The following is a 60,948-nucleotide window of genomic DNA, read 5'->3' as shown; positions in this document are numbered from 1 at the left end:
TTTGCAATTAAATTAATTAGGTACTCTGAATTACTGGACAGTGACTCTTCAAGCTTGTTTTACCCAGTTTGAAGTGATGTATATACACAAATGTGCCAGAAAACCTAGATAGCTTTTGTTCCCTCTATGGATCTCATCTATACCTTCAGATCAGCAACTGACCATAATGCATATGTTTTGAATGAAGAATAAAATGGATAAAGAGATATGCTGAGATTTCACAATATTAATAAAAAAAACGTTACCTGTTAGGCTGACTTCTTGTAGTCAACACTCTTTTGCAGCATGTTGCCTGACAGAGACAATTCATTGTGTACGTTTCAGCCTTCCAAAAATAAAAGTTACTATCATGACTCTTCATCCAAAGATCTGAGATTGCTTAAAAATGTCAGGGATGCTTTATGACAGCTGTTCAAATTCTGAGCAGTTTCTTTATAGCTTCTGGCTCTAAAGGAGGATAAGTAACATATCTAATCCTGAGACCTGATTACTTTCCCAGGTTTAAAATGGAGACTGTGCATTCTCATTTTCTGAGTTGTTGTTGGAAAGCTAGTTCTCTGGCACCTCCTCCACTCTCAAGATGTTACATCTCCACTTGACTCCAAGCTGAAGTCAAGTAAGAGTGCTCTGCACTCTTCAGCAGTCAGCTTTTTGCATCTTAATCAGGTGCTACAATTACAACATAGCCATAATTAAAGCCTATGTAAGTTTAGGAAAAAAAAAGTAGAAAAAAAAAATCAAGAAACAGTTAAAATCAATTGAACAAAACATTTTGGTGCCCAAAGATTCCATCCATTCTCTTTGCCCTAGAACCCAGAGAAGGAAGACTTTAGGCTATAATCTTATAGCTGTGATATTAAGATAGACTCCCCCAGAATCAGTCAATCCCCCAAATTTTAATATTATCGTGGTTTGAAAATTTTAAGGCCCACTATGGAATAATTTATATTAAATCTTTAGCCCTTAGAGATAGAACTAAGCACCATTAGTGTTTACAAAGAATTACGAGACTCATAGGAATTATATTTAGGTAAACAAACCAAGAAACAATCTATTGCATCATTGCTAGGGTCCTCCTCAGTGACTCCACAGAAAAGATTTTGCCTATGCAAGCAGGAAGACAACTGAATGGAGAAGGATTAAAAGGGTTGCACAGAAGAAAAACAAATGTCTTAGGCCAAGTTTGCTCATACCTTTGTTCTGTAGCATTTGTTCCTTAACAGCCATTAGTTTAGCAGAGAAGCATTTGGCCCAGAGTTGCTACAGTTATCTCTGATTAAGTTTTAGCTAATCTTGTGTGATAGAAAATGCATGCATGAAATGGCCATGTAGTCCAGCCTGAAACATTGACAATGCCTTGACAGAGCTCTTTAAACACGGTAAACTCAAACAAGTCTACACAGTAAATCCTGTCTTGCACTAGGAGTCTCACAAATTCAGTTTTAATTTTTATAAACAGATTGCTTCTTGGGTTGTTATTATTAGTGTGAGCTGGACAGCTTGAATTAGAGAATAATTTATTCCCTGTGCATTTCTAATTACAGAAAAGAGGTTCACTCACTGACACACTTGTCCGTCTTGTTCTTTCCTGTCTTTCAGGCATGGCTGATTGCAGTTAAATAGACAGACCAGCACAAACTGCATAAGAAACACAACTCTGTCAAAAAAGGACTGAAGTGTTACCATTAATTATTCTGGACCATGTGCTCATTTACAACAGATCTAACATGAGAAATATTCTCAGAGGTGTCAAACAGCCTCAGTTTCATAGGTGCATGGGGGTAGCACTGACTAAATGTTTGAGTGACTGGTAGGATGTGACCTGCCAGAGACCCTTGAAGCTTGGGGATTTCATGTGCAATTTGTGTTTCAGCATTCAATAGATAATTTAAATTGGGCCACTCTCTCTGTGCATTTCTGAAGGATCTACATGCCTGAGTCTGTGTCGGAACTGCACAAGCATCTCTGGAAAAAAAAGAAAAAAAACATTTATGAGCATCTGTGCAAGTGATTATTTGGAACCCACTGCATCTTAAATAGGCTCAAAGAAAGTGAAAATATTGCTTTCTAAAGATGTTGAAAGGTAAGCATACCAATCACTGAATGCATAGGAAGACAGCTTGAAACTGCTAACTGTGAGAAAGAACAAAACCCAAATCACCATGATTTAGTTAACCCTCACTACAACACGGACTGTTAATTTAAAAAAATGAGCAGAGAATAGTCCACTTTAGCCATTAATCAGATGAACAGAGTTTGCAAAAGGGAGAATCAATTGACTGGTAATTCACATTGGAACTGAAAAGAAAAGAAGGATTGGATTTCCTAAGTTTTACCCTTCAACTATTTCAGCCAGAACTACAAAAGTACCCTCTTTCTAGTATTTTTTTTTTATTTTTAAATACAAGAAATATGTACTTCAGCTCTGCCCTCACTGACACTTTATTTAATTTTTAGCATCTATGTAATCTATCAGACAAGACCATCCACTTTTACATATTCTCATAAACATGAATTTCTTATCCCAGGCAAGAAGCAGCAATTGAAAGGTCTTCCATAACAAAGCAACAACATTTTCAAATAGGTAATAATCACCTTCCTGCCCTCTCGGCAGTTTGCTGCTCTTCCTGTTGTTGAAACTGTTTGCTTAGTTTTGCAAGACGTATACAATTTTTGTACTTAGATCTCGGCAGTGAAGTTTCTCCCTTAAAGTCATAGACATTCTTCTTTTTCACAGTACAAGTAAGGCAGAAATTTTTGTTGCCTAAGGTTTTAGACAATGTTCTCATCATTAAAGTTTAGTTTACAAACAGTTTAAGCTTAAAGAGTGTTTCCAGTAAATGATAGCTCTTTACAAACAGTGACAAAGATTGTTGAGGGGTTTATCAACTGTCAGCACAATACTAAAATCTGGTTTTCCACTTGAATATTTCAAAAAGGAATAATTTCAGGACAATAGGAAAACTCTATAAGCCACAGTAAAGAAATTCAGAACTGCATAGAATGCCAGATTCACTTTTAAGCAACGTCCTCTTGCAGCCTATGGTTTACTGTTCAGCATGTGTTTCAGATTAATGGTTTTGCTAGGTATCAAAGATTACCTCTTTTCCAGCTAAATAGGCTCTAGATATGTAGATATGCATTCTCTTCATTTTTCATTTAATCTGGAAAGAAAAAGAAAAAAAAGCAACAAAAGACAACCCCAAAATAAACACCCCACACCAAAAAAACCCACATCCAGACAAAACAAACAAAAAAAAAGTAGGATGTTGGTCATACAATATTTGAAAAAAGCTTCTACTAATTTTCTTTCTGAGAGCACACAACCCCTAGGAAAATGTGCAGAATGTCTACAATTTTGTAGTCTTAGGATGCGTTATCCAGTTTTCTGCAGATATAAAGTATCTTCAACAAAGTGAAAAAAATCATTGTTAGAGCAGTTCCTATCAGTCTTACTACCTCTGAATATTAGAATTGATTAAATAATTTTAAAAAGTCAGCATCAGTACTAGTAGACTGTATAAAGTTTAGATGTCAAGCTCTGAATCAAGGAAATCTATATCTACGATTACAGAAAGAGACTGAAACTAGAATAATAACATCAACAGAATATTACTTCTGTGGAGAGACTTTCTAGAAACCAGGTACATAGAAAGGAAAAAGGTCATTTTTATTCTATTCAGAACAGAGAAATGATGAGGAGACTTGTGAATTTTTGATATTTATTTTAAAAGATTAAATAAAAGCAGACTTTCAAAACATTCTCTGGAAGGTAGCTGCATTTGCCTCTGCCAAGGCAAATCTATTATAGTATACGTTATAGCAAACAGACACCAAGGTGAAGTCTAAAAGCTTTAGTTCTGCTCTGCAGCTTTTCTCCAGGGCACAAGGCAGGCATACTCCTACCTCATCTTTCCAGCTCAGAGTTCCCACAGAAGCTGAACAAGACTTACTTTCATATCAACTGGGTCATGCACCTCTTTCTTCCATCACTGGCAGAAAGTAAGTATTCCTAGAAGATTTACAAAAACTTCAAGACGCAACAGTAGCTCTGACTAAAAGAAGGGAAACAAATCCAGCATAGACCCAGACAGCTGAGTTTAACGCTGTAAAATTACCTTCAAAGTATTTTAATCAGACACACTCAGGGTTCTTCACCAAAAAAAAGACTTCCGAATATTATTCTTCTTTCATACCTAGGGAATCTGACTGAAAAAAATTAAATAACTTGCACAAGGACACTCAAAGCCTATGTAATGTCTGATCTGGGTTCTACTTTCTGACTACTACTGCTGAGTCTTAACAACTCCCTCTTTCCTCTGCAAAGCTGCAGGCTTCAGCAAACAAAGCATTCCTTATAGCTAATTGGTATTACATGGAAACTCAACTGCTCTTATTTACAAAAATACAGATTTATGTCAAGCAAAGCCAATTATACTTAATGTTTAAACTATTACAGGTGCTCAATGACATTGTTGCTAGGCAGTAGAAGTGAAATTGCTCTTTTAATGCATCTTGTTCCAACTGGGAGCATGTGTTTTATCATCAGTGCAAACTTAACAGATGGAGATCTTAATCCTCTACAGTAAGCTTTCTTTCCCCTCCCTCCCTCAAAATAGTGTCCCATGCATTTAGACTTAACTGAGGTGCTAAATGACCTGTCTGGGACAGAACTTGTATTTTTGGTATGTGCATACATGAATAAAGTATAAAATACACATTTAACCCTTAAACATCACCAGTCCCTCACCCCCAATCAGCAATACATAAAGCTGTTCAAGACTAGTAACGACCTGTGCTGAGCACAGCACCCACTGAAATACTTACAACCAGAACTGGTAGACAGCACAAAAATACCTTCTTTCAAAATCAAGACTGAATCTACAGAGTCCTTTATACTAATTTCACTGTGTGCTGGCACAAGATTTAGAAAATTTAGACAATAATGAAACTACAAAACTGAACTGGGATGTTTCTAGGCACTCTTAACCTCACTTAAGAGGCAATGTTTTTCTACAATAACTTTAAAAGCCATAGTCCTTTATGGCATGGATTAAAACACGTGGATTAACATCTTAAATTTACTTTGTGCAAAGCAACATCATCAGGCGACCTAAAACACAGTCAGTCAGATCTGAATGAAAATTGCCATAGATCAACAAAATGCTGAAACAATGAAGGTTATTCTAACATTTTCCAGCTGCTTACTGCTTTATTTCACATGCACACACCCTTCCATATTCTTTCTGTCATCTCATTTTTTCTAATGTATGAAATAAGATGTGAAAACCAGCTTCTTTCAAAGTCAAGACCAAACCTGTAGAATCTTTTATACTAATTTTACTGTGTGCTGGTACAAGATTTGTAAAATTTAGACGGTACTCTCAAAGTACAATGACTTCCATCAGCTTTGTACAGAGGCCCAGATGCTGCAGTTCAAGAAGCATCCCCATCTGTTGGGTATAACTGCTAAATTGCTCTGTCATAATGGTGAGCATGACTGATAGACTTCTGTATATTGATATATGTCAAAATTCAGCCATCCTTTTGCCATCTATTCAAAAGGCCAAATTCTTACCTAAATATGATAGAAAAACCCTTCTTCTACTCCATGTGAAGAAGCTAGTGAGTTTTCAATAGTCAATTATTCAGCCTAAAGCCCATTCTAACCCATATCTTCCAGAGAATCTCTTTGTGAAGGCTACCCAACTGCTCCCTTCCCCATTGCCGAAAGCCTTTCTTGCATAATTGCATGACAGAGAGGTCCTGTCCAGGGAGTTAACAAATCCTCTTCCTGCAGAATGGTTTTCCACAGATAATTAAAGTGCAACAGCTGCATTCCATTCTCTGCTGTCATCTATTCTCACATTTTGATTTTTGAGGGGAAAAAAAAGTTCTTAGGAAGCTTGAGATCATTCAGCCTGAGGGCAAGCACCAAAGCACACTTTATACAAAAAAAATAGAGTTAGGCCTCTTGTTTTCTTGTTCTTGATGTAAATGGTTCCAAACTGCTGTTATTTTTGCAGTTTTTTTTAAAAAATATCATCATTGTTAGGTGCTAAAAGCATCTCCAGCCCAATTATACTTGCTGGCTCAAATCTTAAAGGAGTTGCTCTCCTTTTGTGCGTAACTCTCAAATACATTGACAGCAACCACAGACCTCTTGTCAGCAGACTCCACCCAGCACCTTTGCAGCTTTTGTGTGCCAGGACAAAGATCAAATAACGTATTCAGGAATTTCCTACTTTTTCTTTATGGAAAGAAACTAGAATATTCTGTGGCTTAAGGTTGAGTTTATTGCAATATAAATATCATTTAGAAAAACACAACATTAGAAGCAAATAACTGTCAAATATGTCAAAATTTTCTGCTTTCCAGTCTCTAGCACCCTTGGAGACTAGGTCCTTCAACCTTTTGCCTCCCCTCCATCTCATAAACCCAGCACAAGCCCAGCTTGTGCAGTTGCTTTAGGAGAAAGACGCTGTCTCTTGCTGGCAGGGCAAAGAGCCAGGGCAAGGTGAACAGGCAACCTTTTGACCTTCCCACTACTTCTTACAGAGCAAACAGCAACTTGTATATTCAGCTCTGCCGTCAAGGCATCATATCCCACGCTAGTCAGAATGGATGACCATTTCAGACGAACCTGGATGAAGATATAACTACTTCTTCCATCTCAACCAGTCGATCTTCTAGGATCGGATCCTTGGATCACATTCTCTTTTACCACAAAGAAAGATATTAAACAAGTTCCACAATCAATCACTTCCAGATGGATACCTCCCCTTTCTACACTATCTGTTGCCGTCTGGACTTGACAGGTCCCTCAGACACCTTGTAGCTCTTCTGCTGACTCTGATCTCCATCTTCATAATTATTTCCCATGGGATATACGTCAAGTGCTTTACTGAAACCATGGCAGATCATCTCTACTATGTTTGTTTAGAAAATTAATTCTCATTACACACAGACATTATGTTAGCCTGGCAAATCTACCTTTGATACATCTGTATTGCATTTTTTCAATTTTCCTTTTATCTCATGACTTTAAATGTCATCTTCTCTTTTTATTTTCCTAAACCTTAAATATTTGTGAGATCAAACTAAGGGCTCCTGCCTGCCTTCCCACTTCTCAGATGCAGTTACTAAGTTTTGCTCCCCCCCTCCCTCAACACCTCATCCAAAGCTGCAGCATTAAATATGGCTAGTGGTGGAGTGGCAATTTCCTTGGAGAGATGATTTCCTTCACCAGCTGTTTCACAGTTTCAGCTCACAAACTACACTCTGCTTCACTTTCAGTACATCATATTCCTTTGATGTGGTTTCTCCTGTGGTAGAGCACTCTTCATACCTAGCGAGTATTATGGCTTGACTACCACTTCTGATACAATCATCTCGATGTCAAAGAGGTCCTTTAGGTTTTGAGTTCAATGTTTCCTTATCATGTAAGGACCCCCTTCTATCCTCACTCTTTGCAGTAGTATGACTTCAAAAAACTAAAATCTTAAGCGCTAGATTAGCATCACTCACAATCCCTATGTCAGCCAATTTTGGACGTGTTTAACATTATTTAGATCTTTAAAGTGGAATGCATTTTGCTAATCAGTCCTCCACCCCCACACTTCCAACTGCAACAACCCTCTCCCAATGTTTTTCTAATTCTTTTCACCACCTCAGCTGGGTTACAATGAGTAATTCTAATGTCAATAAATTCTCATCTCCAGTACCCTTACTACATGTTTTCTATATATTGTTCTTAGGAATGACAAGTTCTACAGTTCTTCTGCAAAATATAAGACTAGATGCTTCAGCATCATTGTTTCATGATGGACTTTATGGACCTATATTTATAGCATATTTTTGGTATATCTCAAAGCAATTTGCAAAGAAGGTTAGAATGGCTGTGTCCATCTCACTGAAGGGGAAACTAAGTTAAAGAAAGAACTTGCTGAAGGCTAGGTAGCAGATAAGTAGCAGAGCCAAGAACAGAACACAACACTCCTACCTTTGCAAGCATCAACCAGCCAATACCAGACTCTATTTATAAATGATACTGTCACAGAGTAATTTGCTAAACAAATGTATACATGAGTTTATTGATTTTGAACCATTACTAAATACAAATACATGTGGATACCTATCTATTTCCCCATAGAGATTAAAAGACTCTTTCCATCAACTATGCCAAGCAGTAAGCTCTCATTGTATTTGATGTGCATTATGACAGTGCAGCATCCTACAAGGCCAAATCTTATGGCAACTTCTATTTTGTAAATTTATAAATAACATTATTATTCCTGAGATAATTAATAAATACATTGGCAGTTCCACTAAACAATACAAGGTAATTTACCATTAGAAGTTTGTTGGTAACAATCAAAATCAAACAAGGGTGAAATTTTATCAGGTTTTCTCCATAGGAGACAAAATGGGAGAATGTTCCAGGACACTACCATAATGTTTGATGGTTTTTTCATGCTTCAAAAGTTTTTCTTCAGGAAGACTTCCTCTGAAATCATTGGTGTATTCCTGAATCAGACTGTTGTATCTGGGAAGGAGGATAGGGAAGGAAACTGCTAAAGTGATCGTCCTTTCTGAGACTAGTTTCACTTATTGCTTATTAGGTAATATTTTGCAAGTTATAGTGCCTGCTGAGTCCTGCACTTCTAAGTAGCCAGAAAAATAGAAGAGTGATTTGGGCTTTCCTAGAACTTTCCAGAACTTCAGGATGAGAAGTGCCAAATGGGATGCCGGTGTCAACAGCTGTATTGTGTAATTTTAAAAAGTTTAAAAAAGAAATACACTTTTTTCCTCTGAGAAATTTTACTATATTTTACGTAATGCATAGTTTTAAAGCCTGATTTCCCCCACTCTTAAATCAGTGTTTATCCGAACAGTCCTCATCCTTTCCCTCCCCCTGGTAGAATTTTTATTTAGCACAAAATGAAACTATTACACTTGAACTTAAGAAAACATATTGCATGTATTTTCGAGAAGACTGGAGACCAACAAATTTCCTCATTGAAATATGTTAATTTTTTGGTAAAATTATTTGTTGCATTCAGCCCAGTTTTATGGCCACCTTCTGACAACCAAAACCTTTTAGTTTTCAGCAGTAAATACCACACATGAAAATTTCATTTTACAGCAGAAAAAAACCCCATTTTATAAAAAGAAGATAAAATACATGCAGGGTAAACACTTCTGATCACGACTCAGGTCACATTTAAAAGATGAGAATCAAGAACTAGCCATCAGAATAAATAGACACTTGTGTCTCACATTACATTTAAATGATTAACAAGATGCTATGGTATCCTCATAGCCTCACAAATTTCTTACTGCAAAGTTAGGTATGGCTATATGTAATAGAAAAAGTATTTTTCTCAAGAGTTCTAGAAGTACACTGCCCCTGGAAATTTTCTGTTATTGTCATTATCAAATCACTACTCCAAGGTTTCTGAAGGATTTCCATAGAACTGCAGCCCAACGTCTAAGACAGAATGGCACTCACACGTGAGCTTTCTTACTGATGGTGACACAGGCTGCTTTCCTCCCTATTCTTCACTACAAGCATTACTTATAACACTGTCAACAGAAAGTTAACTGTGATTAAATATTCCAGAATACAGGAGGCAGACCAACTCTCAAACCACCGTGGATAAGAAAGCGTATTGCAATTATGAGTTTCTTGTATTTTACAGGCAATATACAGGCATTAAAACTAGGCTCTATAGGTGGCATAAAATTGCTTGCTATGCAGGGGGCTAATTGAGCAATTCCATTGACTCCAGCAGAAAGATGCATTTATCTCCTTGCCCAGTAGAGTATCAGAAAATATTTCAGGGTTATTCTGTTGAAACTATTGCATACTGCATCACCCAGTAGCTGTTTTCTGTTTTATTGCAACCTCTTTGCCTACTGCCCTATATTAAAGATGTAAGCTCTCTGAGACAATGGCTGTTTTCTATATATTGGTACAAAGCCAAAAGCAATGGAAGTCAGTTTCATGACCAGAATATCTTGGTGCTGTGATCTAAGCTCCAATGCCAACATATTTACATGGTTCTGTAAAAAATAGGATGGTCTTTTTTCTTCAAGGCAGTTTTATATTAGTAAGACTCCTTACAAATTTTAGGCTAGTTTCATCAGTTATTGGTTTTTTCTAAGCTTCCCACACAATTTTTGCTGTCAAATCTCTCTCCTTGCTGCAGATGAAAAATACCAAAATCTGAACCCTGAATGATAATATATGATCTATCACTACTAATTCTTTATTACATACAAGCTTACAGGTTTTGCAAGAATTCTACTCATATCTACAAATGAAACATCAAGCTTTCATTATCTCACACATACCTGTGTGCAATAGTCCAGAACCCCAGGGTGTTCACCATCATTAAGGAAGCCAAGAAGAAGAAGAATCTCTCCAATTTACCTTCACGCAGCAAGTGTGGAAACCAGTTGCCTGGAAAAGCAGACATTTGTAGCAGAATTAGTTTACCTTGCAGGATGAGTCGTGGCTCATATGAAAGACATGAAGATAACTTTGTGTAAGACACAGTCACAGCAGGTGCTTTGAACCCCCCCTTGTAGCTATTTATACAGCTTTCATTCACACCGCATCTATGTTTTTTGAGTCTACAGCGTACTTTGCTCCTGCTCTGCAGACAGAAAATAGAGATCTAGAGAAATTAAAGAACTCTCCTAACAAATCCAAAGTGCACTGGTAAACGTAAGTCTGCACAGTAACGATCAGGCCATCTTCCCTCTATATTATCCCCTTCACACAGATAAATCGATGTTAAATGTGAACCCTTTAGGAAGAATTAGAATTAAGGTGGTCTGTAGAAATCCTTATTCGCTTCTCTCGTTCTTTTAATGCACCCTTCTTATAAAAAAAAAAACAAACACTAAAAACATTCATTAAAAGAATTTTTCAGTGTTTTGGATGGTTCTCCATTACCAAGATATTACCTGACATTTTACTTCACGTTTTCTATAGCTGCATTTAGCTATGAGTCTGCAACGTATCCACGTCTTGCACAGAGCATTTATTTGCATGAGTCAGGTCTTTTTCTATTAACGCTTTTGACAATAGTATCTGAGACTTTTAGGCAGCTTAAACTCCATCCAGAGAACAGTGCCACCTATGTACAGCCTTGTCTGCCTTCTTGTGTGCTTTAGATAGCAGTGTTGCTTTTGATGTTCTCCGTCACAACCAGTCTGCAAACAAACCCATAACTACGGAAAACAAAATCATAACTACGGAAATCAGGATGCTTAAAACCAAAGCAAGCCACACCCCCACCAGTCTGTGTTTGAAGACAATCAGTACTTGAAGTACCACAATCAACTACAGCAAAACCATAACATCAAGCTGAAAAGAAATGATAGTAGATGCAGAATATCAGAGAGAGATCTACAGTGCTGTAATGACCTGTTACATTATTTGGGAACACAGTTTTGATCATGTTGGAAGAAGAGAGGCTGTCTTCATTAGCAAGTAGTGAAGTGCAACAGAAGCAAATACAGTGTGAAACAGCTGGTGCTGAGAACATGATGTCCACAGTATACACACCTCACGGTAGTTCATATCAGACTAGTTGCCATTAACAGCTGGAACACATCAGACACTAGCAATTTTTGTTTAGTTTCAACCAAAAGGAATGTGGGCTTTTTGTGCTCCAGGATCAAATCAGAGATGACCAGGAGATTTAGATCAAAAGCACACTGCTGATCTGAACAGAACACCATTATCAGTGTGTCCAAAGTCACCTTCTTTTGCTTCCCCAAAATCTGGTATCAAATCCTGCCTATCTAAATAGACTAGCTATTCACCACTTGACCTAGCTGAAATGTATAGGAGGAAAAATAGCCACCTTTGCCCCAGCTGCACTGTACACTGTACCTGATAGCCTTAACTAATCTTTTGACCACTAATGCCATCTTTAGACTTCCAATACCATTCTCAGCCTTTCAAAATTTTCTACTTAGAGAGATAAAGTAGTTCCACAGCCCAGGAGTGCCAGCAGTCAAAGGATTACCCCCTCCACACCCCTACATACACATATTTACATTTTTCTCTTTCTTCCACATCTTAGACTTGTAAACATGTACCTTTTCAAAGCAGTTACCTTTAGCTCTCCTAGAATTAACAGGGAACAACAGCCATCAGTGCAGCAGCTTTCCCTAACTCCTCCACAATTTGCTCCATGACACATTACCTTTCTGCCTGTCACAGAGCAGCAGCATCTCAACTCGGTATGTGCAGTTCCTTTTCCAGCATTATCTCAGAGCGAGTTTTAAAACGTACCATTTAACACTGTCAGTTGACTAAGCTCCTAGGTGCTATAACTTCATTTTAGTAGCTTATAAACTTTTACTGTCATAATTCACAACCAGGTAGTTTTTCATTTCACATCCCCCAGTGGCCAATAGAAGTCACGGAGAGAGCACGTGTATCTGATGAAAGAGAAAGCACGCATGAGGTTCGGCGCTACAGCTTGTCAAAGCCGAGTTCACACTGTCTGCCAGGTTATTTACATCGGCTAGGCTAACTATATGAGCAGCAGGAGCTTTCTAATGGAATGATGTTTAGAATGGAACCTAAACAGAAAATATGTACTTAAAAATAGCACAGAGCAATAGGAAAAAAAAAAAAAACAAACAACAAACCACCAACAAAAATGAACTCAGCAGCTTCCAAGAGAACAGAGCAAAATGGACCTTTAAAATTATCTTAATGTTAGCAAAGGCACCATATTGGAGTGTTGAAAGCGGGAATGGTTGGTTTTATCAGGGTAGGAGAGGAACCCAGCAAGCAAGAGATCTGGGCTCTACCCTCACTTCATTACCAGTCTGCTCTCTGGTCTGGGTCAAAAATAATTTCTGTGTCTCCTCTCTGTTTCTTTTTGTAGTTACCAGCGTTTAAACACTGAGGCCAGGATAATGAGACAAAGCCTTTGAAAAATTCTGTATTATAAATAAGCAACATGATAGTCAGGGCCAGAATTAGATTGTGTTTGGTGGACAAGCTGGAGAAACAGGCCTCTGTGAAACTCATGAGCTTCAACAAGGCGAAGTGCAAGGTCCTACACCAGGGTCGGGGCAATCCCCAATTTCAATAAAGGATGGGGGATAATGTGATTGAGAGCTGCCCTGCAGAGAAGGACCTGGGGTTGCTGGTTGATGAGAAGATGGACATGAGCCAGCAATGCACGCTTGAAGCCCAGAAGGCCAACTGTATCCTGGGCTGCATCTCTTGTGAGACCCCACCTGGAGTATTGTGTCCAGTTCTCAACATAAGAAGACTATGGAGCTGTTGGAACGGGTCCAGAGGAGGGCTACAAAGATGATCAGAGGGCTGGAGCACCTCTGCTATGAGGACCGGCTGAGAGATTCGAGGTTGTTCAGCCTGGAGAAGAGAAGGCTCCGAGGAGACCTTAGAGCAGACTTCCAGTACCTGAAGGGGCTGCAAGAGAGCTAGGGAGGGACTTTTTACAAGGCATGGAGTGATTGGATGAGGGGAATGTGTTTAAACGGGAGGGAGGGAAGATTTAGATTAGACTTGAGGAAGAAACTCTTCACTAAGACAGTGGCGAGGCACTGATACAGGTTCCCAGGGAACTTGTAGATGCCCCATCCCTGGATGTGTTCAAGGCCAGGGTAGATGGGGCCCTGAGCAGCCTGGTCTGGTGGGAGGTGTCCCTGCCCATGGCAGAGAGGTTGGAACTGCATAGGCTTTAAGGTCTTTTCCAACTCAAACCATTCTATGATTCTACGTTAAGATTCCAGCTGCCATAGCACACACATGCTCCCTCTCTAGTTTATTGATCCATCCAAAGCAAGGGATAGGATCAAGACTCTCTTTTCTTTTCAGTGAGGGGCAACAAGGTTTGTCAGAGGTGCCTTTCTCTGCAGAGAAACAGGAGTGGCAGAAGTCCTAGAAGTATACGGACTGTCATCCTACTGCCAACATTCTTTTTCAGAGGATACAGTGCAAATTAAAGTAGCCATTTCTTATTTTCAGTCAAAAATATTTACTTTTTTTTTTCTTTTTTTTTTTCTTTTTATAAATGGAAGTTGGTTTTCCATGAAACAGAGGATAAACCTACATTTACTTCTAGATTCACTGCACAAAGAATGCTCTGCTGGCTGAAAGCCTTGAGAGAACAGCTGTTGGTGCCAAAACGTGTTTCAGGCAGTAAAAGTGTCTGCAGACACTTTCTGCCCTTACCCCACTAACAGCTTCCATAATCTGTCTGCAGACTCCAGCACCCTCCACTGACTCGTGTTGGCGTTCATACTTGCAGGTTTTACTCTTAGCCATTAACATCAGTAACTTATTGGGTCAGTTTTTGTTTAGTTTTGCTGGAGTAAGATCCTGGGCACTTTTGAGTTTGAGGAGTCCAGCACTTTCTCATCCTTGAATCAGCATGCAGTATGTTAATAATTGCCTTTCCTCAAAAAGATGCTGCCTTTGGGTTCTGTCAGTCTTTTACTTTTCTATAGAGATTGCCAACAGGAGTGCCAATTACAAGGTTGGTTTGTCACATAGATAATTGCTCTCTGGGAATTAACTTTCTACAACAACCTCCCAATTTCCATTTTTATTCTGACAATGGAAATACTTTGTAGCATGAATCTCCATGAAGAATCAGAAGTTTCCTTTTGCTGTGTACATTTTAAGGAGCCTTTTCCTATAGGTTAGAGGTGAATCTCTCAAGTATTTCACGGCAAATTTAGAACAAAATAAAAGAGTAAGTCTAAGCAGAGTGAGTTCCTCAAGCCTGCTATACCATACATCGTTGACATCAAGTGCCTGGTAAACTTTCACTGAAAGTTGCAAAAACTTTCATTTTACAGTCCTGTTGATTTTGCATCAAAAAAGCTCAGGTAGCACAAGAAGGAGGAATGTTACACAGCACCAAGAGAAAATACCTGATCCTACCAACGCAGCCAGAAAAGTAGGTGAAGCAGGGATTAGGACACAGACAAAACCACTTTCCTGGTCTGCTTCTGGTTGTTGACCAACTGCAACAAACAGCTGGCAATACTAGCCATCAAAGAAGACATGGAAAGGGCTATAAGCCAGTGTTTGACATATACTAGTGCACACAAGGTATCTGTCACTATGATGGCACCCTTGGAGCTCTCAATGGATTCAAAACAAAGCCCAAAGTTGCGTTGAAAGGCATTCGGTTTGTTTACTGAACACCATCATCATACATTGATATTGGTAAAACATAGAAGATAAAGCCAAACAGTCGCATGCTAGAAGTTACACTATTCTGTATGATTCCCACATTTTTACAGCTATCCTGTAACCTAGACCATTATTACAGAAAAAAATGAATTAATAGCTTAGAAAAGGATTGCATTGCCTTCCATCATTTCAACAAGTTAGTGGGCATATATTTAGTGTTTAATCATATCCAAATTAAAGTCTCAGTCTGCATCTAATCCTTATTAGCTAAATAGGCACCAATGGACACCACCATCTGGACTGCAAGAAATATCCTTTAACTTCATCATCTTTGGTATTTGGAGTCAGACAAGTCTCCAAATTGAAAAAAATTAAATGCACAAAAAAAAAAAAATCCCTTGTTCTCTAAATACAAATAAGAAAACCATGTCTGGATCAGTTTCCTTCTTCTGACCTTTCTGTTTTTTTCTTTTTTTTTTTTCCTTACATATTTACATTAATATTTTTAGAGAAATGTATTCTGAAATGATTGGCATAGGAGGACAGGTTTTGTCTTGCATCTCCTTCCGTTAAAATGTTAGGAGAGGTAAGAGATCCAAAAGAAAGCAGTTTCCCAGCTTGTACTGAAAATATCACTGTCACCCGTCATCTGTTTGCACTCGTCAGATTTTTTTAAAAAGTCTTTTTTTATCATATTCACACCATCCTCCATAGATGCGTTAAAAAATGATTAATGCAGCTTTGACTGTGACTGATATCTGATCAACTTTGCCAATAAAACCCCAAATAAAATTCTAAACTAGTGACATGGAATAGGTTATAAAAATGTTTTAATTTTGTCAACACCCTCTGTGCTTCAGCACTTCAAAATACACACTGGAGGATTTACTTCACTGTATCCTGAATAACTCCATGGCAAACATGGTCTCATTGCTTCGAGATGGAAAAACCAGAAATAGTCTTGGCTTGGGTTTAAGTGAAACAAGAATCATGGGACAAGACAAAATCACCCATAGCCCAAGAGCTGCACACTAAGCCTTGTTAAATCTTAGAAATTCATTGCATAAACACTTTAGTGTTCTTTCAGCAAAAGGGAAAGAATTTTGGTCTTCCAATATAAATAAATTTGTTCAGCTTTTTAGAGAAAGAAAAAAGTCTGATCTGTTTGCTTTACCCCCAGTTCCATACATTTTTCAGATATTGAATGTTTTACGAGCTCTTTAAACAGAGCTGAAAACAAGCACCAAATGTGAGTAATGAGAGTTTAGTCTGTGTCATTTGACCTTAATTTGACTTAAGAGAGGTCACAATTTTATTCTGTGAAGCGCTGTCATCTTTAGAAGGTTCAATAAGTAACTACAGTTTTTTATAAAGTAAAAAAATTTCGCTGACCTTAGGCTTTTCATCAAAAGCACCAAAGTATACCCTAAGAAGTACAACGGGAGTGTTTGGAAAAAATGCAGAACAAAAAGAATTTTGTAAATAAAATTTCCTATCAAACTAGGTGGGGAAAAAAACCCAAATTCCAACGCAAGATTAAGAAACCAAATCAAGCCACAAAACCAAGCCTCTTTGGATTTGTTATAGTTTATACCCAGCTCCAGAAGTGTGATCCCAAGTCTACTTTGATTTATGAGTCAGTGGGACAAAAGTCTAGCTGGGATGAGTAGTGGAATACTTCAGTCTGAAGCATTACGACACAAACAAAGATACAGGAATATTTCCATTATTTACAAGCTGTGAATTGCTTGAATTGTGTTAACTTAGAATAATTAATCTCATTCAAGCAGGGAACACTGGGAAAGGGATGTCCAGTGAGATTCCATTTATTTTTAGAAATAAAACGTGAAAGCCCAATAACATGTTGTTTACACACTAATAGGGAAAGTAATCTCTAACACTTCTAACTAGAGCAACAGAGCAAACAAACTTTTTTTCACTATATTTTCTCTAAAGCTTTTCAAGTTTTGCAGATGATTTCTTCTACATAGGGGCTTGTTGGTTTGCACTACAGCACCTTATTCTGCATACAGACTATCACTGAGTCCCTTGGAGATTTAAGAGTGACTTTTGCTCAGGATAATGTCATGGCCAATTCCATCTAAAAGAATGGCAGATTTGACAGAGTTAAATAAAGATGTAAGTTGCACCTTTGGTTTTTCAACGCAAAGTAGAGAAGCTTGCCACCTGACTTCATAAATTCCTTCCTTAATAGGAATTTGAAGGCTCTGAGAAAAGAGTACTTCTGGGAAGAAATGAACACTGGTTTTTTTGAATCAATCAAATGTTTTCATGCTTACAGAAAAAGAAAAAAAAATCTTGATACAAAATTATGCAAAAAAAAAATCTACTGAATTGCAAACCAAATGCAAAAAATGTTTTCTCTATTACTTTATATAAAAATATTCTATAAAAGGAATAAATTACATATAGTGGCCCAATGTACTCAAAATGTTTTATGTTGACATGATGCTTAATAACTTTACAAATATTTAATGATATGAAAAATTAAATTGCAGCAAAATCTGTCAATTTCACTAAAACAAAATATTTCAGCCTTATCAAAAGTAATAATTTCCATACTTCTGGACCAAGAGGAAGAAAAAAAGTCAGCAACACAGTCCTTGAAGCATTAGTCTCACTGTACCCATATTACCCAATGAAAAGAGTATTCCACTGCGTGACATTCAAGGGCGTCAGCTCTCCACACTGGATGCCTTGGTGTTTTGCCCAATTAATTTGTGTAAGCATTCCTTTCTTTTCATCCATCTCTATGTCATGCCTTTATACTTCATAATAAAATTCTAATTGAATTATTAATTTAAAAAATAGCACTGCACATCATTTGTTCAGATCTCACCAGTAGGAATTAAAATTTCTTGTCGTACTTTCAAAAAAAACCAAACCACAAAACCCACATCCCTTCGTTTTTAAGTTACGTGGTTCTTTATGCAGGAAAGAGAAGAACCCAGAACTTAACCATGAGCAGTTAAAAAATTTTGCAGCCCTGATAATTGCGACAATGTTGTGCATTAGGGCCAGCAGTTGTGCTCTACAAGAGAATAGTTCTCTGTAACAGTAACAATGGAACTTATCAATGGAAAGCATCTTTAGAAGCACTACTTCAGCCAGCAGAATAGTTTTGACATGTGAACAAAGCAATACCTGTCCTTTGGCTCAAGAACTCAAGTACTTCACTTTTTAAATTTACTTATGAAACAAGTCTTTTCTGTATTGAACAAAGATTCATCAGCAAAGGAAAAAAGACTTTAAGAAACTCTTGGCCTATCTTGAAAGTCACTAAACCCAAAAAGTCTCCAGCTCAGATCTTTCACTAAATGCTTCTCAACAGGCTGAACATGAAATAACTCCTCTTGAAATAGTAAGTTCTCGGGGAATTGCAGTATTCATCTAGAAAAGGATAAAACCATAGTGAGACCATATTGTCACAGAATCTGGTTCTTCCAGTAGCTGGACAAAGAGAAAGGTGTAAAAAAGGCCAGAGACAAGCAGTGGATCTAGGGGAACAAATTCCCTAGACAGTGTTGAAACACTCAACACAACCTCCTCTCCCCTGCAACACTGGAACAAAAAGGCAGGCATGTTCTCTGTTCTTTGTAGCATTAATCTTGCTCTTGTGGCCAGAGGCTTGCACGTAAGCATGGCTAACATGAACATACTTCTTCATTAACATAGAAAGGTGCTTTCTAGACAATTTATTTTCTTGTCTTCCAGAACAGAAGTATAGAGTCTGGAGGTGAAGGCTTCCTGCAAGATGCCATCCTCTAATTACTCGAACTATCAAAACTAACATGACTCATTAAAATTGGGTGAATACAGCTGGAAGGCTATTTCCTATCTTAATTCCATCTTAATTGCGAGAGCAAATCAATAAAACTTTGGCATCTCCTTTAATTCTGCTGCCTAATTCTCCAAATCAATAATATCAGAAAATTGCTCAGGAACACCGGTCATGAGTATATTCTTACCTTGAGAGCCTGCGTGGGCTGTCTGAACAAAAAACGCTCCTATAAAGCAGCCAGCTCCATTAAAGAGAGTTAAAAAATGCATGGAAATCGCTCTCATTCTTTCTGGCACAAGCCGGAATGAAAGTAAGGAACCTTAGAAAGGAAGCAGATACAGTCACAGGTTAATAAAATAGTAAATTATAGAAGTAAATAGATAAGACACAAAAAAAATCCAAAGTGTCTTTAATATGGACTTTCCATATTTTATACAGAGAATGTACTTGCTGCAGAAGGGCAAGCAGATGTATTAGTATGTACGTTATTAACAAAGGATTATCTAAACACTTTAAATGAATCTCCGTGACAAGCCATCCCATACAAAACTATTGATATTCAACAAGTACATAAATATCTTTCACCCAGACTGTTGCTTTCACCTTTTAAAACCTCAGGCATAGCAAGACAAGAGAAGCACCATCACAGGACATCCTTTGCCAGAGTCAATGCAGTGCAGCCACCAGTAAATACTTCCAAAATCTAGAGCTTTACCTTAACACTGACACTGCTTTGCTTTAACTTAAGGCCTGACAATGCTTCCCTTCCCCTGAGAGCAACCCCTAGAGTCACTGGCTAATTTTTAAGACATTGTTCTTCACTTTCTTGCCAGAAGACTAAATCAGAAGAAGCAACAGCTTTGGTGGTAATGGGGAGCTGTAGTATGACATTGTAGCATGGATGACTATAAATAGTCCCATCAATTGTAATTCAGCTAAATTAGGATATAGCAACAGCAAGTCTTTATGATAGCTGTTCTTTTTGAGTAATTTTTCCTGATTGTCAAAATCTTTTGTTTCCTAATCTCACACCTTGAGCCCTCATTGACACTTGTGTCTCCCAACCTGCTTTATTAGTTTAGTTTGAATGACCTCCAAGCTTGAGACTTGTCAACACAGGATCCTATTTGGATGCTGAGTTGCCTGAAGCATCTCTGAATACAAATGGCACTTTGCAATCACCTTCTTCCATCCTTTTTAATTTGGATAACCAAATGAGAACTTTGGAAACATACTAGAGAAAAGAAAAAAAATACCATGGGCAGTGTTTTTTTCTTGTTCACAATAGGAAGCAAAAGCCTGAGGGCAAGAGAAAGCAGGTGAGCCTGGGACACCATCTGTAGATGCAACAGTACAATCTATTGTACAGTCAGTGTCCTAGCTAATTTGAATCACTAAGACCCTAAAAAAAATTTGGTTATTCCTCTCTAGAAGCAGGGGTGCAAAACGTGCATCTTGGCCAAATTCAATCTGGCTAATTGTATCCTACTTACCCAAATTACCCCTGCTGTTTCAATTGCACACTCTCTTCCTCATTTCTCCCACGGTGATGCTGTGAACTATTAAACAGCTGCTGCATTTCACCCTGGAGACTATCGCATTTCATTGGTGGGTGAAGTGATCCCCAATATATCCTTTAACTAACAGAGCTGTTTGTTACAAGGCTTCCCATTTCTAAGTGCTTTGAGACATACTGATAGGCAGATGATATTCTTGCAGCACTTCAAACACTGCAAATCTGCTAACTCTCTGCTAATATTGTTCCACAGAATGGGGTTGTTTGGGATTTGTGTTGGGTTTTTTGTTTTGTATTTTTGTGGCAGTATTTATGTTTTTTTGGGGGAGCACAGGGATGGATGTGGCATTTTTGGGGGTTTGATTTTTTTCTTTTAATTTATTTGGTTTAAAAGATTAATTTCCTAATTTAAACCAAGCTAAGGTTATAAATTCAAGCTCTCAGAGGCCTGTGACATCTTACATTATAACACTGTAGAGGAAAGCAATTATTTTATCAGTTTTATTTTAGTTTTTAAAGACTACCTCAGTAACAGGGAAACTTTAAATGCTTCTGTTATTATAAGAAATGCTCATGCCACCTGAAACAGATGATTATATAAAACTCCTGTTAACAAGAGAATGAAATATCAAGGATAAACACAATTTAGGTATCAGGGCTAAAATGTAGCCAGAGTTCAATATGCCAACTCTAGCTCCTCTAACCAAGCACTTAAAAAATGAGATAGCTCCTCTCTTCTGTCTGATTACAAATGTGAACATTTTTGTCCTCAATTTGGATCATGTACTTTCAGTTCAAGTAAATGATTATGATAATTGAATTTGACCTTCTGCATAACAAAGGCAGTAAAATGTCAGGAAAGGTGAAACAACTATTTAAGTCTTTAGGCTGTCATGACCTTCCACGGAGATCCACTGAATGGTTCTTGAACAGCAATTCAATCCCAATTGAAGTAGAAGCCTAGACCTCAGTTCAGTAGCCTGAACACAGATGCCCAGTGCTGCCTGAAATGCTCGTGCGCCTTAGCCACCTGCATGGGGCTGTCTGACAGGGTACAAGACCTATGGGAAAGCTCTGCTCTTCTCCAGTAGCAGCTGAAGGCCATACGTACCATAAATAGCCTCCTTGCCCCTGTGCATTTCACTCCACGAAAAATGAGGCCATACACCTCTGTGGGCAAGTGAGCAGAGGCCCGCATCCTCATCAACTACATAATAAGCTACTATTTTATTTACCTCTTTTTAGTTTTCTACGTGCAGGTCTCAAATTCAGACAGCCCCATTTACCTGGGTGCTTGAATTGCACCTCTAACTTCAGCTCTTAGCAAGATGTTTAATCTCTATTTAAACGGGGAAGACAACTTTTCTTCTTCAGAAATTCTAATAACAATCTTTTAAAAAGATTTTTTTTTTTTAAAAAAAAAAGAATAAAATCCCAAACCTGCCAGATGGAGCTTCATTTCTTTTCTAAAGGCTAGTGTCATCTTCCAGTCACTGGACTTCTGTTTTGTCTCAGTGTGCGAGATTAAAAAGCCTTATTCTACCACCAATATTATTCTCATGCTCCTGCATGAGAAGACTGTAAGCAAGCCACCTCCTAACCTGTTTTTGTTAAGCTAAACAGAGAAGGTCACAGTTTTCAGTTACACTTAGTCTGTAACCTAGAAACCACATTACCTGCCTAGAAACCTGTCTCGGTTAAGTACTTGAGAGCTATCGGATGAAGAGGCATTATGAAAGCACTAAGTATTTAAAACTAGGGAAAATTACCTTTTTAATGACAGACCGTGACCCACAGCTCTCAGTAGTCTTAAAGTATAAGAACGAAGCTGAGACACTGAAGTTATTTCCTGCTTTTAAATAAAAATCTGAACATTTCTGGGGTTGTACTGAAACAACAGACACTCAACCTGTAGAATTAAATGCCTGCAGAGATCAGCTAGTCAATTACTTTACCTGTGTCTCTTTAAGTGACCGTTGATAAGATTATTTTTGTAATACTAACATTTTTTTTAAGCACTGCAAGGTAAAACAGTGGTAAGCACTCTGCGTGCTCCTCAGAAGAAAATAAGCCTCAGGAACGTCATTGAAGACGTGGAAAGGTAAATTATGGAAAGGAGAGAAGGATCAGAATCACAATCAAGAGGGCATCTAAATAATTTGTGTATGGCAGGAGTGACCTAGGCTCTGCCTGTGGTCTGCAAAACAGGACTGTTGATTTCTGGCTCCATGCCACAACCTAAACCATGATGCTCTGTGCAGGCATGTTCATATGACCCCTGACTGGAGCACAACCAAAAGTCTTGCACCTGCCTACAATATTCTCCGGATAGCCTGTCAGTTGAATTGTATTACCTGCATATGCTTTGTAACAGTGAAAAATGCATAATATTTCTATTAGCTGGGTCATCAAATGAAAAAGGTTAACCTAAATTCCTTTACCTGGCTTTGACTGTGGCCTAAAAAGTGGTCACAGACTGTAACCAAAGCTTAGCTGTCACATGCATTATTTGTTCCATCCCCAAAAAGAAGAGTTCAGGTCAAAAGGGACCTCAGGAGCTCATCTAGTCGAGCTCTGGCCCGAAGCAGTTCAGCTTCAAGACCAGTAATGCATCTGAGGCCAGAGTTCCACTGCTCTGGATGGTGGATTACACACTCCAGGGACCTGACGGGACTGTGTCACCTCCCAGTTAATCTGGAACAACATCATTGCTCACTCTGAGTTACAGCCAGCAAGACAAATTATGCTACTCTGGAGCAGGTAAAGCACAGATCTGCTCATTAAGCCTGTGGAAGACAGCCAGGAATAAAATAACAGATGAGAGTACTTATTTTTAGGAAGCTGATATAATTCGCTGCGAATCAGTACACTCCTACTTTAGCCTATTAGATTTTACTTACAGGAGGGAGTTACCAAGGCTTCAGCCACTCCAAGTAGGATGTACTGAGGAGCTAAGTGGAAACAAGGCATGGAAGAGACCAGGAGAACCTCCTCAGAAAGCGTCTGCTCCACCTGAGGGAAATGCTTTCGGTGTATTTCAGAGAAGCCAGCAACCATCACGGAAAGTGCAGCAGATAACTGACCTATGACTGGGTAAAGAGCACAGGGAGCTGTAGTTATCAAGGCTGTAGTTACAGTGTCATCATGTATGAAGCAAAGTCCTAGCAGATGCAGAAGAAGCTTTCTCCCACAATAGATCCTCTCTGGACACAAAAAAAAAAAAAAATTAATAAAGAGCACTTGCTACACCACAAGCCTAACTCTAAATATATGGTAAAGGGACAACAGCTCAGCACAGAAAGAATTTTAGGATGCAGAATAAGTGAGAGAAAAAATTTTTCTGAAGAGGAAAATCATAAAGAAGAATCTTTTTGAAGATTGGGCAAGGTTAGAAAGGGGGAGAGAAAGAACAGACAGCAGCCTTTCCAGATATCCCAAGAATCTGGCTGGGAACAAGACTGCTAAGCAGAGAGAAATTCTCCTATTCAATCAGCAACAAGATTCTGAAACAGACACTTTCATATACATCGTATGTTTTACCCATTCATTTTCTGAAAAAAAAAAAGAAAAAGTAGTGCAGGCAGTTGAAGTACTGGATTTCTAAGGCTGCAGGCCATGGTAGATGAGAGAGAAAGATCAGCAGTGCATATCACACCTCAGGAGATCAAGCATTCCTACATTTTCCTCTTTCCCTCCACTACAGAGTTTCCTTGAACTACTTTTGAATGTTTATTGGCAAGTGCATTTGCTGAACTGTTTAACGTTTTAGGATGAGATGAGCTGCAGTGCTGGAATTAAAACTCCAGCTTTCTAAGTGTTTACACATAAGCCATTGCGCTACAGTTGCCTCCTGCCTTCTTCAGTTGTCTTCAAGAAGCATCACTGCATGATCCATAATACACTGGATCCATAATACATTCCAATATAACACTGTAGATGCAAGGCGTGGAGTCTTAATGCCGGCCTTAGTCATAAGCCACAAGTAAAAGTACTGCACAAGCACACAGGACAAGAAAAAATCCTATGTGTTTAGCTTTATCATGCAAGATAAAGCCTTATAATAAACTCAGATGTACTTTAAATACCACACACTTCACCACATAGTGCATAGAGGATACTTCTGAAATGTACTGTTTTATATATCTTGATGCTGACATTATGAAATGGCTGTAGCCTCTCAGAAAAGAAAAACAAAAGCATGCACAGGTTTCAAGTAAGCCTCCTGAACCTGTAACTTTTATACTTCTGATGTTTTAAGCTCCCATTGATTTTGATTAAGTAAGTTTGTGATTCCTCAGCATTTCTAAGCCACAGTGTAAGTACAGGCATGAGAATTTGGTTTCTTTTTACAGCTTTGGCATACCTAGACTGTGCACTATTTTCCCACTTGTCTTGCAAAGCCTCATCTCACTTTATGACTGGAAATCATTACATTTATTAGGTTTGACTTTGACAGTCAAAGGCTTTTGTTTCATATTATATTTACAACATATATAAAGTTTGTCTCTTTGAGTGTCAGGACAGAAGAGGCAGAAAACTCATATAGTTAACTAGCCTTAGCCTTCTTATGCTTTTGCATGCATTTCTATTTCTTCTCTCAGCAGCAAACTGTTATACCATTCCACCAGCACAGCTCTCCTGCATTTCCAGAACTTTAAATACCCTCCCCGCTGCCTAACCTGAGGCCTGAAAGCTGTTTTGCTGTTGAGGCTCCTCTAGTGCTTAATAAAAACATCAATGAATTATTGCTTGAAAATTGATGATAGGAGGGAATTCAATAGCATTTTCTAGCCAACGCACCTTATCAAGGCCAGGTGTAAAGCCCTCAAGGAGCTTCTTGTAATCTACCAAATCAAGAGTTCTCCTAGTGAAAAATTATGTTAGTACTGAAGAAACCTCAAGCAGTTCAATATGACTGCACAGTGCTATATTTTAAGCATTTTCCTTACCAAAAGCCAAAACATTTCAGAAAAAGTAACCTCTGAAAGCCCAACAACTGTAATATTTCTTTTAAGACAGTATGTTCCAGAGGAAGAAACTGAAAGCCATAGAGACCTGTTTTTCCTCCTACCTCTTCTCCTTTTAGTCCTCTTTAACACAAGCAGTTTGGAATGAGCATCTAAGGCTTTGGTTTTACAGGAAACAGGGCATTCTAGGAATACTTGAGGATGAATCTGGGACAAGGCTGTTTACATTACCTGGAGACTAAGGCTGTGTAGGACCATTTTGATTACTTGCCTTAATCTTCCAGGGGAGTCGTGGATGCCTCATCCCTGGAAATATTCAAGGTTGAACGAGACTTTGAGCAACCTGGTCCAGTGAAAGGTGTCCCTTCACATGGCAGGGGGGTTGAACTAGATGATCTTTAAGGTCCCTTCCAACCAAAATCTTTCTGTGATATCCCAAGCAAAACAGGAAATCAAAAAGATTTCCTGAAATTAACACTTGTTCAACCTAGAACGTCTTTTAAGGGGAAAAGGTCACCATAAACTCCTAAATCACTTGAAATCAACACTAGACTGGAGCTTTCCTTCTGTGTACTGTATGAAGAGCTATTCCCCACATCACTCTTGGATGGAGTAAATCCAACATTTACCAGACATTTTGGTATAACATGGTACTAAGAACACTGGAGCAAGAACTCCTATGGCTCAGCTGTTTCAGAGAAAGCCTCTTGCCTTCATTAGCGCTAGTACCAGCACCAGCTTCTGGTGTGTCTGTTCTTCAGTTTTTGCAGCATGTCATGCAGAAGTCAGTTAGCTTTCTCATGACTCCTCCAAATAATCAAATCCTGGAGATTTTCAATAGGTTCATTAAGAAACAAAATGCCAGTACAACAGATGTGAGATGGATAGCATAACCTTTCACTCTCACACTACTGCTCAAGTCCTGCCATGACCGGCAGGGAATATGCCACCCTTAGAAAAACGAAAGAAACTGGGAAGTGGCATTGCTTCTGTTCCACAGAGGATTCTTTGCTAAACTTCAGTGCTAAATAATGCTGAATATAGTGCATGTCACAGCAGATATACCAGACATAATCCAACATAAAATTTCTTGGCTAAATAGATCTTTATAACAGAGTAACAGCAGAATTTCCACAGCCAAGACCACTACCTGTGGTAGAACAAAACATACATTAACTTGTGCAGGTACCATCAAACTTACTATCACAAAATATCTCAGCTATCTTTGTGATACTGTACTAATATACTGCCATTGTCTAGTAGCAGGAATACATCTTTCACTCAACTCAGCCTGGTTAAATGCTTGTGTATATGTACGTAACACAGTACTCCCATTGAAAGAAAATATCCAACTCTGCTTTAAAATCAGATGGCATTTCCAGCGTTTCCACAAAGACCTTTCTCTAATGTTATTGCTCTGGCCATTGGAAACCTTTAAGTCTAAATGTACTTAAGAGGCCAGTGTATACCCATTATTCTTCTACCAGTATCAGTCTGAAGTCAGAACACTTTCTTTGCTTTCCTGTATTGTACCCCTGAAGGTATTCATAAGAAGTGACCGCAACCTTTCCAAACCTCTACTGTTATTTGAAAGAAGCCAAGTTTTCCCTACTAATACAATTTTCTTTACAAGTACCCAAGAGTTCTGAGCTATTCTGGGCCTGGCTGATGAATTCTGTGCCCACGCTCCCTGAAAGGAGTTTACCTGTTGCCCTGGTATGCTGCTGCTTCTTTACTATTGCAGTTGGAAATACCTTACTTAACACACATGTTCTCAGAATACGTTTACCTTTTTCCTTGACAGTCAAAGTAATTCCTAATAGGTACCCTGCAGGTGGTTTAGATCAGCAGGTTTCTCTCCTTTTCTGTCATTTCCAGCTGATAGAACCAATAGTTTCCATAACTTCTGCTATGTACAGATTCTCACTTGGCCATAATACCCCTCTCCCTGCTCTCACTCCCACATTTTTAAAAAATCTGCCCAGCTTCATGGTCAGTCAGCTATTCTTGCTTGTTAAGGGAACAGCTCTGCCTATATGGTTTGTCCTTAAAAACTGTTATTCTCAACATACTGAAAACTTCCAGAAAACTATTTAAATTTCTTCCTCTTACTAGACTCGAACTAAAATATAGTTATAGGCTGGCTGAACACCAACAGCCTATTTATACTTTCAATTTCGTTCCAGAAAATAATTGTGAACCTAATTAACTGTTGGCAAAAATATTGGCACTTAGTGGTCTACCATATTTGCAGGTGCAGTCATATACTTGGATATCTAAAGCCATCACCTGTACTCACAGGTATTTTTATGCCTCAGGTAATTTATCACCCCTAACAGGAGGCTATTTTAATAAATGAAGCTATTAACAATAAACCACTGCATATATTCTACTGCTGTTCAACATAACAGGATAGAACATTAATACTAACTTGAAATTTCCATGGTTTTAAGGAAAATTATTATCTGAATGTGCTTTTTGTGTTTTAATGCAGATGTTATTTTAAAAGCTAGGGTAATTGCAACCTGCTGTGTTATATGCATCTGGTTTGTATAAAGCTTAATAACACTCTTAATTAGGCTAATTTAGTCAGATTAATACCTCTGTGTGTGTCAGTACTCACTGTGCTGCTTGCCATGGGGCACTGAATTAAAAGTAGCACACTGAGAAAATCGTCGTTTATAAATATTTTTGTCTGACGTTTGTAGTGCAGGCTGGAAGATAAAAAAAAAAATACGTACAAAATGTAATGATAGTATCACTAAAGGGAATAGTTTCTAGTGAATACAGAAAGGAAGCTGCTTTTCTGGTGGTACTAGATATAATTGATATCAGAAGATGGTTGCAGAGGACCTCTCCAGATTCTGGAACATAAGAGGTTTTAGGGTAAGGCATAATTAAAAATAAAATGAAAATGGAACGAGGTTCAATGCCTACTAATGCCATCAGTACTTCTAGGCTATGGATTTCTCTGAAATAAGCTCAAGTCTGCAACAACACTTGCTGTTGAAACCATTGGGACTCAGAACAGAGAAGGCTTTTTTTATACTACTTCTATAAGAAAGAGACAATACTTCACCTCTGTTGATCCCTCTTTGTATTGCTTTAAGAGAGTATAAAATAAGGTATATTTCAGTTCAGGATTTTAATAAGTAAAACTACTAAAAACCTGGACAAAATAAAAATTCTAGTACTAGAGAGGAACACCATACCTCTCTAAGTAACCTTCCACCTGTGAATTGTTCTGCCTGCAAAATGGGACCAGCAGTCCAGTGATACACGTTCATTTGTTTTATGTAATTGTCTGCATATTCCCTTCTGCTCACCAGTTCTAGAAACCCCTAGTGTAGACACAGAATTAGACTCGATACTTTTATTTCACTTGAGATGAAACTGCAATAAACTGTACTAGTGATAACACAATTTCACTCTTACAAGCTGCAAACCTAATATTGATGCAGTTACAGCATGAAAATGTAACAAAAGCAATCGAAGGACTCTTCCGTCCCCCGCAAAAGACCCCCAAAGTAAATTAACTTTCCAAAACTTACTGGATAAATAAACATATAGAAGAGAACCAAGTCAGGGGAATTCTCAAGCTAAATGGTTCGTACCATTTCTCTCACCAATTCCTTAGGATGACTCCCAGTTTTTCTCAAAATGATGCATCTGTCCTAAACAAAAGCTATCCATTTATTCTATCTATTATTATGTTTTCTATATTATTCTACTATTATTCTATCTATTGTATTATTAATCTATATTATTGTATTATTATTCTATCTATATAATCTATTATTTATTATCTATTATTATGTTTTCTTAGAACCATCTTGCCAACAATTTCTTTGAAATATATTCACTTCTGAGAGTCATCCTAAAACAAATCCACGAAGTCCATGTTAATATTTATTGTCAGAAATAATTGTATAGGATCATCTATCACCTACTGCATTTTCTCTGTCAAAAATGGAATTCATATCAAAACTGTACAAATACATGTACTTTATACGTACCAATGTAAATTGTTGGAGAATGTCCAGTGCCCTTGGAACTAAAGAGATATGAGTTAATGCATTCCAAAATAGGAACAAGGATCAGTAGTGGCACGATGCTTATCACATTCATTGCTGCAACTGGCAAGACGAATCCACTGAAGTGCAAGTTGGAATTCATGGTTTGGAGATAATATCCTGAAGGAATCTGTATCACAAGAATAAAACCCATTCCATTAGTATACCAGGTATCTTCCATGAAAAAGATTATTTACTATATTTGGAAACTTCTCCAACTCTTTTCTTTCCAAAGAAGTAATGGTAATCAAAGTACCTGCAAGCTAAAAGGAACAACCATTCATGATGAAAGCCTTTCAGACAGCAACATTCTTGTTCTCTGCCAGAATGTAATATTTTCCTTCTACTTCATTTACTCCCGATTTTAACAAATTTAAACAGAAGGTTGTGAGTTTATTTGATCATCCCTAGTTAGAGCTATCAGCCAATGCACTAAAAGGTTCTGCCTAATACTACAGTCACTTCTCATAGACAGTACTTAATGGTACAGACTTTTAGAATAGCAAGATGCAGAGTTATTTTGAACCTCTGATTTTATGCTCAAGGTAGGAGTAATTTTTAAGACACTCTTGCCAGCTCACGGCTTGGCTTTAACAGGTACAGAGAATAAAGATTTGGCCACAGTCTCAGAACCAGCTTAATGAAACTAACAGCCATAGCAGCTATATAGAAGGCTTCCTTTTACTTCTGGGAACTGAAAACAGAAGAAAAAGAATAATCAGATGAGGAACCCACTAATGGCAGTCATCAGGGTATGAAAGTAAGTAGATTTGTGAGACATTTGCTCTTGAAGTGAGAGACAAATTCCTCCTGCAAAGCTCTACAGAAGTTCTGTTGAGTTTATTAAAAAAAAAAAATAAAAGATAAAAATCACAATGACTTCTTCTAGCAGATTTTTCAGTTTGATTTTTGAGGAAGTTTGATTAACTCAGCATTGCAATTTCACATGTGACAGGGAGTTATAATCCACTCCATTTAACAGACTGATGAGATAAAGAGAGAGAGGTAACTTGAGCAATTCACAGAGTAGTCATAACAGAGCTGGATGCAGAACTGGTTTCTGCACTATTTTCTGGTTTTAGAGAGTTCTGGATTCCTGCCTCTTCACCATGACTGGTAATGCCAAAACCAGGTAGAATTTTAGTGCTTTAGAGCTGCCTATAAATTAATACATAGTTAAGTGAGCTCATAAGGGTTTCTCATCAATGGCTATAGTTAAACATATTCACTGGGAGTCTGTTCAGTGCTAAATAAATATGCTTATAAATATCTAAAGGGCGTGTGTCAGGAGAATGGGACCAGACTCTTTTTAATGGTGCCCTCCAACAGGACAAGAGACAGTGGGCACCAACTGGAACACAGGAAGTTGCATTTGAACATGAGGAAAAATTTCTTTCCTTTGAGGATGATAGAGCACTGGAACAGGCTGTCCAGAGAGGCTGTGGAATCTTCTCTAGAGATACTAAAAGTCTGTCTGGATGTGCTCCTGTGCAATCTGCTGTAGGTGAACCTGCATTAGCAGAGGGGTTGGACTAGATCATCTCAAGAGGTCCTTTCACACCCTGACCACTCTGTGGTTCTCTAAATCATTACTCAAATGCTAGATCTTAATAAAAATATTTTTCACCTATATTCCACGTGCAGAAAGAGGGTATAAATTGTAAAAGGGTGTAAAATAAATTGTAAAATGGCAACAGAACCATGGAAGATCATAACAGTCAAATCTTTCCACTGCCTACTGCAAATCAGAATTTACTTCTTAACAGGAATTAAAGTATCATCAACATGAATCACAGGCACTGAAAGCTGTTAACTTAATATGGAAAAAATACTATTAACATCTACAAAAAAAGATACCGATCTATCGCCTCGTCAAATAAAGAGCCTTAAACTTAATGGAAATTTTTCTGAAGGTTTAAAAGTCATCTCTTTCAGCAGTGCAAATATTTTTTATATTTTCTCGATATACATCTGTTTATTAAAACTCTGATTAACGATATCAGAGTTCCATCTGGTCATAATGCACCAGCTCAGATACATATGTATGTTTGTTGGATTGGGATGGTTTTTTTTTCGTTTGCCTGACTTTTTTTTGAACTTTTGGGGCTGGTGGAGAGGGAAGAGTAGAAAGAATGAGGCAGATGGATAGATATGTAGGATGGTGGCAAGAGGAAGTTTCAACAAAGCAGTATACACTACATATTTGCAGAAATTTCCTTAAGCAGCATTTTAACACTAAAAAGTAAAAATTAATCTCCGAGACGACTCATAAATTCGTTATACCTGTTGAAAAAGGGTAAGGTATCTCAAACAACTGCTTAACCAGGATCATCCAGATAGCAATGCATCTAAAGGAATCGGGTCAGTTTAAGTCGCTTCTTGAGGCATTTACATTTATACAACATACACAAACTCAGAAGAAAGAACCACATAACCTGACAGAGAGGATGTGAATGGTCTGTTTCTTTCCAAAAGTGGAAAACCACTGATTTCTAGTGTTAGGTACACCAGCCACACAATCCTGCCAAAACAGCAGGAGAAATATGCAACCAAAAGCGCAAATAAAGATTTTCTACCTCTCCCAAAGAGTAAGCGAACATTTAAGAAATCAGAAAATTACATCTTTTTCTGAAAGAATGCTGAGACCAAGTCTCCGATAACTGTAACACTGCAGCGTGAAGAGCACAGGACTCTAGCACCAGATGTTTCAGTGAGTAAAGGTTCAGAGAAGTGAGTAGCAAGCAGGCACACAAGCTCCTTTACGAGTCTTGATCAAGTTGATTTTATTTATTTGATGAGACAAGAGGACAAAAAGTATATTCTCAGGTAATTAAAACTGCTCTGCAAGGTTGCTCTGCTGGTAAAGCCGCAGTAAAAAAAAACAACCAAACACTCCTAGAAACATGTCAGTAAACACACGACAGAGTATTTGCCAAGACTTTTGTTTAAAAGCTGTGTACCCACCTGCATAATACATGCTCTGTACAGAATTTGGAAAGCAAACAATGGGAAGAGCTTGGCAAGTGACTTTGTGCTTTCCACCTGAATCTCACTGTACTGACCACCATAGTTTTCCTTGGCATGATCTAACCAGTTTGTAACGCTTCCACCAAAGTAGCGATATCGCACGCAGCAGGTTTTCAGTGCACTAGCAATTACCCCAAACGTCGTCAGCAGGGAACTGTCTGCAAGCAATCAGAGACATCAGACATTGGTATGTTTTTACTTGCTGCCAACATAAACAAGAAAAGACAAATCACTTTGGGAGGGAAAATACAATTTGATATATTCATCTTTATGTCTTTTAGGGAAGGTGGAAGGCAATAACACTCTGGATTTCTTCCAAACTGTTCTTTTTTGGAAGCCAGTTCGTTTTCAACCTAGCTGTTACAAAAGCAATCCAGCCCAATATTCACAGAGAAAAGTGCCTTTTGCTACCAGTTATTTAACATGCCACAGTAATTCGTTGCTGTGGCTAAGCAGGTAAAGTATTACTTTGCATTGCTTTTGTTTTCTATTCATTGAAGGTGGTTAGTTCTCGGTTTGAGACAGTACTGATACACTGCATATCTGCAGAAGTCCTGCAAGGGGAGGATAGTAGTGAATTGGGAAGGAAAGGGAGCTCAAAAGAGAGCTGATGAGAGAGAATTTTCACAGATGCATTTCAAAGCTAGAAATGTTATCTCAGGACTTCCAAGTAGCAGGCTGTGGCAGAGGAAAAGTTTCCAATCTACTGTTTGGCATATATAAACTTGCTCACTGGTTACTGGGTTCAGGAATTGCTAACTTCATTCTCAGATTCAGAGAAAATGGATGTAAAATGAGGACAAAACTGTTAGCTTTAGGCTTGGGAATTCAGATTCATTTACCTTTGGTAAGTTGCCATCCACACAAAAAAGGGTTACAGTACTTCTCTGCTTTTCTGAAAGTGTTGAAGCACTACAATAACTTGGGTAGTAAAAAGAAATACTTTCCAAAACCCACAGTGAACTAAGATTGCAGAGGGGAAAATATTTCTCTACTATCTCTGGTATGGAAATTATTTTCCAGAAATATCCATTGATACCTATTGAAAGCACTTGCTCTAGAGTATTAAGAAAGAGCATTTTATCAGATAACTAACATTTAAAACACTCTGGCTGTTTAGCATTAACCTGTAGGCTATCGGCACTATTGAACAAAATCTGAAACGGCAGATCAAGTCTTGTAAACACAGAGAATTGGTACAGGTTTTCTGTATGACTGTAGTAGATAACTACTCTTACCACTCATTATAAGTGATATCTAGACTACATCAAGACCAAATCTCAATGTTAAAAGAGGAATCTGTAGACTTCTAGACTAACTTGACTAAGAAGCTAACCAGAAAACAAATGGGACATGGGGGTCTTCTCAAAGCAGAGTTATTTTCAAAAGTGAAAAAAAAAAAGTATAAAAAAAAATCAATATCAACTCAACTTATTGGCAGAGCTAGTAATTACATATTTTAGGTTAGAGAAGTGATAATCCTTTGCTATGCCCTATGCTAGAGGCTGGACATACAAAAATAAGGAATGAAAAACAGTAACGTGTTCCTACTGCTCTACAAGAGTTTGAATCCAGTCAGTATTGAAGTCAGAATATGCACAAAGTACCCCATGGGAAGATCAACAGACACACAAATGAGGCAACAACATGGCTGTGTGCTCCTTTATCTGACCTAGTCTCAAAGACCGTCATGGCCATCTCCTTTGCTTGGAATGGATGATGTTGGCCAGACCATTCTTTCTCATTCTTACTGAAAAAAAGAGCCTAAAGTAGATACCAAATCCTGACATTTCCTTGCCTTTCCTAATGGATAAGCTTAGGCCTTGTTTAATGTAATTTCAATTAATCAACTACCTAGGAAGCATTATTTTGTATGAGACAAAACAGACAAATACATTATTTAGCTGTGTTTCTTGGCATGGAATTCCAGCATATTATAAGATCTATTAAACTAGGAAGATAAAGCTGCTTGAAGTTGTAGTTCAAAAAGCAACTTGAATGATATGTAGACCTAAATCAATATTGAGAGGATTTTGCCAATGATATTGTTGGAATAAGTATCGCACCCCTTCTTTAAAAGAAAAGAAATCCCACGGAACTCCATAGTGGTGAATTCTCCAGATTATAAATCTGACCAGCTTGTAAGAGAAATGTATAAAAGGATAAATATTTGTATCCGTGCACAGTATGGACCAACATCATGCACTCTATACTTGTATTTCTAATGTTTTCTTTTTTAAAAAAATCATATAGACATTAAATTGCATCTTTCAGAAAGTGATTTTCCTTGTCTTTTCTACTTCAGCCCTTGGCGCTGGTGTTCTGCTACTTTGACCTTAATCTAATCATGAATATCTATGCTACTTAATTACAATAAAAAGCCTACATTGTACCCTAGACAGTAGATACACATTTTTTCCTCATCTTTGGTCACCTGCCAGTCCTCAAAATTATAGCAGTGGGAAGAAATGCAAATGAAGTCCATGCTTGACAGCTAAACATAATTTAATGCATGATCCATATTTGAAGAGTTACTTTAAAATAAAAAAGGCAGCACATATAAAAATCATTTAAGGTCACCTACTGATTTGAATTACCTTTCTGAAGAATTTCCAGTTTTATCATCTCACTGGAAAGTACAAAGTATATTATCTTTTATTTTGACTAAGAAGATAAAAATATCTTTGCAGATACGTGAGCTGGCAATGTGCTCGCAGCCCAGAAGGCTAACCATATCCTGGGCTGCATCAAAAGAAGCGTGGCCAGCAGGACGAGGGAGGCGATTCTGCCCCTCTACTCTGCTCTTGTGAGACCTCATCTGGACTATTGTGTCCAGTCTAGAATCCCCAACACAAGAAAGATATAGAACTGTAGGCCATGTAGATGATCAGAGGAATAGAACACCTCTGCTCTAAGGACAGGCTAAGAGGGTTGGGGTTGTTCAGCCTGGAGGAGAGAAGGCTCTGGGACCTTATAACAGTCTTCCAGTTCCTGAAGGGAGCCTACAAGAAAGCTGGGGAGGGACTTTTTAGAAGGGCATATAGTGATAGGATGAGAGCGAATGGCTTTAGATGTGGGGGGGCAGATTTAGATTAGACATTAGGAAGAAATTCTTCATGATGAGGATGGTGAGGCACTGGAACAGGTTGCCCAGGGAAGTTATGAATGTGTTCAAGGCCAGGTTGGATGGGGCCTTGAGCAACCTGGTCTAGTAGTCTCTAGAGGTGTCCCTGCCCATTGCAGGGGTGTTGGAACTGGATGATCTTCAAGGTCCCTTCCAATCCAAGCCATTCTATATTAGCATAGAGAATTACATTCTACAAAGACGGAAAACACATGATAAATATAACACTACTCATAGGGAAAAACACTTTAAAAAAAATATTGAGCTAGTTTTGTTGATGACCAAGATAGATGTAATCTAGAGATTTATGTTATTCTGTTCAGTAGAATTAAACTAATTAGATGACAAACTACAGATTTAGTCCATATGAAGTAGTCCAGCTCAGGAGTGGATACTAAAGAAACTTTTTACCTTCTTGAGCTGCAAAATGCATAGTGAGCCCCACAGAGCCAGCCAGCTGCCACTCTCTCCATAAGAGGCCAGCTAATTGATGACAGCCTTTAGAGACCTCAGTTGCATCTTATCATGATGGTTTTGGTGCACTGTGGTGGGAACATATTTCTTTGTTTTGAATAAAATTCTCTAGTTATGTCCTCACTATGATATTTCCAGGCACTTGATTTATGCATTCATTCCTTCACTGCCAACTTATTTTCGTTTAGATCATATTTATAACAAAAAGACTGAAATATCCACCTGGTTTGGGGGATCTATTTGAAATAGAACAGCAAGGTTTGGGCACTTAACAGCCTTGTTCAAGTCACCTAGGCTCTACTTACATTTCTGTGCTTGGTCAATGGAGAGGGGTAGTTGCCATCGAAGAATACTGACAAGCTCAGATACTAGCTAGTGATACCACAGAAGTGAAAAAACTTCTGTTTTAAAATATTTCCACAGGTATTATTTAGAGCTATTCATTATGTCTATTTATTAATATTTTCAAATGTGTAAAACCACTTTATGTTTTATAAGCAACCACATTGAAATAACAATAAGCATCAGAAATTCTGAAAGACAAAGGCACCATAAAATAACTTTGCTACTAGTGCATATTGCTGTTTAGTTGACTGATCACACTGCTTGGTTGTATAGGTGTGAGTTCAGGTGAAGCAATGGGGCACGCTTAACAGAGAAAACACAAGTGCTTGGTGCCTTACCACAGGCATAAACTTTGCTTCAACTGACCAAAACACATTGGGCATAGGTAGAATCAAACATGGAAAAATAAAATCTACAAGCATCATGCACGATACCTCTTCCTGCGCAAGCAAATGCTTTGACAATGTCTTAACATGACAGAAAAATGTACATAAATTTAGCAGAGATTGCTTTCCACTCTTTCAGTGTATCCAGAATCTCCTAGTCTATTTATACAGAGGATGGATATTGTCTCTTACAGACAAACCTCATAGACCTAAACCCCAAGTATCTCCAACCAAACACTACAGTGTTGTGGATGAACTTGTTTAGATATGCAAATTGTTCTCTTCTGTGAAAATAATCTCTAAAGATATTTCCTAGTACATAGTTTCCTCTTACCTGTTTTGGGCTTGTAAATCATTTCGCCACGCACCATGTGAATTGTGATCATAGCCATAAGCACGGACACAAATGGGATAAGAAAACCAAGGTTCCTGGCCACAGACTGCTGTATATAAGAAATGCTGACAAAGACAACTGCTGAATTTAAGTTAATCAGCCAATAAAACCTAGTACACACAGACAAGAGAAAGCAGAGTGGAGAGGCTGAATATTACAAGGCCTTTACAGAAGACTAAACCATAAAATTAAAGACATGTTAAGCATGGACAACATCAGTATCATGCACACATTGACACAGTAATTAACATACAAATTCACTTGGATGTCTCATCTCCAAGAGGTAGATGATTAAAATAACCGTACCAAGGCAGGAGAGCTGAACAAATTATCAATCTAGTACTGGAAATATTCTTGTGGATCAGACTAATTAAATACATCAACATTTACCATTTAGACATTTTAATATCTCATAAAATAATTTTTTTGTACACATTATCATCAAATCACATACTTTAAGCTTAAGAAAGAAATTTCTTAATGCCACTATCCCTTCTTTAAGAAACATTAGACTTCGATTCATCAGATGGGATGGATTTTCTATTAGTTGTATGGCTCAGCTGAAAGTTTTGTTTGCCTCTGGAAATATCTTGATAAGGAGATTCCCCAACGTAATTTTCCTCGAGACTGCCTTTGGCCGTAGAGGGGCTCCCCAAGTAAGCGCTGACCCCCTCCTATGCACAGAAGGTATTCAATAAAAACCACATACTCTTGGAAGCAGATGGTATATATGTGGTACACCTACCACAGTTTTGAAACTCTGGTAATAGTACATTAAATATGCTTTAAGAAATTATAAGGATAGCAAAAGCAACCCAACCTCCTCCCCTAAAGCACCCCCAAAATACCTTAGTAACACATTTCCCTGGTAGGATTCAAAATGATAACTGCTTGTTTTATTTATTCTAGTAAAGAATATATCTGCACAGCCAAGAGGATATTGTTGATGCACTTCTTCATTGGATTCTTACTCCTTAGATAAAACATTACATGAGTAGTTTTGAAATGCAGTTTTTTTTGATAAGTAGTTAACTGTATATGTATTCACGAGAGTGAAACATAAGAAGTATTGCTTATTCTTCTATTGCATAGCCCAATTCTCACAGCATGACTGACCAATTTTTGCTTTATCATTCATATTTTCACATCTTTCAGTTATGACCCCTCTAGCCCCTTTTAAATGCTCACGTACTCCCCGTAAACTGTTCTTCAGGCCACTTCTGTTATCTTTTTGCTTTCAGCAGAGCTTTAGCCAATGTTTCTCTTAAAACACATTTCTTGCTTAAAGGAAGGGTTTGAAGCTACAGAGCAGACTCAAATATTCTGCATTTCAAAGTAGACAGATCAAATTTAGGGAGGACCTGCTTTGGCAAAGTCACATTTCCAACATCAGGATCAGTATGATACTTAATTTGAAGAGTCAGATTCAGTCATTCAGCAATTTTTTCTTCAGATTTGACTCTGGGTTGAAGACTTGGCCTTTGAAATTCCAAGTCACAAATTCTAAGTCTGATTAAACTTTCACATTCCAAGTTGGCATTAAAGTCAACAACTTTAATTTAAATAAAGAAGAAGGATTAATAGAGTAGTAGTACCACCTCAATATATGACACGTAACTTTTTTTTTTTTCAAATAACTGCAAGAGGAGATTCCTTCATCTTTGCTGGAACCTTATAAATTATTTCATTCAAAGATGAAATATACATTGATACATAGGTACATAGTTTAATACACATTACTCGAGGAAGCAAAGCTTTTTTTTCAATCTCGTGTCATTTCTGCCTCACGTATGCTACTGAATTTGAGTATTTACTTCTAATCAGTCTCTAATTATCTTCTCAAGATTAAAAGAAAAATCTTACAATGTTCCAGAAGACCAGTTACTACTTAGCAGCCCAGCTTCCACACTTTCCAGCCTGATCACTCCTCAACTGCAAATGAGTGTGTACGGCAGGAGTGAGGAGTCAGTCTACCATTGCAGCTCCCTGTATCAGCAAGTATAGCAAAATGCTTTGAGCTGAAAACCCTGAGAGGAATTGCAAGTGTTTCTTGATACACAGGAGACTTCCTCAACCCCATTCCGTTAATTTAAAATGACTTCTAGCTGGCCTGCCGTAATTGCCAAGACAAACCATGGTCATATTGCAAGTTACAGTATTGAAGGGCCTGCTGTACTCCTTCAACTTCTTGTAACACTGCTCATTACACTGCATCTAGCTAGTGCCAAGAGAGTAAAGCATTTTTAATGTCTGAAAATATGGACCTTAGTAATGTCACTCAGGTCTGTTCTGTTGTGAAGACAACACACGCTCACCCTGCTAAGGGATGGAAGATGACCACAGTGCCATGCAGCAGTAGTCATGGGACCTCACAGCACGCCAGGGCAAGTAGCAGAAGATAAATTTTATACTCCACCAGGGCAAACAGTGCTTCTGAGAGCCATGCAGCAACAGCTCTTCTGGAACAAGCAAGGACATGCACAGCAGTGAGCTCTCCTTCTTTGCGCATTTCTCTCAAGTCACACCAAAGCACGTCCAAACTTCCAGACCAATCACTCTTTCCTTTAAGTAATTTACATTTTCAGGAGGTGACACTCAGAATCATGGACTTCTCCCCTCCATTGAAAGCAGTCTCCCAGCACTTTAGAATTATGCTATTCTGTGAGGATGGTATAGTTGCAAGAATGTTGTACATCCACAAGTTAACTGTTCAACTAAGGCTTTTTTAAAAAATACAGTTACATATTGGGTCAGCTAGAACTCGTGTAGAAGTTTGAAACATTTCCTACCTGACAATTTTTAAGTCAGTTTTCAGTGCTGTTTTCCAAACTTTCTAAAGAAACGTGCCTGAACTACCTCAAGTGCTGGCACTCTTCATGACTCCAAAGAAAACCCTTGAGTGCAGGAGAGTATTTTTTTGTTTGTTTGTTTTACTGTATAGCAAAGTGCAGCAAGACTGAAATGTAAAGCTCCTATCTAAATACCCATGTTTAAGCAATACCTATGGAACAAACAAGAAAGATAAACTAACCTCAATGCACTTATCAGAACTTTGGGAATTGCTCATATCATACTGACAGCAGCAGATGAGAACCTAGACATACAGAAACATGTTTTGCTGGCTTTCCTATACCACAGTTATCTAATATTGCAATATTTAGACTTGCATTGTGTAAAGCATTTCACAGATGCTAGTAAGGTATTATCAAATTAGTTAAATATGTGAAACCGAATGCCATGCCCAACTTTGCAGGGAACAGCTCCTTTCTGGAACTGCAGGACTCTCAGGTCTCCTCACAATGGTAGCCAAATGCCAACTTGGGAGATTCATTTCAAGTACTCAGTCCAGATAGAAGCCTAAATGCTATTGTGACACACCCATAAAACCCTAATAATCTTGTTGTAACATTTTACAGAAATGTATTAATTGTGACAAATTTAAAGAACTAACATCCAGGTGGCTTCTTAATTAAAAGTATTGTTTTATAAAGACTTCAAAAAAAAAGTTTTATTTAATATAACAATTGAAAAGAACCTACTGAATGAAACAATTTGAGGTCAAGTAAAATATATGAGAATATTATAAAACTGACCTTTTGTAAGTTTTCAGATTAGTTTTGAAGACACGGTAGATTTTGTGTCACTTGAAATGTTATTCACTTTTATTTTTAAGCCTGCTTAGCTCTCTCAATTTAAGTTTTGATTTATTCAACCTTAGACCCACTGATTCCATGTATGGACCGGTATCCAGCCTATATAGTTTTCTGCAAGGAGGTAAGTTTTTTTCAGAATCGCTATGGAGTTCTCTGCAAGGACAACTTGGGGGAGAAAGAACTCCGCAGAGGTAAAAAAAAAAAATAAAAAAATTCAAAGTAAAGTGCATCCAGGATAACAGCAGAAACAGATCTGCAGTATAAGGAAAGAGAAAAATATTTAGAAGAGACGGACATAAGGAGGAAGAGAAATACTACTGGTCCCATGCTTTCTGCATTTTTTAGAGCAGATCAGTAAGACAACACTGCTAACTCTAATCCCTAGACTGAATTATACCCTTTGCTCTCGTTCTCTGGTCCTATGGACAGAACTTCTCCTGCTACAAAAATAGTAGCAGTATCAGCCCATAACCTTAACCTTAGAAAAGCAGAAGTCATTAGAGAATCAGTTCAGCAGAATCTGAAGACCTTTCTTCACTTAGCAATGGTATTTTGCTTATTTAAAAGGTCAGACTCATAGTTCATACTAGGGGTTAGAACCAGACCCTAGATGAGCAAAGCAATCTTCTTCAAGGGTCAGATTAAAAAAAACAGGTAATTACAAAGTCTTGTAAGCCAATAACTCTTTTAAATAGAACCTGGCTAAAAGCACAGACTCAAACTCACCAAGATTCAATCCTATGACAAGCATCTACCAAGAGAAAATTGTTATAATCTGTGAGGTTTTAATGAGATTAAGAATGCTAAGAATGAAACCCTTATTTTTTATTTTTTTTAATCTTGAGATTGCAATCAAATAGTTCCTCTTTGGATGCCAACATAAAAAATATTATTTTTTTTTTTAATCGCACATGTGCCTTTCTTGATATTTCCAAAGTCCCAAGAACTGACCTATCTCGATTCCTCCAAGGAACTTTTTATTCGTATTATGTCTCCTTTGTAATCAACACTGAGAAATGTCACTTTGATTAAACACAATTCTGAATGGCTAAGACCACAGTACAATAAATTCTCCAGAGCTATCTTTGAGAACAACTGATTGCTCTCCAGTCTTAATCCCCCAGAGTCTTATTTAATCAAAATGATGTTGCTAATTAAGGATTACAACTCACTGTAAAGTGGAAAAGGAAGGATCCTTTTTTTTCTTCTCTGCTACGGGCAGGTCAAGGAGGCAGAATTTGCTCTAAGGTACTGAACAGTCTCATCTGCCTTTGCTAAAGCTGCCTTATTCAGTCTGGATTTAATTCAAAACTATTTGATATTAACATAATTGAAGGAAAAAAAGAATAGCCAGGAAAGCCATTCCCAAAGGTAGAGAGTGCTGATTCACTAAGATCTTCATTGATTCTTCAGCACTGCATTGTCGATATGTAAATGTGCTCAGATTTGATTTTAGTAACTGCACACATACAGGGAAAGAATAGAAACGGGGGCAGTATAGGACTTCCTTCACCCTGCCTCAAGGCAGGAATCTGGAGGATCCCAGTGTGATTTCTTTGATCTTTTCTCCATGATATAACCAGCAGGTACAGGTGAGTCTTTAGAGCATTCTATATAGTGCTAAAGAAGTGGCAAGTAAGGGCAAATATATAATAAAAAATGACCTCTCCAACACAGTGAGAGATACAAATAGTGAATATGAAAAAATATTGAATTTTAAGAACCATTTTAGAAGCAATTTCTCCTCAAAGTTTTCTTAAAAACTTTAAAATATTCAAAGTATACACAAATGCGATTTATCTCATGCCAAAACTTCACAGCAACAGACCTGAAACAATACCGCAGATTCATACCACTGAGCTTAGAAGATAGACTACCAACAATTCCTAGTTCCACCAAATTATCAAGCTGTAACGCTGCCCGTTATTTCTAAATATTTACTCTGATGTAAATCATAGAATCACCAGGTTGGAAAGGACCCACTGGATCATCGAGTCCAACCATTCCTAACAATCCCTAAACCATGCCCCTCAGCACCTTGTCCATCGTTTCCTTAAACACCTCCAGGGAAGGTGACTCAACCACCTCCCTGAGCAGCCAATTCTAATTTCAGTTAGCTAAGAAGTAACAGCAAAATATCCATTCTAAAGGGATAGCCATGTTAAAAGTAGAAAATCAAATGGAATATGTTGTCCTAAGAGCAACTAGGCTATCAGGTCTGTGAGCATTTAGGCAAATCAGTTCATCCTAATTCTGACTGAAGACTTCTACAGGAGGCCAAAATAGATGATCACTTACCTGTGCTAGCAAAAAGAAAAAATTGGGAAAAGTTTTCTACAGAAATTCTTGGAAACTTATCTGAAATTTAAATGTTTTGCACTTAAAAACCAAAACAGGAAACTCACCAACTGTAGAATCTGCCTTTTAAGTCAGCAGTAAATTTCAACGCAATGCTTTATCATCCCCAATAGATATTTAGCTGACAGTAAGTTACTGACCAGTTGAAAAAGGAAAGAAGTTCCTTCGGTCCACAGTCCTCAAGGTTGTATGCACTTAACGGACAAACTATAGCTCTTATGCCTCCAACTCCCAGACTAGCCGTGAGTAGTGCAAAGTAGAATACTATTTTCTGCTCCCTTTTTGTTAGTGTATGAAGAATGTGTCGTCTGTCAATGTAAATATCTTCAAAGGGAAATGCCACAACAGGTAACAGGGCTGTGCCTGGAATTGGAAAGAAAATCATCATTTGAAATGGATTAGAATCAGACTGACTAATAAAATGTATGTACCTTTTCAAGATAGCTTCTTAAAAAATAGATGAAAAATCAAAGATACACAGCAGATGAATGCAAGGAGGGGGAGTCTTAATTCTGTAGAGAGGCAGAACATTCCTGGGTGTTGCTACATAGAGTAAGGCAAGACCACTAAGGTCCTCCAAGAAAATAATCTTCCTCTGAAATGCCTGTAAGGATTCAGGATCTTCAGTCAACCAAACAGCTCAATTTGGAACTGCAGCTCCTGTCACTAGCCTTCCCCACTGCCTGCACAGTACCTACCTCTCCACTTGCCAGTGCGTACCAGTTAAAACATGTAACTTCACCTGATGAACCATCAATCAACCAAAAAAACACCCCGTGGGGGACTATAGCCTTTTTTTGCATCTTCTCTAAACTCCACAATTTTAATAGGAATTACAATTTAAGAAATTCTCAAAAATTTTGTGGAAAATTTTCTTTTTTTTCTGCTGCAGCTTCATGAAGAATACATGGTTTCCAGAAACTTTACCTATAGAAGCACTGTCATGAATTACATTTACCACCACTGCAAAGCTGGTCTTTCAGATTTAATCAGCTACAGATTCTCTGTAAATGAAGACTAAATTCAAGATACATCGAAGTGTCAACAACACCAACATTAGCCATGACTACGAGTATGACTGTTCATCAATCCTTAATATGTCAGGAATGTTTAATGGTCTCTCTCTCCCCCAAAGAGTTCTGGTTAAAACAATACCCAAATATATCAAATTCTGTTTGTGTCACCAGTCTTCTAATTTAAGACATACTTAGAAAGGAGAAGTGGCAGAGATTCCAAACCAGAAAGCCATGGGAGAAACAGTGGAACATCATGTCAAACATTTTTCAAGGCTGCTTGCAAAATGGTTTTGTAATCAGCCCAAGAACATTTCAGGAATTACTCAGATTTTTTCCTTTATTTGTTGCATATCTAAATAACAACACGTTTGGTTATTGCAGAAATTAGACTTGCTTATGCTCAACAACTGGACCAAGTGAGAAGTTTGCGATTTGCCCCATTGATAACCTTAGATGCTTGATACAGGGACCAATTTTAAAAGTCAAGCATCTGTGTTCTGAATAGCTAAGCTACTTGTTTGTGCACCAACTATCCACAAAAAAAAAAAAAAAATAAAAAAATGCACACACAAATGTCCTTTATTCTTATTCAAAGCACTGCCTTACAAAAGTACATAGGCAAAAACACTGCAGTGCATTTTGTAGAGGAGAAACCAAGTAATTAACTGGCAGAAAAGGTGGCCACAAGGGTGGAGAAAACTGTTAGATTTCAAACACATAATTATGTTTCTGTTGAAGAGTTAATAAAACAAAATAGTCACAAGTGTGTCACCTACCTAGGAAGTGTAGAAACATGCAGATGCACACAAGCTTGATCCTCCCCACAAGGCATTCGGCAAGCCAGCCAGCCAGCACTGGCATCAACATGGAGGTGCCTACAAAGCACATATTGACAATAGCTGCTTGGTAGTTGCGATAGCCAAGCTTGACAGTGCAGAAGAGGATCATGTTGCAGACAATGCCAAAGAACGTGAATCTCTCACACAGCTCCACCAGCAGCACACAAATAGCCTCCTGGAGCTTCTTCTGAGGCTGAGACAGTTTCCCAGAATGGTTGCCTCTCCCAGATAACAGTCTTTGCTCCTTATCAGCAGTGCGGTTCAAAAGTACCCTCTCTTGCATCTCTCTTCTGTCTGCACCAGGCATACTTGTCTTCTTTGAGAATGACTGAGTACAGCAGCTCAAGTTACAGGTATACTTCTGTTCTCTTCCACTGTAATTAGCAAACTGGTAAGACTTTCAGTTTGAATTCCACACTTCACTACTACCATTTCTTAGGGCATCTGTCACTTTTGTGACATACCATATAGGATCAAAGAGTATAAAAAAAATAAATCAGACCACTATATCAACATTTCAGCTTCTGAATTTAGCAACCTTCAGGAACTCAATCTATTTATCTAATTAGTCCATGCAGGGATGAACAAGATCTTTCCCCAGAATTATATTGCCTATTAAATTATGTGAATCCAATATAGTATGTGCAGCTTTATCTATATGTTAAACATAAAGGCTTAAATACAGGAAAGCTTATGTTTCCAGCATAATTCAAATAATACATCAAGAAAATAAATGGTTAAAATAACCTAATGCTTTAATTAGGCAACAAGTGAAAAACTGCAAGCAGAGATAAAGTCTTCTTTAAGGTTAACAATATCTAATCATTATTACATTTCTTGTTATTTTTGGTTGAAATTCAGATAAAGTTAATTATAAAAATAAGTAATGCTACTACATGTAAGTTAGAAAAGCAAGTTTTAAAAGAAAGTTGAATGCATTAGCAGAGGAAAAAAAAGCAATCCAAAAGGAACTTAAACCGGAACCTTTTCTATAGCTAGATATTGACCGTAAATACAATGCATCATAAGGGGAAAGGGCACAGACGATGTGTGCTCTCATATCAACCAAAAGCAATAACCAGCTTGAAACAAAACTAGGAAGAGCCAAACTTATAGTACTTTATAAAGCTCTTGACAGCTTATCCACACAGAAATTTGCAGATTTCCCAGATGAGTTTCTATATTTTGTGGAGCTCATTAAGAACACTAACACCAGTCCAAAATACAACTAAGAATGAGAAGCATTCTGCATTTATTTTATATAAACACAAATGCATACACATGTTACAAGGCATTGGTAAATCAGGCCTCCTTCTCTAAATAGAGCTCAACGCCTCTGATGGCATTTTTTGAGACACGGGCTCTGCTGTTTGTTTCCATCTGTCCACATAACTACTCAAATTTTACTGCTTCAGATCTATTTAGCATATGAGAACTCCTACATCCCAAAACTGATACATAATAGTATATAACTAGTGTAGACAAAGATAGATTCCAAGATTACCTCCAGAAAAAAAAAAGAAAAAAAAAAAAAAGAAAAAAAGAAAAAACTCTGAATATTGCTGTCAAGTTTTTCACTTGACAGGTTTACAACGTTTACTTCCCCGGCTTGTTTCTAAAGCAATCCACATACAAAGCCTAGAAGCTCTGCAGCTTAAATTTAAGTAGCAGTAAATTGCTCCCTGAAATAATTCTGAAGTATATTTTTTAATCTAGTACAAGGCTAATGCAAGAATTCAGATACCAAAGAACTGATATTTTTCAGAGTCATTGGATTCAGGACGAAACCAGCTGTGACTTGTAGAATACTAAGAAATATTTGTCTTCTGATATTCATTTGAACAAAATAACGAGATAAATCCAAAGTAGAAGTCACTTGTAACTCTACTTAGCTTCTCCATCAAAAACTAATGAAGCCAATCCTAAATTAAAACAGGAGAGATGATAGCATTATAAATAGTATTTAAAAGGTGCATATATCTTCTTTTGCATGAAGATATACTTGCCTAACTGTTCATGAAGAAAACAGTATTTTTTCTTATTTTTTTAATTAAGGATCTATGACCTATTTTACAATCAGATAGAAAATATCAGGATAAATACACTCTTGCCATATAGAAATTCTTTATAAAATAGTCTATTTTCCTAAAATTTTTCTTTTTCTTTAAAAAGGGCAAAATTACCTGTTCTCATGGGTACTAGCAATTCAAACTGAATCATATGGGAACCATGGGAGACAGCAAGATTACCAGCTGGGACGGCTGTATCTTAGTCCTCATGTGGTTTCAGTTACCCTAATTTTGGATTACAAGCTAGGGAAAAGAGATGATTGGCTAAGTGTTATAAATGCCAAAGAAAACAGGAGTAGGTGATTCTCATTGTCACTTTGAATTGCCTTTGCCTGTGACTAATATGAGTGTGGTGGTTATGACAGTCACAGATCACAATCAGTAAATAAGTTAGCATACTTAATGCTAATGGAATAAACAACTTCATATAATAATAAGATTTTTATTCATTTTTTTTATCACTTCTGCACCTAGTTGAATTGTAGTTAAATCACTTGGCATTCATTTAGCTTATTCTTAATACACAATAATACCTCATGAAAAATTGTATTATTGTATTAACATATGTAGAGCTTTATATATACTGAAGCAGCTAGAAGCTAGCTGCACCAAATAACTACTGCTTCAGAATCCAGTCCTTCTTCTGGCACTACCTCAGTCAGCAATGACATTGTATTTTTTTTTTTTAACAAATCTTTATTAAAGGATAATCAGATGTTTGATAGGGGTGTATAAAAATAATCGTTCTCACATGATTGTATTAGCTCACCAGAGGTCTGGCCATTAGTAAGAAAGTTGCTATTTGATAGCCTATCAACCAAGGCAGAAGGTTACTTCTATTCATACAGGAACCTATAAATTAGGATTAGGCAATGAATTCCGTTGGACAGGCTGGATCTGAAATGTTCTCTTCATTTTCTCTGATAACTGAGAGTTGTGGCTAGTGTTTTTATTATATTTTTATATATGTTATGTTTATTGAAATTGAAAAGACAAGATCTTAAGTGTTCAGCACAACAGTTCCCCTGGCTAAAATGTAATACTGGCTCTAGACTTTTGCTAATGTTCTAAAAGAGTCGGCCTCTCTAATATTAGTAGCATAACTAACATGTACAGATTGACAGTGCAACACAATAATTTTGACACTATAAATGAAAAATTATACAGGAAAAATCTTTCTAGTCAGCACCAGAACTCCCTTTAACTTCATGGGCTGAGAAGTTGGCTTAATGACCACTGACCGGAGGACTCTATTTCAAAAGAAAGGCAGAGCAAATCTCTGGGGGAGAGCACTGCCAAACATGGGCAAACATGGGTGTAAACATAGGTCCAAGTGGTATGTTGACCAGGCAGCCATAGTAAAGAAAAATAGGTCAAAGCTGGATGACAGAAAGGGAGAAAGCAGGAAGGTGCTGCAAAGACAAGTTTGGAGGAATGCTTCTGGCACCAAGTGTCTTGCTACAGCTCCAGGTGACTAATTAGTAGAGTTACAAGGTTAGTGACAGAAAGAAAAGACGTGGTAAAAGCACAGGCTAAGACTAGATTTCGTACTTTTCAAAAGCATCCCCTTGATTTACTTCTCTTATGTGTACGCTCAATTTAACACATAATGGCACTTACCAACCCAAGTCTGATTCCTGCAGCTAATCATTGCTTTCTGAAGGTACATGCCTGCTTTTGTCTAGGGCAATGTGTGGCCTCAGAGAAAGGATCAGGCACTCTGATATTAGGTATATTGTTTCATCTCTTCTCCTGCCCTCAAGTTACATCTATAGTAGGGGAAAAAGAATCAGCAAATGGGAATTAACAGTCTTGTGAAGCATAAAGGCATTAAAAGCTGTGGTCTTATGCAGATTAGAGATGAACTGCCACTTGTGAATGTGCTTCACAGGACTTCAAATTAGGTGCGAGGACAAGTTTAACTGTAGAAGAGGTGAAGAAAAGGTTCATATTAAAAAAATAATAAAGAAGTTGACATCCAGTACAAATTTTCTTTTGTCTTTTCTGTCAACTTTTTTGTTGGTTTTGGTCCCTTTTCTTCATCATTAGGTGTCACTTTGGAGAATGTCTGATTTCCTGTGTCCTGCATCCCATTTCACAGGTGAATAATGAAACTTCTTCTATTTAAAGTGTTACCTCAGATAAGCATTTTAGTGATTCCTGCACTGCTGGTCACTGAAGTCTCAGAGTATTCTGGTTGCTGTGCAGATAGCCTGGAATCAGAACTGGGACAGAATATGACAGTGCTTTTGGAGTTCACAGCACCTGAAACCTATATACAATGCTTCTGAAGAACTTCATCAACTACAGTAAAAATGTTGACTAATATTTGTCTGTGTACATACCAGAAGAACAAATACACACAAAATTCAAGTGCTCTGTGAATCATGTAAAAGGTCCATTAAGAAAGCAGAATGTAGTAATGGGGAGGTTGAGAAAGCGTATATGTGAAATCTGTTAGAAAAATTTATATTTTATAAAGATCCGTCAGCCTCACCTCTGTGCCTGGGAAGATCATGGAACAGATCCTCATAGAAGCTATGCTAAAGCACATGAAGGACAAGAAGGTGATTAATGGCAGCCAGCATGGCTTCACCAGGGGCAAGTCTTGTATGACCAACTTAGTGGCTGTCTATGATGGGGTAACCGCAGCAGTGGAAATGGGTAAACCAATGGATGTGATCTATCTGTACTTCTGTAAAGCCTTTAACACAGTCCCCCACAACATCCTTCTCTCTAAATTAGAGAGATATGGATTTGATCGGTGGACTGTTTTTTTTATCAGAAAGAAATTGGTTGGATGGCCATGTTCGGGTAGTAGTGGTCAACGGCTCAAAGTCCAGATGGAGATCCATGATGAGTGGTGTCCCTCAGGGGTCCATATAGGGACCGGTGCTCTTTAATATCTTTATCAATAATATTGACAGCGAGATTGAGTGCACCCTCAGCAAGTTTGCAGATGACAGCAAGGTGAGTGGTGCAGTTGCCACAGTGGAAGGAGGGGATGTCATCCAGAGGGACCTGGACAGACTGGAGAAATGGGCCTGTGAGAAACTTTTCATTTAGGGAAAAGCTGTATTTTAACAAGTATATTTCTTTATTTTTCTTTGTGTATTCACAATTAGAAATTATGTGGGAAAGACATTTTCTATTTCATTCTGCCAAAGCTAACATACCAAGAAAGTGAATCAAATCTTCCTCTCAAGAATGCCCAAGAGGTGCCAATGCAGAGTGCAGACAAGACTTCTTCTGCAAAAAACATTTCTTTTCTCTGCTTGTCCTATGAAAGACTGCTGTAGCCATTTCTCTCCGAGTCCTACTTTTTCCCTAGAGTAATTTTTTTTTATTTTCTCTGTCTCTCTTTCTCCTATTCAAACAAGGACTGTGACTAAAGCACTGACAAAATAAAACTTCCATATCTTTATTTCAAAGTACCTAAGTGCAAGTACAAGAAAGTACAAGACATGGACATACTGGAGAGGGTCCAGTGAAGGGCCATGAAGATGATGATGGGATTGAAGCACCTCATATATGAGCAGAGGCTCAAAGAGCTGGGAGTGTTCAGCCTGGAGAAAAGAAGTGTCGGGGAATCTTATTAATATATATAAATACCTGAAGGGAAAGCACAAGGAGGATGGAGTCAGGCTCTTTTCAGTGGTACCCAGTTACAGGACAAGAGACAATGGGCACAAACAAATTGAATTCAATTTAAACATAAGTAAAAACTTCTGGGGCTGTCAAACACCCGATGTTGCCCAGAGAGGCTGTGGACATACTCAAAACCTGAGTGGACACAGCACTGATCAACCTGCTGTAAGTGACTCTGTTTTGAGTAGGTGGGGTGGACTAGAGAATTGCCAGAGGTGACTTTTAACTGCAATCATTCTGTGATTTTGAGCAGCAACAGTAAATATTTGTCAAAGAAGAATCTAAGTAAGAGATGATAGAGGAAGAAAAAAAGTTCTTGCCCAGTTGCTGGGTATACCCTCGTTGAGTGAGAAAGGTTTGCTAATATACTTATAATTATTTTTCATCAAGATGGTTTTAAAATTGCTGATCCTCCAATCTTTTTTATAAATGAGAATAATTTTGGCATGATTACCCTGTTCCTTCAAACTGCACATGTTTTATTTTGGGGATTTTTTTTGAACACATATAATTATCTATGGTAAGCAGTTTTTCATATGTTCTAAGGCTTTTGTCTTATTGCACCTAGCTGACGGTTTTATAATTCAGGAGTAATTGAATTGCAATTATTTTTCATGATGCATGGTAGGCTTTTACATCACATTGTTGGCAGATATTCTTTATGATGTCGTTTTGTCTAATGGGAAAATTAGAAGTAGCTCTATCGTATAGAAAGATGGCTTTTTTGTGTCATGTTATAGTTTGTAGATAGCACTCAGGATATTTTCTTTTGACATATAGGTTTTTAGGTAGACATTGAAATGAGATTCTATAGCAGGGTTCACAGCTGAGACAATATTATCTGTACATCCAAGATGATTTCAACTGTTCTTCTATAGTGGCAGTTCATTTATATTCAAGTCCATTTAGTAGACTATGGTTAGTATTCTAAAATACATATGTAAGTACTATGTGAGGGCAGAGTTTCTGCTCTAAATTCATACCTGATCCAATATCACTGGTTTCAGAGAAGCCAGGAAAAGATGTCAGCATCTTTTTAGGAGCAAATATTCATCAGAACAGGGGATTGACAGTAGATCTCCCACCTCACTGAAGAGCTTTCCAACCACTGCAGTGCCCAGATAGTCTCTTAATCTCTCAGGCTGGAGCTGTAACACATTGTGTAAAGCTTTATGAGCTGTAGGGAAGCTGACTTTGTAACCTAGAGATTAGGGCTGCTCTTCTGGTATTTGGGGAGAGGCAAATTCAAGGTTCTGTGTCAATGAATAGTTAATTATGTCTACAAAATAGATAGTCCTCAACAGAGAGCAGTGAGAAAGCACTATCTGAGTAAAGCACAGTTTGGCACATTGGATGCACAAGAATGATAGAAAATGAGAGCTGAATGCTAGAGCCAGCGCAGCCTCCTTTTGCAAAGGGAAAATAAATACTTGGAAGTTTTCAGTTTTGCCCACAAAATAATACCTAGAATCTTGCAAATTTTCATGGGTTGGGTCAATGATCATGTGAAACCCAGATCTTCTGTCCATATAAAATTCTCATAAGCAGATGATTACATAAAATTTGATAGCAGAAAGTTTCAGATAGCCATACTGAAACCTTTTTTTATTTCCCTCATCTGTTCCTATACATTTCAGCCTTGTAAACTTGTACAGGAAGGAACGTAACGTAACTTTATTTATTCAGCTGCAAACTCGAATGTCCACAAGCTGAAAACTGGGTTAGTTGCTACAGAATTGATTGAAGGATAAAATGGCAGAGTTTGAAAGGTTTCTCCTTGTAATGGCCAATATTTTCTTAATATAATCGCCTTTTAATGGAATTTTCAGTCTTTAAGAAAGATGTTAGCATTGCCATCAGATCAAGGGAGATGATCGTTCCACTCTATTCAGCACTGATGAGGGGATATCTGGAGTAATGGGTACAATGTTCCCCCTCACTACAAGAAAGACATTGAGGTCCTGGAGCATGTCCAGAGAAGAGCAATGAAGCTGATGAAGGGACTGGAGTGGCTCAGGGAACTGGGGTTGTTTAGTCTGCAGAAGAGGAGGCTGAGGGGAGACCTTATCACTGTCGACAACCATCTGAAAGCAGGTTGTAGTGAGGTGGGTGTCAGCCTCTTCTCCCAAGTGAAGGGTGATAAGACGAGAGGGAACGGCCTCAAGTTGTTCCAGAGGACATTCAAACTGGACATTAGGAAAATTTCTTCACCAAAACAGTTATCAAGCACTGTCACAGGCTGCTCAGGGAGCTGGTTAAATCACTGGAGGTATTTAAAAGATAGGTAGATAAAGTGCTTAGGGATATGATCTAGTAATGGACAGGTACGGTTGGGCTTGATGATCTGAAAGGTCTTTTCCAACCTAGTGATTCTGTGATGATTATATGATTCTATTGTCAGCAATTCACCTAAAATGAGGCAAACTGAAATTACACTCCTAATCAAGGGATATATACAGTAGAACTGTTTCAAAATTAGTTCTTATTCTTGCAGTAAAGACAAGCAGAAAGACAAGCAGGTTGAAATTCTGTACCACACCTGGTACAAACACAGATTATTTTTTTTTTGCTAATGGTTTCAGGATACATCTTCTAGAAGTGGATCTGAACTGAAAGGATGAGTCTGAATAGGTCTGGGCAAGTTTGGATCCTGATGTGATCTCCCAAGAGTATGCACTTCTTTAACCTTTCTCTTACGTTTGACATTTAATGGAGAAGCCACATGCTGCTTCTAAAGTGAGAAGCCACATGCTGCTTTTTTTCAGTGATACACAGCTATGTCAGGGCCTTTATGTCACCTGCAATTAACTACTGTAATGACCTTTGTCTGATGTCCCAGCACACTGAATTAGCAAGCTAAAAGTAGTACAAAATGCTACTGCTAGGATCCAACCCAGCATAAAGAAAGGTAAATATGTAGCTGCAGTCGTACTTTTAATTATGGAAATAAGACACCACAGGCCTCTCAGGATACTACAGACAATACAATCCAGGTTAAACTCTTTATGTTCTCCAGTCTTTTGAAACTTTTGTGAAGAAAAATGAGCCTGAATTCTAGATCTAAACCCCCTGGGAAATGAGGCTCATACCTAATTTGCAATAAGGAAGTCATTAGGAATTTTTCTCTTGCTGAGGGGGATTATATCATGTTACTTCCACATGTTTAGATGTAGACATATACATATCCTAATAATCAACCTTCTTTTTGCTGTCTTCTCGCTGTGTGACACAGCAAGACCACAAAAGTTACTGAAGGCCATCCTCATCATGTGGCTCTTTGAAGCATATTAGTCTGCAAACGTACACATACACATTTTGTTCCAGTCAGCTTTTCTGAATTCCAATATTCAAATGCAGATGAAAAACACTCAATAATTTAGTAATAAGTCTTGGGAATTCCATGGACATCTTCTGAAAGCTCAGTCTGTGTGCAGCAGCAGGTCACATAAACCACTTTATTTAGTTTCCAAGGAACTCAAACAGTGCTTGGGATAGTATACCATAGTCAGTCATTGGCATGGGCCATAAACTCTCCATCTTCTCTTCCTTGTAGTTCCTTTTCCTAGTACTCTTGCACCCGAGTTTGAGAAAGGGGCTGTAGAGAGGACTAGCTCTCACCATATCTGCCTCCAAGATTTTTTACAGCCTCCACATGTAAATCCACTTGCACACAGGAACCTCAGCAAAAGGCAGAATCCTTGATCCAGATACGAGTTTCAATGAAAGAACGGTTTGTCTTATTGTAGGTGCTCAGCACCTATAGTCTTCATATCAATGTGCAAAAGCTATGGCTACGTGGTGCCCATGGAAAGGTACAGGACTTATTCAAACACATCAGTCTTCTGGCACTGATGCCTCCAGATTTCAACACAACTCAGATCTTCACCTGACTGCTTATGAGTTTCACTTGCTGTACTAAAATGCTGTCACTGAGTTCATCCAATACTTTCTTTCCATGGTCCTTCAGAGACATGCAATGAAGAGATTGAGTATATTGCAGGCAAAAGGAGAAGGAAATCTTGGATTCACTCATTTTATCTCTGGCTTTCCTTAGCTAGCTAGAGTAAAACAGTTTTCAACCATTGTATGGCTTATAATAAAGCATCCTGAATTGGCTTTTAACATGATAAGGAAGCATGTACACTACTGATTTATCACTGGATACAAGACAGATTAGTGTCTGTTACAAAATTGTAACCAATTTACCTATCATTTCAAGCAAAGCATGTTTTTTTATTAAAAGTAGTTCTGTTATTCTTTTAAAACCATCAAGACACAGAAAAAGGAGACGGACACCAGTTACCCAGTTAGCAGAGTATGTTGCTATAAAAAAAAAAAAAAAAAGGACATGGCTAAGTAATCATTACTGCAGAAGTATGATTTTAAAGTCCCACTGACACTATCAGGAGATGGTGCTCAGCTCTGACAAGAAGGTGTCTTTGAAAATCAACAGACCTTATGAGACTGACTATTTTCAATGGCTTGCACTGATGACATGAGAGAGGAAGGAAGTATATTTTGTTAAGCTGTAAGAGAGAGCAGTATTTATAATTCCTCTGGATATCTCACCATGGAACACGGCAGGTAAATAAAAACTAAACAACACTCTGATAGTTAACTTCAACATATACATAGTGGATTAACTTTTTAACTTCAATTAGTGTTTAACCTGACTGTTTTTGACAGAAACAGATTAAAGGCAACTCACGTAATCCTTTCCACTGGTAGAACTGGTGGGTGCTGTGATGCCTGTGCCAGGGCAGTGACATCTTCAGCTGCAAAGTTATATGCAGGGAACGTCTCCTCATGTCTCAAATGCTGAGACCAATACATTGTGTAACTTTATAGCTGGCTATACTTCTGGGCCTCCACTATTTGATGACTTGAATATACTTTTTCCTGACTGCTTATGACAGTTTAAAGGCACCACTGAATTTCTGAAAGCATACTTACACCCACCGATATTCCAGTCTACGAGATATGAATTTGTATTTGGAAATACTGTTTTCAATTTCTGTTTAAAAAGTACACTACAACTATCAATGGGTGTTACACCTCCTATTGAGCACTCACGCAGAATGCTTGTCATGTTCAACACAAGAATCATCTGCAATATCTGTCTGTGCAGTCACCAAAACACAGAAGCAATTTAAGAGAATAAAAACCACAATAATTAACTTTGTATATATTTGATACATCTTTAAGATTAGGAGTTGTTGATTTTAAAACACTGGATTTTAAATTTTACTGTTAATTGTTGGAGTGTGACTTTCAGGACAGAAATACAGTTGCTTACATGGATTACACAGTATATAATCCTCCCCCATCTTCAGACAAGCAATACACTACATTTTGAAAAACTCTTTTTTAAAGAGAGGTGCACTTGAATATGTGACTCCAAAACAATATAATCAGACCAAATAGCTTTATCAAAGACAGCAATTCAAAGCTTTTAGTGCAAATGCATCACAAATGCTTACACTTAGAAATTCTCTTTGTAAGACTGTGTTTACAGACTCTGCCACAATAGGTAAAAGAACAAAAATATCTTTGATGATTTAGCAGAGGAAAGAGTAATACTGAAAAAGAGATGAGAATGAGTAGGATGCAAGACACTATGAAAAATAATTGATACTGTTACAGGAAGAAAGACAGAGAAGGAATAATAAAATAAATTTGATAATAGATGCTCACATTTTATAATTAGATACATAAGCTTTTGTAAATCAGTAAAGTTTTGTCACATCATACTACACATTGACCTATAGCCACACTTGAGTTTCTCAGCTTTCCTCCCTATTGCTTTCTCCTTGACAGACTTTTTGAAGATTGCAGATACAAAATGTCTTAGTGAAACACACATCAGGTAATTATATTTGTGGCAGAACAGATAAAGGTGGAGGAATGCAAACCAGGTTTTGGTTATCACACTAGGAATCTGACAGGAAAAGCAAAGCAAAAGGACACCCTAATTTCCTTACCCAGTTCCTCTGACCATTTTGGAATGGTGAAGGAGAAGCCTACGTGCCAAGCAATGCACAACAGGACCATGCAGGCTACGCTATTGTTCAGCTATTGTTTAACAATAATACAGCTATACTACAAAAATGCTTGCCTTTCTCCATATGGGCTTCAATTTTGGAGGGAAAACCTCAGGTTATAATAGAAAAATTCTGGAAGTGGCACAAGAAATCAGAGTGCACACTGTCATGCCCCAGATCCACAAGCTACACTCTTGAGTCCAGGCTTCTTTCAACCTGTACAGTTGAAGAAGGTGGTTCATTTATCTGTGCAGTGATCCAGAGACTGACAAGGTCACTCTCAGATGAAAATCAAATGCAAAATTTATTCTGGCTTTGGCCAAAATAAACAGACCAAAAACTTGCACGAATAGCTGAGATATGGGGGTGCAATTTCCCAAAGTTGCAGAAAAACAGATTTCAATCTGTTCGGATCACAATCTGATCCTTGAACACAGCCAAGGTCATTTGGATTCGATCTGACACACATGGTCAAGAAACAGTAAAGTAAATGAGAGGGGGGAGAAAGAGGGAGAGAAGGGAAAAAGAAAGAATCACCACTTCAATGAGCAGCAGCGGTTCCTCGGGAACACGTGGACACTGCAGCAACATCTTCTTCTAGGCCACGTGGTCCAGGCTGGTCTGATCGAAGTGATGGGGGTGCGTATGCCACATTAGCTCCCTGCAAGTTCTTTTATAAGATGAAATATTTAAGGCAAAGAAGAAGTAAAGTCTAAGGCAAACAAAGAAGTTAAGTCGGACTTTGCATTCCCCACAGTAGCAGGCTCAGGACCATGAGCTTGGCCAGGCAAGGGAGGGAGCGGTGCTTACTCCCACACCTCCCCTCCCATTGAACCCAGTGCCAGAGACAAGACCCTCAGACGATACAAATGTTTAAGGAAGATAAAACAGTAAAGTCAGTCTTCACACACATGTAAAAGCAACCGATACCAGAACATCTTGCAAACAGAGCTTTACTAAAGATTATATTTAGGTTTTACTGCCATGGTATCTCTCTGTCTGCTATACATAATTCCCTTCAGCCCCCTTTCACAAACAAAACACCATAAACATACTTGAGAGAACAGTAAGACAAGTACTTTAAAAATAGCAAGTGTTAAACTGGATAACCTGTACAAATCTGTTCAGTTTGGTTTTCTTTCTGAATTGTGAATATTCTCTAATTAAATATTAAAATTTGTTAATAATCTCAAAGCACGCAACAGATTTACTCTGGGGATAGTTGCTGTGAAATGAGAATTTCTGTAAAACTTAGCTTTACTTTTTGCAGAGTGTGGAAAGTGTGGAGTGGATGAAGTAGAGGGGTAGGGCTACAGACTACTACTAAATCCAAGCGTAAACTAAGGAAATCAGACTGGCTTCCATCTTTTCCCTTCCAGTCTGTACCTTTTTTCTTTTGCTATAAATCCCACCCCATCTTCTCCATTCCTCCACCCTGCTGCTATTCCTACTTATCTCCAATTTAACCTGACCTTTATTTATTTATTTTTTTTATCCCTGCACACTCTTAGTATTCCTCTGCAAAGAGCAGCAGGAACTGAGATATCTGCATCATTATTCCTCTTCAGTCTGTTCCCAAATTCCGTTTTGTTATCACTCCTTTTTTTTACATTCTCCCTTTCTACAGTTTTGCTTCCTTTTTTTGAGGGGGACGGAGTGGTAAAAAAAAAAAATGTAAAAAATTAGAAGCCAGTGAGAATTTATTTTCCTTAGAACATTCCACTTCTTTAAAATCCAAGCAGTCAACACTACATGGGTCCAGATAGCAAAAATCTGGCAGATTCATGCTTTCGGGCCAGACTCATGGAAGACTTGCCTGACTTGCGTCCACCACTCCCATGTGAGCCTGGTGGCTGGACTGCCTTCAAGTCAGGAAAGACAGATGCTGCAGACCCTACATCTCTTTAATCATCTACCAAGGTTGGGATCCTCAGACCAACAGCCAGGCTTTGGAACAGCTGAAACACACCAGCATGGGTGTTTCCATCAATTAGAACTTAAAAATGTTGCGGACTTCTTCGAAAACTCCACAAACACAATTTTGAAATACTGACTAATTCTATGATGTTGAATGATATTTTTTTAATGTTTTAACTCTCTCCGCACTGCAGGCTGGATAGCAGCTAGCTGGCACAGCTGGGGAACTGAGTTTTTGTCCTCCCTGTTCCAGTGCCCAGAGCTCTAGCAGCTTTTGATGGCCAGAAGCACTAAACCCAGCAAAAATGTATGTGATTGCTGTCTGCAGTCTGGCACATGCTTAGAAAAAAGGGAGGGGATAGAATATGTTCTGTGCAAAGTGAATCTTCTAAAGATGCAGTTGTTACAAATCCAACAATCCTTTCAGGGCATACAAAACTGAGATTTTAGAGGAATATACAGTTACTAAATGCAGAGAAATATTTAGCATATTTGCAAGTGTTTCAAGGGATGAGAAAGGCACCTTTGGTTCCAGTGGCTTTCCATAATTTCAAGTTCACATTCTCTGAACACTTGCAATGACTTTATATGTTCAAGATTACCATACCTCAGTACATCAAATTAAACACTGAATTCAGACCAGTTCTTATATTTACTTATGGTTGATAAAGCACTTAACTTGGTCTGGCACCTTCCAAGAGAAAAGAACCATGCTTCCCATTGAAAAAAATGACAAAGATGTTTAATATGATTGCAGTTAACTGATAATATTCAGACAGATGACAGCATTAAAAATAGCATAGTTATATAGTCTCACAGCAGAGATGTTACATTTGTATGTAATCTCCCAACATACAGCTCATGTTTGTTCATGTACTTCAGAGGAATGTTTTCTAATCATCCAAAGAAGTTTACAGCGTTGTGTTGAGTTGACATCAGTCGAAATCAGGTCAGCAAGCAAGAGATCCATCGTATAAACAGCTGTGTAGCACTCGTGTGTGCTATGCAAGTGTCTGCTGCTTCCAGTTTGGTGATGAAATCATTATACATATTTTTTAAAGTGAAAAGTTTTGCAGTCACACAAGCACGCTTTCATAGAGTTGTAAAATCCTGAGCAGGTCTAAGCTTGAATATTAACTATAAAAACTTCTTTCTTCTCATAGTCCATAGTGAGTTTCACTTCTGGATTTTGCAGGTAATCCTCAGTACCTCTGGCAGAGTTTGCCCTTCTTCGTGAGAGAAAATGCAATATATCAACCAAGAAAGAGTAGGTAGGATTTCAAGTCTTTTGCATTGAAGAAGAGAAAGAGTTAGGTTTCAGAATATGTAGAAAGTAGCCATGTAGAAAGTAGCCATGATACAGAGTAGTGTGTTTAAAATGCAACTTATCAGAGCACCAACTGTTTTTCAACAACTTATTTGTGAATTTTTAAGTGTGAATGTGTATCCAGAGGCTCAACCTGATAGTCTTCAAGAGTCTCAGTTTTCACAGGATGTCTCTAACTAGTCACTTTTGAAAGCACTGTCTGTTGCTAATTAAGTCTGGCACGTTTCTGTCAGACAGACAGGGAATGTTATTTGCCACACTGGAGATGGGTCATTTACGATACAGAGAATTTGTGGCCCCCTTGCAAATCAACAGAAGGGCCAAATATAGAAATGAGGAATTCTAAATAAGACCAGAGAAGAGACTGAGATCCTAAATAATGACTCTACTTACATAAAGATTACAAATTTTACATGGGAGGAGGGAAAAAAGCACCTTTTCAAAATACCCAACCATGTGACGATCAGATTGTGGGCTTAATGTTTAAAGCTTTCTGTCACTGGTACTGAGCATTATATTGATGTCTGCCTTGTTGGGAGAATAACTTCTGTCCTGAACCTACATATTTTTTCCAGGCAGGTGTACTCTAAACTGTTCTGCCTTGCAAAAAAGGCAATTAATTTAAGTGAATCTGATTTTTCCAAAAGCAGGCATTAAAAAAAGTCTTACCCAGCTGTAATCCTTACCAGAACCCCCTGGCAAGAATTGTTTTTCTTTGCCTATTTGAAATCACAAAACAAATACCATAGTCCAGGTACTGCAAGATG

The 60,948-nt window shown here is 38.0% G+C and overlaps 1 protein-coding gene across 2 annotated transcripts; it reads right to left on the bottom strand.

The window, feature by feature from the left end:
- Positions 1-274: 274 nt before the first annotated feature.
- On the bottom strand, positions 275-45,486 carry SLC15A5 (solute carrier family 15 member 5). Of its 2 annotated transcripts, XM_009570646.2 has the most exons (9): positions 45,117-45,486; positions 43,465-43,687; positions 37,254-37,423; positions 32,528-32,748; positions 29,507-29,693; positions 23,424-23,612; positions 19,195-19,326; positions 10,357-10,465; positions 3,175-8,545 (listed from the first exon to the last, which is right to left on the bottom strand). In XM_009570646.2, the coding sequence occupies exons 1-9, from the start codon at positions 45,484-45,486 to the stop codon at positions 8,401-8,403; spliced, it is 1,746 nt and encodes a 581-aa protein (XP_009568941.2). In that variant the 3' UTR covers positions 3,175-8,400. The 2 variants fall into 2 exon arrangements, 1 of the variants encoding a protein (XP_009568941.2); XR_008447407.1 differs by lacking the exons at positions 3,175-8,545; positions 19,195-19,326; positions 23,424-23,612; ... (3 more) ...; positions 43,465-43,687; positions 45,117-45,486 and adding exons at positions 275-325; positions 1,562-1,965; positions 3,102-3,164 and having other exon boundaries at positions 10,357-10,628.
- Between the last annotated feature and the right edge of the window lie 15,462 nt (positions 45,487-60,948).

This window comes from Cuculus canorus, chromosome 1, assembly GCF_017976375.1.
Source record: "Cuculus canorus isolate bCucCan1 chromosome 1, bCucCan1.pri, whole genome shotgun sequence".
Lineage (NCBI taxonomy): Eukaryota > Metazoa > Chordata > Aves > Cuculiformes > Cuculidae > Cuculus > Cuculus canorus.
This window is presented reverse-complemented; position numbering and strand designations above follow the sequence as displayed.

What these genes read in the sequence shown, in the direction of transcription:
- SLC15A5 (XM_009570646.2), bottom strand. Translation starts at nt 45,486, where the DNA reads ATGCCTGGTGCAGACAGAAGAGAGATGCAAGAGAGGGTACTTTTGAAC. An exon ending in ACAGAGCATGTATTATGCAG is followed by an intron (nt 29,694 to 32,527) that starts GTGGGTACACAG and finishes CTTGTGATACAG; the next exon opens with ATTCCTTCAGGATATTATCT. An exon ending in TTCTGGACTATTGCACACAG is followed by an intron (nt 8,546 to 10,356) that starts GTATGTGTGAGA and finishes CCTCCTTCCCAG; the next exon opens with ATACAACAGTCTGATTCAGG.